Source organism: Phoenix dactylifera, unplaced genomic scaffold, assembly GCF_009389715.1.
Source record: "Phoenix dactylifera cultivar Barhee BC4 unplaced genomic scaffold, palm_55x_up_171113_PBpolish2nd_filt_p 000845F, whole genome shotgun sequence".
NCBI lineage: Eukaryota > Viridiplantae > Streptophyta > Magnoliopsida > Arecales > Arecaceae > Phoenix > Phoenix dactylifera.
In genome coordinates, this window is record NW_024068209.1 from 64,690 (window position 1) to 136,468 (window position 71,779).

The 71,779-nt window shown below is 44.7% G+C and overlaps 3 protein-coding genes across 3 annotated transcripts in view; all 3 read right to left on the minus strand.

Moving 5' to 3' along the window:
• Window positions 1-14,854: 14,854 nt before the first annotated feature.
• Window positions 14,855-54,811, minus strand: LOC120107379 (norbelladine 4'-O-methyltransferase 2-like). Its single transcript, XM_039120644.1, has 6 exons — window positions 54,686-54,811; window positions 54,327-54,406; window positions 39,345-39,489; window positions 37,883-38,014; window positions 29,543-29,607; window positions 14,855-14,900 (listed from the first exon to the last, which is right to left on the minus strand). Exons 1-6 carry the CDS (start codon window positions 54,740-54,742, stop codon window positions 14,897-14,899), a joined length of 483 nt encoding a protein of 160 aa, XP_038976572.1. The 5' UTR covers window positions 54,743-54,811; the 3' UTR covers window positions 14,855-14,896.
• Window positions 54,812-64,837: 10,026 nt separating this feature from the next.
• On the minus strand, window positions 64,838-65,602 carry LOC120107376 (norbelladine 4'-O-methyltransferase 2-like). Its single transcript, XM_039120636.1, has 2 exons — window positions 65,549-65,602; window positions 64,838-65,086 (listed from the first exon to the last, which is right to left on the minus strand). Exons 1-2 carry the CDS (start codon window positions 65,600-65,602, stop codon window positions 64,838-64,840), a joined length of 303 nt encoding a protein of 100 aa, XP_038976564.1.
• Window positions 65,603-65,759: 157 nt separating this feature from the next.
• The window catches only part of LOC120107378 (norbelladine 4'-O-methyltransferase-like), an 8,381-nt gene continuing 2,361 nt past the window's right edge, over window positions 65,760-71,779 (minus strand). The window contains exons 3-5 of the mRNA XM_039120642.1: window positions 70,537-70,681; window positions 69,268-69,399; window positions 65,760-66,195 (exon numbers count right to left, since the gene is read on the minus strand). Coding sequence (XP_038976570.1) covers window positions 65,902-66,195; window positions 69,268-69,399; window positions 70,537-70,681 — 571 coding nt within the window. The 3' untranslated portion in view covers window positions 65,760-65,901. The remainder of the gene's footprint in view (window positions 66,196-69,267; window positions 69,400-70,536; window positions 70,682-71,779) is intronic.

The following is a 71,779-nucleotide window of genomic DNA, read 5'->3' on the forward strand; positions in this document are numbered from 1 at the left end:
AGGCGTCCTCTGGCGTCACCGAGGCGTCACCCGCCTTTCCGCCTATTTAACCGGGGGCCCTCCCCGTCCGCCTTTCTCTCCACAGGCATCCTCGAGTTTCTCCCTTGTGCTGCTGCCGTTGCTGTCGGACTGTTCGTTCGCTCCTCTTTTTAACTCTTGGTAGCGTCTTGCCGACTCCTGACTCTTGAAGTTCCTCCGGCACTAGGCCAGGCATCCGAGGATTAGGCCTCAGGAAATTCTTCCGGCGCTAGGCCAGGCATCCGAGGGTTAGGCCTCAGGAAATTCTTCCGGCGCTAGGCCAGGCATCCGAGGGTTAGGCCTCAGGAAATTCTTCCGGCGCTAGGCCGGGCATCCGAGGGTTAGGCCTCAGGAAATTCTTCCGGCGCTAGGCCGGGCATCCGAGGGTTAGGCCTCAGGAAATTCTTCCGGCGCTAGGCCGGGCATCCGAGGGTTAGGCCTCAGGAAATTCTTCCGGCGCTAGGCCAGGCATCCGAGGGTTAGGCCTCAGGAAATTCTTCCGGCGCTAGGCCAGGCATCCGAGGGTTAGGCCTCAGGAAATTCTTCCGGCGCTAGGCCAGGCGTCCGAGGGTTAGGCCTCAGGAAATTTCGCTCGTTGGTCGGCCAAGGCTGGCGCAAGCCGAGGCGACCGGTCGGGGCTTCAGGCTAGTCTGCTCCCGGGATGATCATCGGGTTAGCCTGGCATCCGAGGACCGAGCCTCGGAGAATTCCGCTCGTTGGTCGGCCAAGGCTGGCGCAAGCCGAGGCGACCGGTCGGGGCTTCAGGCTAGTCTGCTCCCGGGATGATCATCGGGTTAGCCTGGCATCCGAGGACCGAGCCTCGGGGAATTCCGCTCGTTGGTCGGCCAAGGCTGGCGCAAGCCGAGGCGACCGGTCGGGGCTTCAGGCTAGTCTGCTCCCGGGATGATCATCGGGTTAGCCTGGCATCCGAGGACCGAGCCTCGGGGAATTCCGCTCGTTGGTCGGCCAAGGCTGGCGCAAGCCGAGGCGACCGGTCGGGGCTTCAGGCTAGTCTGCTCCCGGGATGATCATCGGGTTAGCCTGGCATCCGAGGGCCGAGCCTCGGGGAATTCCGCTCGTTGGTCGGCCAAGGCTGGCGCAAGCCGAGGCGACCGGTCGGGGCTTCAGGCTAGTCTGCTCCCGGGATGGTCATCGGGTTAGCCTGGCATCCGAGGGCCGAGCCTCGGGGAATTCCGCTCGTTGGTCGGCCAAGGCTGGCACAAGCCGAGGCGACCGGTCGGGGCTTCAGGCTAGTCTGCTCCCGGGATGGTCATCGGGTTAGCCTGGCATCCGAGGGCCGAGCCTCGGGGAATTCCGCTCGTTGGTCGGCCAAGGCTGGCGCAAGCCGAGGCGACCGGTCGGGGCTTCAGGCTAGTCTGCTCCCGGGATGGTCATCGGGTTAGCCTGGCATCCGAGGGCTGAGCCTCGGGGAATTCCGCTCGTTGGTCGGCCAAGGCTGGCGCAAGCCGAGGCGACCGGTCGGGGCTTCAGGCTAGTCTGCTCCCGGGATGATCATCGGGTTAGCCTGGCATCCGAGGGCCGAGCCTCGGGGAATTCCGCTCGTTGGTCGGCCAAGGCTGGCGCAAGCCGAGGCGACCGGTCGGGGCTTCAGGCTAGTCTGCTCTCGGGATGATTATCGGGTTAGCCTGGCATCCGAGGGCCGAGCCTCGGGGAATTCCGCTCGTTGGTCGGCCAAGGCTGGCGCAAGCCGAGGCGACCGGTCGGGGCTTCAGGCTAATCTGCTCCCGGGATGATCATCGGGTTAGCCTGGCATCCGAGGGCCGAGCCTCGGAGAATTCCGCTCGTTGGTCGGCCAAGGCTGGCGCAAGCCGAGGCGACCGGTCGGGGCTTCAGGCTAGTCTGCTCCCGGGATGATCATCGGGTTAGCCTGGCATCCGAAGGCCGAGCCTCGGGAAATTCCGCTCGTTGGTCGGCCAAGGCTGGCGCAAGCCGAGGCGACCGGTCGGGGCTTCAGGCTAGTCTGCTCCCGGGATGATCATCGGGTTAGCCTGGCATCCGAGGGCCGAGCCTCGGGGAATTCCGCTCGTTGGCCACGCGCCTGTCACTTGCCGCTCGACGGGGCTTCTCCGTGGCCAGCTGCGATCGTGTTTCTCCTCCTCTCGAAGCGTCGCCTGGGGAACACTAGAAGGCCATTAAATGCTAATTGAGGCGTTACCTGGAAAATCGGACCGGCCAGTTGCTGCTTGCAAGGAGTGCCAGTTAAGCGGCCGCGATACGCGCGTTCTTCGAGGCGGATGCGGCCTGGGCGCGTGCGGAGATACGTGGGCCGCGGGATACACACCGTCCGGAGTGTCCTGCACGAAGAATGCAATTAAGGAGAACGACGCTTAGGAGATCGTGGGGGGATAAACCTCGAGAGCCGGAACGGCTCCTGATTCGATGTGCCCGCATTTATTGGAGCCACCCGCATCGGAACGACCAGGGGGCCACAGTTTGGCTATAAATATAAGCGCAGGTGCGGTGGAGCCTGCCAAGCCGGAGCTGTTCAGGTTGCCATAGATTAGGCTGAAAGGCGTCTCCCCGGTAGGGGTCCGATGCGTGGTCCGATACGCCCAAAGGACGTTCTCGAGTTCTTCGACCCAAGCTTGCCCCGTCCGACCGATTCGCGCCTTAATTCCTTGGAGGATTGTCCGGTTTGTCACCTCGGCCTCACCGTTGGTTTGGGGATGCGACACAGATGTGAACCGATGCTCGATCCCGAACTCCTCGCAGAAGTCACGGAAATGCTTGTTGTCGAACTGTCGACCATTATCCGAGATGAGGACCCGGGGTACCCCAAATCGGACAATGATGTTTTTCTTCACGAACTTCCGGACTTGCGCCTCCGTGATAGTGGCCAGCGGCTCTACCTCCACCCACTTGGTGAAGTAGTCGATTGCAACAATCAAGAATTTTCGCTGGGCTGAAGCGACGGGGAATGGTCCGAGGATATCCATTCCCCACTGTGCGAAGGGCCAGGGTGCGGTGATTGGTGCCAAGGGGACAGAAGGGACTCTCTGGACGTTGGCGTGGCGCTGGCAGGCGTCGCATTTCCGTACATAATCCTTTGAGTCCTCCAACAAGGTAGGCCAATAATAGCCTTGCCTCATGATCTTGTGCGCCAAGGACCTAGCCCCCGAGTGGGATCCGCAGACGCCCTCGTGGACTTCGCCGAGGACGTAGGCCGCCTCCGAGGGGCGGAGGCACCTTAAGAGGGGGGCGGTAAACGAGGTCCGATACAGCCTCCCTTCATAGAGTACGTAGTGGGCGGACTTCTTGACAAGTCGCCGAGCTTCATCTTCGTCTTCAGGGAGGATCCCTTCGGCGAGGTAGGCGACGAGCGGGTCCATCCAAGATGGCTCCGGATCAATCGCCATCACCGCTCCAGCCTCGCCGATGCTCGGGGCATCCAGGGTCTCCAGGTAGATTGCCCTCGACAAGTTGTGCGCCTCTGCGCCCACCAAGCGGGACAACCTGTCGGCCCTGGCATTTTCGCTTCTGGGGACCTGCTGGATGTCGACACTGCCGAGGTCGGAAATGAGTGCTTGCACCTTCCGGACGTAGTTCTGCATGGTCGGGCTCCGGGCCTCGAACTCCCCACGGACCTGCCCGACCACCAGCTGGGAGTCGGTGAAGACCTTCAAACGCCGGATGCCGAGCTCCCCGGCGAGTTTGAGTCCCGTGACTAGGGCCTCGTACTCCGCCTCGTTGTTGGTCACTGGAAATCCAAACCTCAAGGCATACTCGGCTATCACTCCATCAGGACTGGTAAGGACCAGCCCGGCCCCTCCACCCTCGGGGTTCGACGACCCATCGATGTGAAGCGTCCAGGTCGGGAGGTCGAGGCTGGGCGTTTCCGGTGGACTAGGTTCCGCCTCCTGCACCGTGCACTCAGCGAGGAAGTCCGCGAGCACCTGGGCCTTGATGGCGGGTCGAGGCTGGTAGCGGATGTCGAACTCACCGAGTTCTACTGCCCACTTCACCAGCCGTCCCGCATTCTCGGGGTTGCTGAGGATCTGTCGTAGTGGTTGATCAGTTAAGAGGGTGACAGAATGGGCCTGGAAATAGGGGCGGAGCCTCCTGGTCGCGGTCAGCAGCGCGAAGGCGATCTTTTCAGCCTTCGTATACCGCGTCTCGGCGCCCCGTAGGACCCGGCTGATGTAGTACACAGGCTTCTGGAGCTTTGCCTCTTCCCGAACCAGCACCGCACTGACCGCGGTTGGGGAGACCGCCAGATAGAGGTAGAGCATCTCCCCTTCCTGCGGCTTGGATAGCAGGGGAGGAGACGCCAGGTATTCCTTGAGCTGGTCGAACGCTGCTTGACATTCGGCCGTCCAGAGGAAGTCTTTCGGAAGTTTTAACACCTTGAAGAATGGTTGGCAGCGTTCGGCCGATTTTGCCACAAATCGTCCGAGCGCGGCGACCCTTCCAGCGAGCTCCTGAACCTCCTTCACTTTGGTCGGAGGGGACATACCTTGGATGGCCTTGATTTTGTCCGGGTTGGCTTCGATACCCCGCTGGTTGACAATGAAACCAAGGAACCTCCCGGCCGAAGCGCCAAAGGCGCACTTCGCTGGGTTCAGCTTCATGCGAAACTTCCGTAAGGTGGTGAAAGTCTCCTCCAGATCCACGATGTGCTGGTCTGCCTGGCGGCTCTTCACCAGCATATCGTCCACGTACACCTCCATGTTCCGGCCGATTTGCTTTTTGAAGATTTTGTTGACGAGGCGCTGGCAAGTGGCACCAGCATTCTTCAGACCGAAAGGCATTACCTTGTAGCAGTACAGCCCCCGGTCTGTTATAAAGGCAGTTTTCTCCTCGTCCTGTGGGGCCATCATTATCTGGTTGTAACCGGAAAAGGCGTCCATGAAAGACAGCAGCTGATATCCGGAAGTCGCGTCGACCAGTTGGTCTATCCGCGGAAGCGGAAAGCTATCCTTAGGGCACGCCTTACATCATAGTTTGCCATAGTGAGGGAGATCACCATGGCGTCATCGTGGGGGGTCTGAACCCCCTTAACATCCTCATCACAAAAGGTGATTACATTGCCGACCCTCTGCCTCTTTGCGACGGCCGCCCCTGACGCCTCCGTCGAGCCCCCTGCGTTCCTCACGGGCCGGGGGCAGCCCCCAGTGATAGTGTGGATCACGCCCGCAACGGGTCGATTCTGCGCCCGAGGCTCTGGAGGGGCCGGGTCGGCCGGACGCGGGTCTGCGGGGGGACGTCGGTCGCTCACATATCGACCGAGACGCCCCCGGCGGATGAGAGCCTCGATCTCGTCCCGAAGCTGGAAGCAGTCCTCCGTGTCGTGGCCGTGGTCTCGGTGGTACTCACCGTACGCCCGGGAGGGCCTCTTCCCAGGGATCCTCCGCATCTGTCTCGGGGCCGGGAGGTCCTCCCGCCCCTTGATCTCCATAAGGATCTGGGCCCGGGGAGTCAGGAGAGGGGTGTACCGGTTGAAACGTCGGGGCGGAGAACGAGGGCGTGGGGCGCCATGGTTCTTCGCCGGCGACGGGCTTCTGCGCCGACGCTGAGGCGTCGGGCTCCTCCTCTGGCGTGCCTCTTTCCGCCTTTTCTTCCCAAGCTTTTGAGGGATCTCGGCGGCCTCCTTGCTCCGGTGGGCGGCCGCCTCCTCGGCGTCCGCATACTGGTTCGCCCGGGACAACAGCTCTGGGAAGCTCCGCGGCAGGCGTTTGTCCAGGGAGAAGGTGAGTCTGCCCTTCCGGAAGCCACGCTTCAGGGCTGAAAGAGCTACCTCCTGACTCAGGTTCCGGACCTCCAGCGTAGCCCTGTTGAAGCGGGTAAGATAATCCCGCAGGCTTTTCTCCCTCGTTTTGCCGGACATCAAAGAGGGAGTCGGAGACCAGTCGCCGCCGGCTACTGACGGCGAAATGAGTGATGAAGAGGCGAGTGAACTGGTCGAAGGACCGGATTGAGTCAGCCTCCAGCCCGGCGAACCACGCCCTCGCCGGGCCACGGAGGGTTGCCGGGAAAGCCTTGCAGAGAAGGGGATCTGATGCTCCGTGGAGGAGCATAAGGGTCCTGAAACTCTCGACGTAATCCCGCGGGTCCGCCGCCCCGTCATAGGGCTCGATCGCCGGCATTTTGAACCCCGGCGGATTCGGGGTCCGCAGGATCCTCGAGGCGAGCGCCGGCTGGGAGGAGATCTCTAAGTCGGCGAAGGGATCTTTGGAATGGCCCTTCAGGACCTGGAGTTGTCAGTGGAGATCGTCCACCCGCCGGTCCAGGGAGCGCGACCAGTGGGTGGGAGACAAGGAGCGGCGAGAGGGGGACCGACTGGAGCGCGGGTTCCTCGAGGACTGGGGGGTCTGGGAACGCGCCCGGGCCCGCCTCTCGTACCCCGCGCAGCTCCGGTGGGAAGGTCCCGGCAGAATGGAGCGTGCTCGAGAATCCTCCTTGCGCCGGCGCTCCTCCCCATGGGAGAGGAAGGAGCGCGGGTTGAGGAGGACAGGCGAACGCTCAGGCAGCAGCGGCTCCTGAGCCCGCTGCGGCGCCCGGGACATCGCACCCTGCAGATTCTGCACCGCCTCCGCGAGGGTGCGAACCTGCTGGGCTAGCTGGTCGAACTGGGCGGCTTCGACCGTCTGAATGGGCGGTGGGGCGGTGGAGTGTTGCTGAGAGTGTGTTGGAGATGCAGCGGCCTCCCGGCCAGAGGCGCGAGAGGCCCCGCGACCGGAAGCATTGGAAGCTCCACGACCACCTCGCCGTGCCATTACGATCGCTCTGAGATCCGTCCCTTCCTCTAGCGCCAACTGTTGCTGGGGGTCCAAACCGAGAACGATTGGCACAGCGGTGTGAACGGGGTTCCCTTTGAATTGCTTTGGTTGCGCTCCGCCCTCCGCCGGGAAACCTGCAAGCAAGCCTCACACCACCACCGGGGTGGTGGGGGCCCTCCGACGATCAAGTCAGGGGAGATCGAAGGAGAAGGAGAAGGAGAGGTAGCAGGTAAGATGATACTCTGGAAAATCTCTCTTCCACCCCCCTTCCCCCCCAGCCGCATATATATCAGACTGGGGGGTTTTTCTGGGGATTGGTCATCGTGTGGCACGATAGGGTTGCCACTGACATGGTCGTTACAGGGCGTCGTGGGGCAGCGCCGGGTACGGCCATGGCAGGGCGTAGTGGAGCTCCGCTTTGTACGGCTGTTACAGGGGATCGTGGGGCAGCGCCGGATACGGCCGTTGCAGGGAGTAGTGGAGCAGGGGGCCGCGGCGTGCCTCAGGGGAACAGTCTGTTGTTGTCAAGAGATTGCCGACTTGGGGTCGGATTGCTGGATCAAGGGGCACCCGACTCGGGGTCGGTTTGCGGAGCCGAAGATATCCGACCCGAGGTCGGATTGCTGGATCAAGGGGCACCCGACTCGGGGTCGGGCTGCGGAGCCGAAGATATCCGACCCGAGGTCGGATTGCTGGATCAAGGGGCAGCCGACCCGGGGTCGGGCTGCGGAGCCGAAGATATCCGACCCGGGGTCGGATTGCTGGACCAAGGGGCAGCCGACTCGGGGTCGGGCTGCGAAGCCGAAGATATCCGACCCGAGGTCGGATTGCTGGATCAAGGGGCAGCCGTAGTCTTCCTGGGCGCGCGTGACGGTCACGTGGGGCATGGTGGCTAAGTTCCCCCGTAACATTATATATATATATGGTCCCAACCTGACATGTCATGTGACTTGCTGGCACCAACCAGGAGCTTCACATAAACACCAATTAAGTACACATTGACACACCCAGCATGCATTTATGTTGATGCACCGCATGTTATCAAAATCTTATCTATTACAGTTTCATCATTCTCAATTTCCTTACTGCTGTTTTTTCCCTGGCTGCTAATTTATCACTAGCTAGATCAGATTTATTCTATGCTTGACCTTGATCTGATATAAAAAGCTTCATTTTCACTTCTAATCTCATTAGACCAGTCTTAATCTTAAGTTCACCTAGTTTGACATTCTCTCAATCCTAGAAACTCTTACGTTTTCAGACCTACCAAAATCCGAGGGCTAATACACAAACTCCCTCTCTCCACTATAATTGGAATCCAATTCAGATCTGCACTATTTCTCAGTTCCGGACAGCAAGCATCAAGAACTTTTAAATCATAAGAGACCTTGTCCTTTTTTATGCATGTCACTGCTTGTACACAGTGCTTGACTCTAGTGTCCTACATCACATACTGGAGATACCCAACAAAGAACTTAGAATAAGAAGTTCATCCAAACTTGACAACCCACATGCCAATGACACTTTTGATGACCAATTATGGAACTGGATTGAGCATCAAATCAATGTCCCAAACTGACTGATATTGTTACGCTCCTATGGCTCTAGTCTTTTACCTGCATCAAGGTGGATAACATTAAAATGGAGATGGAAACATTGTGCTAGTCAATCATCAGTGCTACGGAACAAGTATACCTGACATTCTCAGCCGTCAGAAATATGCAAAGGAGATAGGTGAGTAATCCATGAATAGATGGCCACTGTGCTATTCTTGCATTTGTTAAATGCTTGATCATGTAACTTTTAGTAATATCTGTTTGGGTGCTAATGGACAGTGATCCAAGTCAATCTCTTCTACTTTTGTTCTTTATATATTTTATTCTAGGTTCCTGGGTTCAACTACGGATTGTGACATTGCCACCATATCTTTTTTAGATAATTTGCAGTTCAAGCAGTATTTTAATAGAGTGGACAAAAGTTGGACGAATAAGCCGAGATCCAGTGCCGAATATTTGAATGGAGTTCAGTATTTCATTAAATTTGCTTTTGGGAAGATTTTATGTCCATGTCGAAAATGTGTAAATGCTTCTTCTCTCGCTCCAGAAATTGTTGAAGAACATTTGATGTGGAATGGTTTACGAGAGGTTATACTGAATGGATATTTCATGGAGAGTTCATATTGTCATCTCCATGTAACCAACCCTCGTATATAGAAGACACCTCTAGTTTTGGATCCAGTAACACAGAAAGAAATCCTGTAGGAGAGGATGATATAAGGGGCTTACTCAGAGATGCTCTTGGACATAGTATTAGAAATTTAACAGATTTTAGTAGAGGACAAGAAACAACTGGAATAGGTGATGAGCGTACAGCAACTGATTTTATGCATGTTGAGGAACATATACACTCTGATGATGACACAGCTCGGTATCATAACTTATTGAAAGCTTGTGATGAAGAACTATATCCGGGTTGTAAGAATTTTACGAAGATTTCTTTTCTTGTGCATTTATTTCATTTGAAGTGTTTGAATGGGTGGTCTAGCAAGTCTTTTACTATGTTTCTCCAATTATTAAATGATGCATTTCCGGAAGGCGTTACTTTGCTATCATCTTCTTATGAAGCCAAAAAACTAGTAAAATAACTGGATCTTGGATACGAGAAGATACACAGTTGTTCGAATGACTGTATTTTTATTCCATGGTGGAAATATTAATGAAGAGTCGTGCCGAATATGTGGATCTTCACGATGGGAGAAAGCTAAACACGAGCATGATTTGTTGAATGAAGTGGATGTTGCACAGACTAAGAAAAAACCGGCTAAAGTGTTGAGATATTTTTCTCTAATACCTAGATTTAAAAGGATGTATGCATCATCGAAGACGGCTTCCTCGATGAGATGGCATGACGAAGGCCGTACAAAAGATGGAATGTTACGACACCCAGCGAATAGTTTAGCATGGAAAGCATTTGATGATAGGCATCACGAATTTGCTTCTGATGTTCGCAGTGTTAGACTGGGTTTGGCTACTGATGGGTTTAATCCATTTCGAACTATGAGTTCTGCATACAGCACTTGGTCGGTTGTTTTGGTTCCATATAATTTGCCACCATGGATGTGTATGAAACAGTCTTCACTCATTCTGTCAATGGTTATTCCAGGTGATAAGGGCCCCAGTAATGATTTGATGTTTTTTTGCAGCCTTTAATAAAGGAATTAAAACAGTTATGGGAGGGTATTGATGCATTTGATGCTTTCACTGGTCAAACATTCAAATTGCGTGCAGCTCTTATATGGACTATTAATGATTTTCCTGCATATGCTAATTTATCTGGTTAGAGCACTAAGGGGCGTATTACATGTCCTTCTTGTGGAGATTCAACCCATTCATATTGGTTAAAGAATGGAGGAAAGTTCTGTTATATGGGCCATCGTCGATGGTTAAAACCAAACCATCCATTTCGATTTCAGAATGATCTGTTTGATAGTACCACAGAGTTGCATTCTGCCCCTATTCCACCAACTGCTACTAAAATTCTTAGACAAATGCATGGCACAAATTATATACCTGGTAAGGTCTCCAAATGTTCAAAGAAGAGGGGAAGGGAGGATGTTGGCAGCTCATTAAATGAAGGGTTAATATCAGAGGTTTCAGAGGATGCTAACTTTTTTGAGAATGATGACAACGTATATGGACAGGAAAATGACGATGACACAATGGTAGCTTCTACACAGAAACAGTTATGGAAAAAAAGGAGTATTTTTTTTTTATTTACCTTATTGGGAGTATAATCTTTTTCGACATAATCTTGATGTCATGCACATAGAGAAGAATGTTTGTGATAACTTGATTGGAACATTGTTAAATCTTGACGGAAAGACCAAAGACAACTTGAAAGTGCGTCTTGATGTGAAAGACATGGGCATACGACAAGAGCTTCATCCGAAAGAGCTTGCCAATGATAAATTTTTTATACCTCCTGCATGTTACACAATGTCTACTCAAGATAAGGATCTTTTTCTAATAGTTCTCAAAAATATGAAGGTTCCTGATGGGTATGCATCGAATATTTCACGGTGTGTAAATCTTAAAGAGCGAAAACTTTCAAATCTTAAAAGTCATGATGGTCACATTTTGATGCAAGATATACTTCCATTGGCTTTAAGATCGTCAACGCCGAAACAAGTTCTTGTAATTGTTTCTCAGTTGTCATCATTTTTTAAGGCATTATGTTCAAAAGTTCTTGATCCTAGGGTGCTTGATCAATTGGAGTCTAATGTTGCCCTTACATTATGCCATATGGAAAAAATCTTTCCTCTTGGATTTTTTACTATTATGGTTCATCTACTCATTCACTTAGCGGCGGAAGCTAAACTTGGTGGACCGGTTCACTACCGATGGATGTATCCTATTGAGAGGTGATTTTGCTAAACTCTAATGTCCACATTTATAAATCATATCGGTATTGATATTGATCTTAAAAATTTCTTGTTGAAGGTTTCTTATGCGCTTAAAGGATTATGTACGCAATCGAGCCTATCCCGAGGGCTCGATTGCTGAAGGATATATTGCTGAGGAGTGTTTGATATTTTGCTCAAGATATCTCGAAGGTATTGAAACTGCTCTCGATCGACCTCCAAGGAATTGTGATATTGTAGAGAATGTAGAAATTTACAAGTTCTTATCTGTGGGAAGAGTTTTGGGGACAGTCAAAAGTGTTGTTCTTGACCAAAAATCATTGGCACAGGCACATCGCTATGTGTTACTTCACAGTGATATAATATCCGAGTATCGTAGGTTAGTATGATTGGCAACTTATTATCTGTCATATCAGATATAATATGCTTAGCTAAAGAGTTTCTGATCGTGCAGAAAATTTTTAATAACTCAGCGAAGCATCAACAATAACATTCGTCCTACCCCAAGAATTGAGCAAAGATGGTTGGTTGAGTTATTTCTTGAATGGCTATTCAAACAGGTTAGACATTTAATACATTAGGTATTTTTTCAATTTTTTTGAACATTATCATTAAATAATTAATTATTGCTTCTATAATTTTTTAGGTACCCACAATGATGGAGAAAAATTGTTCCGATGAAATAATAGTCATTGCTCGAGGTCCAAACAATATTGTCAACAGATATGATGGGTTCATTATAAATGGTTTTAAATTTCATACTAAAGAACATGAGAAATTTAGAAAAATCCAAAACAGTGGGGTTATGGTTGAGGCGGACGGAAAAACTTATTACGGTGCCCTGAAGGATATTTATGAGCTAGACTATTAAGGAAACTTTGAGGTAGTACTATTTCGTTGTGATTGGGTGGATAGAAACTCATCTAGAGGTTTGAGACAAAACATAAATGGTTTCACACTTATAAATTTTTCAAGGTTGATACATACCGGTGTGCTATTGAAAGATGACCCATTCATTTTTTCATCTCAAGCTCGACAAGTGTTTTTTGTACAAGACTCAAAAGATAAAGATTGGTCTCTTGTCATTAAGACTAAACCTAGGGACTTGTATGATATAGGAAAAGGGTTGGAAGAGGAGGATAATGAGACTTATACATAGTGTATGCCTTTTAATATTGTGCTGACTGATGGACAATGAGAGAGTATAGTTTCGTAATGGTAAGAAAAATTTACGATGTATACATTGAATAATGTATTTTTTATTACTAGTTCATTTAGTATTTAATTATTATTTAACTGATATTAATTCATTTTCGTGCATACTAGGTAACAAAATGCCCCGAGAAAAACGATCCAGAGATGTAGAGTTCCAGCAGTCTCAGGTGGGATCTTCTTCTGCTTAGTCCAAGCGATCCCAGCAGCCCCAGCAGCACGAGTCCGAGTCTCAACGTGAATTCCAGTCTCAGCACAATCCAGGCCAGGAGGTTATGGAAGACTTGCATATCCAGGGTAATTTGATTTAAAGTGCATATATTGGGTTCATTTACAATCTAATTATTTTAATTAATTTGCCTCCAACATTTTAATGGATATTTTATTATTTTTTATAGATGAACAGGGGAGAGTGAGGATGACACGGGGTTCCTCTCGAGCACGGGATGTGTGGCAGCTTCGTGAGGATGAAAAGATAGTCGTCGAATGCAACGAACTAGGGCAGCCTATCAAGAGGGCTGAAAGCCTTTTATCAAGTTTTCTAGGATCGGTTGCGCGCAGGGGTCAGTTATGTCCGTTCAACTATCATAAGTGGAATGATATGCTTCCTTCTTATAAAGTTGAGCTTCTTAAAGTTGTACAGGTAAAGAATTGAATTTAATATGGTTCTTTTGATACGTACTGTATGTTAATTTGCTTACTATTACAATTTTGATTTTTTGATTTAATATTGTTATAATATTCTTTACTTTGATGTAGAAAAAGTTTGTGCTCCCTCCAGAGAGCTATGATTGGGTGTTAAAGTCCCTCAACCGCAAATGGAAAGAATATAAGTCGAAGTTGAAGGCCGACTGGAAGCGCAAGGGAATGACAGAGGAGGAGGTTGCTCATGTTTGTCCTCCTGATGTATATCATCATCAGTCGAGGGAGCTTGTTCACTATTGGTTTTCCGATAGAGGACAGGTTGTGTATACTCTCTCAATACCTTATATAATGTTTAATACATTTAATATATTACAATGTTTACTTTTTTTGTGGTAGACATATTCTGACATTGGTCGAGCCGCACGAGCATCTCAGACAGTTCCTCATACATCAGGATCGAAGAGTTATGCGAGGCTCAGAGCTGAATTCGTAAATATCTTTAAAACTCTTTGAAACTTTTATATCATATAGCATGTTTCATGATATATAGCACTTCCAAACTTTTTGTTGTAGATGGAAGACCATGGGAGGAAATCTGGTGAGGTGGAGTTCTATAAAATGACTCACACCCACCGAGATGGCAGCTTTGTCTGAGAGGAGTCGAGAGATATAGTTGTATGTATTTATTAATAATTTGTGCAATTATTTTTCATGTATTTCAATTTTTCAAAAATTAATTTGATTATTTTTTAGAGATATAGGACAGAGCTACATCCCTTATTTCAAAGCGTATCGGAAAGTCATCTTCAATCGGCAACACTAGAGGTGTCGAAGCTCAAGTGTTTACCAAATTGATGGGCTCAGAGCGTTATGGTCGAGTGAGAGGTTATGGCGTTGGAGTTACCCCCACTCAGTTGTCTGCAGTGGGTAGATATACTCAAGATGCTAGACAGAGTAGTAGCACTGCAGAGGTTAAGGATCTGAAGGCAGAGATACAAGAGTTGAAGCAGAGCCACCAGACAGAGATACAATCTTTGAGGGATCAGATTAATCAGATTACATCTTTATTGCATCAGTTTGTCCCTCCTCAGGTAAATTACTACATCTACTTGTACATTTTACATAAGTATCATATTTTTTTTGAAGAGCTTAATAAATTTTGTATTCTTAACTTCTTAAGGTTTTTTTATTACAGGTTCCTGATACTTCATCTGCGCGTAGAAATGGTGACCCCATCGATCCCTGAAGCTTTTATTTTAGAGTTTTATATATATATTTTATCTTTTCGAAGTATATTGCAATTGTAAATTGACAGTATGAATGTAATTTGACAACATGAATGTTTAGATAAATATGTTTGATTGTGCCATGAGTATAATCTCGTTTAGTGTGTATGCCTTTGATTTTGTAAATAGAGTTTTAAAAAAAATTTAAAATTTTTTTTTTAAAAAAATTATACTCTAACGACGCTTTAAAGCGTCGTTAAAATCACGGATATTATCAATTAGGGACGCTTTAAAGCATCGGTAAGTTTGACTTTAGCGACGCTTTTTAGCGTCGCTAAATTGCAATTAGCGATGCTTTTTAGCGTCGCTAAATTGCAATTAGCGACGCTTTTATGCGTCGCTAAATTGTACGTTACTGACGCTAAAAAGCGTCGCTAATGACCGACGCTTTTGAAAGCGTCGGAAAATGTTTTGTCCATTGTAGCATAGGCGACGCTTTACCGACGCTTGGGAAAGCATCGGGATGGTTTTTACCGATGCTTAAAAGCGTCGCTAAAGGCCAAAAAAAGCGTCGCTAATGCCCAATTTTCTTGTAGTGTCAGCATCAACAAATGCAAAATCAAACAACTCATCTTCCTTTACCTACAGTTGTCAGTGAAATTTCGTTATCATGATCATATAGCAGTAACTTCCTACATAGAGAGTTTCACTTACAAATTGTTTTGTTTGAAAACCCAATGATAGTTTAACCATATGGTGGCATTGTAGTTTTAGACAAAAATATTATTTTCCATTCAAGCATTCCACTTTTGTTAGGTTCTTCAAAGGTTTACATTCAAAATACAAATCAGAATAGAAGCAACATGCTTGCTTGTCAAGAGATGAGAGCAACATATTTTTCAAAAGCCCGAAGCATATATGAAGAGTGTCGAAGAGATTGGTAATTTTTATGCTTACTTTGTATAGTGGTGGTATTAAGATAAGATGATTTCAAAGTAATTTGATCCAGGCTTTGACAAAATAAACCCCTACATTTTCAGCTCTTATTTGTATAATTTAACTGAGTAAATCACACAAATCCCCCTGAGGTTTATGTTTATTATACTTACACCCAGTAGTTTGTAAAATTTACACTTACACCCTGTTAAATTAACGATGTTAGTGAATCCATTTACCTCATATGAAAAGTCAAAATTGTCCTTGAATGAGGAGGAGGATATAGACATTTTCTTAAATCTTTGGGTGGTTGTTATGTCACGTAAAGTTATTTTGCTATTTTAAAATTTTTTCTGACGTAATATTTGGATCTCATTTAAAGTTAATAGTTTGACTAATGTTCTGTTAGGTTATAGGTTAAAGTGTTGGATAAAAATAAATCTCAAAGGGGTAAGCCATAAGCGTAGGTTTTTCATACTACTGAGTATGTAAATGTATTTACTCCAAATCTCAGAGAGATTTTTGTAATGCACTCTTTAAGTAAAGATAGTACTTAGTGAGTAAATAAAATACAAAATGATGAGAAAATAAATTAATTTTGCACTCTTTGACAAAAAATAGACTTTATGTTGGGAGTCTAATTCAAACTTAGATAAAAGTTTGAGAAGATCTTGTCTTGAGTCATAGGGGAATTCAAAATTCTTACATGGATGAGATTGATCACACCTGATTAGTGAAAAATTCTTACACCAATCATTTTCATTTACGAGTGAGTATTACACAAAGAATTTACAAGCGGATGAGTTTTCTGTTGGTACGGCATGTGGTCACAAGAACGATCGGCGGTTGTAGCATGACTTCAAGAGTACCTTCTGATTATAGCATATAGAGGTGTACCAATCCCACCATTTGAGCCAAAGCAAAATTCATTCTTTAGGAAGAGTAGGTAAGGTATAATGGCTTGGTGAATTAAGTCATCTAGTTTGGGCTGTGCAGTGGTTGAAAGGTTGTTCTAAATATGAACGAACCTCCGCAGACTAGAGGTGTCATATGGCCATGTTTTGAGCTCTTTATTGGATAAAGATCGGAATGTAATCTTGGATAAGTAAATGACAAATGAGATACAAGTGGTGAAGAGCTTACCATGTGAATAGAATGGTACTTGGCTTGGTAGTGTTTAAGTGGAAAGGGAATGGCTGTGTCAGAGTCTATATCAAAAGTGAGTTCAGCAGTATAGATTTAGAGAGTATTTAGTAGTAAAATAATATATTGTTTTGTGTGGTGCTACCATTCTAAATTTCAGCAATGAGGCTCTATGCTTACTCCATGATTTTTATGTTACTAGTCTTTTGACACATGAAATACACATGCAAAAGTCAAAAGAAGATATCATATTATCAATTTGATCGTAATTATGCAAGTATGTAGGCTAGTCCGCATCTTGATGTATGGCATAAGTATGCTTTATTGACTTAAAATTTCGATCAATTAAAATATATTTAATTATCAGCAAAGGATATTGACAAGTGCCAACATGCTACAAAGCAAACAACCTTTAAATTTGAGTAAATACATATAGTTAGAAAAACAAGCATCCACATAAACATATATAATTTTGGAGTTGCAACATTCTAATTCACAACATATTATATCATGCAAAAGATTACAAACTCAAGCTTCTAAATGATTAACACAGTTTGGGACCAATTGATAATTGCTATTGGGGACCCTATGGAAAGAATGAAATGATAGAATTTTCATTGGAAAAATCAAGCTCTGGTTTTGCTCTTATGCAAATGGCTTTGGAACAAGAAGCCTAACAAGTTCTACATATCATCGAAGATTGATTAATATGATAAGATATCAAAACCAAGTTTACTGAAGGTCATCAATTCAAATCCCTCCAAGCCAATTATTAATTAATTACCCAACTCCGATGTCATCTTGTACCTGTTATAGTCTCCAAATGGATGATTCAAGCTGCATGTGAGACATGTTAACCTAATATAAAATGTTAACCTATTTTCGGCCAACTAGCCAAATAAAAAATATCAAATGCATGACAGGTTATTTTGTTTAGTCACTATGGAAAATGGTCTAAAAAGTCATTATCTCTGTTGTATAACAGCTATGATAATAAAATAACAGCCAAATAATTGCCTTTATTTATATGGTTCATTATTAATATATAAAATAAAAAAATATGGTATTTGTAACTTCAAGCACCCCTTTAAGATTATATTACGAAGACCATTATGCTACACCATGATACTTTTGTAATGAGGATGCATCGGATTTAACCTATTTTAGGACTTACACAGTATAGATACACTGGAATGAGCTACAGATTGAGAAATTTAGGAGTCAATTGTTTTTTCTAAATTTTTTAACTTTAATTGGTTGGATTGCATAGTCTTCTCTATTATCTAACTGCAACTGAAGGGATTGGTTTAAGATAATGAGAGTGAGATATCAATAAGAGTCATAATCTTTTCTCAAAGTTAACATAAATAAGAGTTCTAACCCTTTTTTAAAAACAAAGTAAAGAAGAGTCCTAGCTCTTATATAATAATTCTATCTATTTAAAAATCATCTCATTTCATGGCAGTCATCCAAAAGCAATAGCAAGATAGCAAGATACCTATTCACACATGCGAACATGCATATCTATTTGTAACAAAAGGAAGATGTAGAATTTATTTCATGGGTCTCTTTTGTTTTGATAGATCTCTCCCTAAAAGTGGGCATAAAATGATTTAATAAATTTGGCAATTATGCTAATCTTTATTTTTTTGGCTTAGCTCTATTTATTATATGAAAAAAATTTCATTTGTTCAAACTCCTATATTTTATGATTTATATCCAGGACACTTTATTTTATTTTTTTGTTAATTTTTTGTTTTCTCCAAACACATGCAAAGCTTTGCAAGGGATATCTATGTGGCTTAACCTATGTTAAGTTCTTTTTTATTAATTAAAGACACAACTCTTGCTTTTATTGCTAGAGCAAAAGATAATTACTATACACCACAAAAAATATTATGCTTGATATATGAGGAAAGTTACCTCCTGGAGCATTTTATCAAGAGCAGGGAGAGCTTCTGATTCAATAAAAGTAATCTTGTCCTCAACTCCCGCTTTTTGAATAAATGGTAGTCCTATCTCAAAGTATGATATGTTAATGTCGATTGCTGTGACCTACAACAAAGTATGAACAAAAGGATAAAGGGTCATGAACACCAAATTTTTATTGTTCAAGTTTTTCAAAGATATTCATGGTTGAGCATTGTTTTCTGAAATGCATTCATAACTTCAATAATATTGTTTAATCATAAGTTTTTGCAAGTTTGTTTAAATGTATCTTTTCTGAATAAACTCAAAATAGGACCAGTTAAATGCAAAATAAGTTGTGCACACACAGACATACATGTATATAATATATATGTCAGTATGTATGTAGAAACATACATATCAACTAGACTATACATTAAAAATCTCTAGTAATAGAGCTTTTGATGTCCATAACCTCATACAAAACAATGGGAAGGTAATTTCCTTTTCATCCTTCACTTTGCTTTACTCTGGACTTTAGTTTTGCAAACAATTAAGCACATATTGAACATCAGTTATATATCCATTTAAAAGATTACACATTTAATTTAGCTTTTCTTTATCTATTTCTTACATGTGTTTTCAGAAATATATTAGTGGTTAGCGAATGGATTGGACGTCGTAGGTACCCTTTTTTTTGTGTTTCTTGTTCAAGGACTAGGATGTTGTGTGTGTAAGGAGGCAGCTGATTGATGATTCGATATAATGTTTGCTCCTATCTAATTTAAATATCCTATCATGTATTTTTGACATATTCATAAAATTGAGGCCAATTGTTGAATGTGTAAGAGATATCCTAAGGGCCAAGTATCTCAATAGCAACCCTGTCTCCATCTTGTAATAATATTGAAGATCTAAAACACAAGATGAATGAGTAGTAAGCTATTTTTAGACCTGCTCTAATTCTGCAACAATAAGCTACTTCTACTTATGCACCTATTACAGATATGAAGTATAGGTGTCAAAGTTTTAGAGACTAAAGGAGGTGTCAGTGTATGCACTGAAGGTCCATGGAAGATACATATTTTCTATTCTAGATATTTCCAGGCTTTTAGATCAGAACTAGTAGTGTGATTTATCTTGGATGAGCCATCATTGACTTTGTATTAATTATATCTTTTACCAATAATTTAATGTAGTATGTCGTCTGACTCTTTCGAAATGTGTTCTAGTTAGACTATAACTAAAAATTAAATTTTTAGTAAATATTTAATGATTCCAAATCAATGATGGATCATTTTAATTAAAAATCTGCTCGGGTGATCATGATCTAGGCATTATAAATGCCTAAAACCTGAAAATCATATGTTCCGTGGCCACATACCTGTGCATAAAATAGGTAATGAAATTACTAGTAAACAGAAACAAGTGAACACAGCATTATTTTAATGTGCTAAGGAGTTGAAAAACCTTGCCCTCCGCCGGTAATGCTAGTGCTGTCGCAAGGAGTGAATAACCTGTGAACACACCAAGCTCAAGTGTCTTCTTTGCATTCATGAGCTTTAGAAGTATAGAAAGATGTTGGCATTCCTCCAGAGGCACCATCCAGAAATGCCTGCAACATCAAAAAAAAATAAAAATAAAAAAAGTGGACAGTGGAGGGTGGTCTAAATGCTAATTATAATCGACTCGCATAAGGTTAAGTATTAATAGATCAACAAACTTAGAATAAAGATATATCATCATACAATTCATTTAATATAGTCAAAGTTCCCTATGCTGTCCTATGATGTAATGCAGTTTCAATTTTAACCAGTCGTTAAATAGTTAATCTTATTTATCATTTGTTACACATAACTAGTTAAAGATTGAAATCTCCAGAAAAGTTAGTTAAAGAATTCACTAATCATCTGGATTTGGATTAGCTAATTTACTCTAGCAATGTTACTTTAAGAATACCAAATCAAAAGAAGGTCCAATATTAGTTTGAGGGTCCTTATTAGACACAACAATGTCTGATGAATGAAGAACAGTGAATCAAACTATCATGACATAGTTAATATATTGGACGAATGTGATAGTAATTTCAGATCCACTTTATACACTAAATAATATATCTCATCAGCTATTATACTCTAAAAAAAATTCAAAAAAAAGGGATTTCTCACTGTTATCAGGAATGATAAACAAGGTTAGGTCAGTGTTTCTTGGATCACAAACAAATCTTATTTTAAGAAAGTTAGCACATCAGAGAACCGGATTTAATAACACTCACGGCTTGTTTGGATATTCCTACAGGATTGGAGTTTGTTGGCCCATTGGCCATCTAGCTTACATTTTTTAGGAACCTATCAAACCTAGCATGGATCCTAGCTTTTGGGCTGTAAGAAGAAAAAAAAAAAGATAAGAAAAATTTATGAAGGTCTTTTTTTTTTTTTCTTTCCACAGAATTTGACCTAGGTAGAGTTTGGTTGATATAGGGTTATACTTAAATGGACGGCCCAATCTTAGAGGAATAGCCATACAAGCCCTTAAAATACTTAATGGTGGCTTTTGAATACTTGACATCATACTGAAGGCTGCAAATGGGTCGGGTTGACTGGTGACCCGACCCGTTCAGATCCGATCCGACCCGTTTTAGAGGACCTGTGGGGCTGGGTTAGGTTCTAAAATTGGACTTGTTCTATTTTAGGGTCAGGTCTAGGTTTTCTGAATTCTGACCCAACTCGATCCGATCTATTTGAAATTTGAACAATTTTAGATTTCTACTCTACGACCCGACCCGAAAAAAAAGCTGCTTATAATGTGATAGTTCTTCCGGCAGTTCTCTTTGGTGCCCATGAAAAATGAGGTGAGGCTTATGGTCAACAGCAATATTGTTACAATTAGAATCACAGAATCACAATCTCTACATCATGCAAGGGGGAGTGGTTCCTGGTTCACAATGCAACGGCAATGGTGTTAGTAAAAAGGGAGTCAACTTTTGGCGTATTGAGGCTCTAGACCGCACCCTCGACTCAAGAGTTCGAACCAAGTTGCTCATGGTGTGGAAGTCTCTCTCTCTCTCTCTCTGTGCGCGCGCGCGCGCGCGTGGGTGTGTATGTGCATGTGTGTGTGTACATGTGCGTGTGTGTGCGCGATGCACAAGCATCTTCTGATAATGCTGATGTCTTCAAGTACATGTCCAAAACCGTTATTTAAATATACCACAACAAAAATAGTTGTCTTTGTATTTTTCTATCCATATTTGAATGAATAGTTGAAGACAAAATATATTGTGTGTTATACCATATACATTATTAGCTAGTACCCGCTTCAATGGAGACTAACAAGAGATTTATATACATATATACATATATATAACATATATATATACATATATATATATATACACACACACACATACATACATACATATATATTGGCTCACACTTAAGTCTTTTTCTTTAAACAGTTATTGCAATCTCATGAGGACTGTACTCCAATAAAGACATTGTGCCATCAGCATACAACAGTTGCACCAAAGTACAACTTCGGTCATGTTGGTAATGTGCAAATTTGTAATAATTATTTCTTCGGATCCTAACAGAATCTGGCTCGGATCCAAATTTCTTGGGTTGGGAGCAGATTATACATGGATCCGACCCAAATGATTCGTTGATCAAAATTGTAGCTGTGGATCTGACACAATCCAAACCCGATCTTCTATTGGGTTGGGTCTGAGTTCAATATTCGAACCTAAGCAAAAAAACTGAATTAGGTCGGAGTTACTCATGACTCGGACCAATATTTGTACCCCTAATCATGTTGTATACTCTAATAACACATTGCAATAAAGATAAACATGAACTGGTTCCCACTTCGCAACACTCCTCAAAAGGAGAAAGAACCAACCGTACCCACAAAAAAAAAAGGTCAAAAAGAGCTGTACAGAGAGACAAGGTAAGTGAGGCCCTTAGATTTGTAACTGAGCAGCTAGGACAATGCTCGAGTTGTTGGTGCTGATCACTCTTTGCCTTTGGACTACCCTCTTTCATGTTAATTCAGTAGGAATTCCTCTTGCCCAACCATGAAGAGATCATCAATAGCATGGATAAAATCACAAGATATTTTCAGATTTCGTGCTTTGAATTATTCTTTATTTTTTCCACAAAGATATCTAAAATAACTACATAACAATGTAATCAAGCCATCTCACTGCTTTATAATTTAATGTTTCCATAAAATTAAATAGTTAAGATTCAGCAATCTAAAGGTTTGGAACTTGCCACTCTTGTTCTTAGTCGCCTCTCTCAATGCCTTAAGTTGTTCGTGCTCTCGGTGGATAACACTTGTCTCCAATATATACCGGAAAAAGAGAAAGAGAAAAGATTAATTAGAAATAATGGGCAAAAAAAACCCTCCATAAAGAAAGAATGTTTTCTTTATTTAATCTTTTCAGAAGTGAAAAATTCGGAGAAACGAGAAACTCCCATGTTTTTTCTTATTTTTCTTCTTTTCTTTTTCTATTCTCTTGCATCTCTTCTCTCTTTTTTTTTGTCTGTTTTCTTTTTCTTCTTCTTCTCCTCCACAACATATCCCAAAAGAAATCATGAAGGAGAAAAAGAAGAAAAGAGAAGCGACCTTGTAAAGGGCATCATTCTGCAAGAGATGTATTGCATGTCCTGCCGGGATAGCCATTGATGTTCTTCCAGGGTTCCTTAATGGAGATCTCTTAGTTTGGCACCCTCTCCTTCCTCCATATATATATATATATATATATCTATCTTGATATATTATCCCATGGGTTGTGAGTACTCGATAAAGAGGTGGTAGGTGCTCCGGTGGTAGGTGAGGGTGGCCATGATTAGTGGATTCCTTGCCAAAGTTTTTCTTTTGCTTTTCTTCCTCTAAGAACATAAAAGACTTCATTTTTTTAATTGGCTTCAACGATGATTCCATGAAGATGAGCATTAGTTGGCGTGCCTCACGCGCAGCAGTAGCTACTTGGATGATTTATACTTTCGAGCTGTTCTTTTGGTAGGGAAGTGACAGCACAACAGAACTTCTGCCGCATACAGACTGCTGAGCGTCGGTAAAAATCGAAATAATCGATATATAGAAGATGGCTCGCAAGAAATTCATTTATTGAAGTGTTTTTGTCAGAAAAGCGAAAAACAGTGTAGAACAAAAATGTTTTAACAAAGTAGTGAAAGCCGGCTCAATCCTTAGACGAACACGTAAGCCCCGGCTCTCAAATATTTATTATAATAAATTCTACAGTGAGCATCCAAAATGTATTAAGGCTCCCAATGTATTTGGGGGCCTCAAATGATGCTACATATCTTTATAACTATAAAATGCATTGAAGCCTCCAACTGCATTTATGTTAGGACGTATCTTTTACTTTAAAAAAATTATTGTTTCTTTTCTTATTTATGCATGGAGGCCCCCAAATGCATTGAGCCGATGGCATTTTTCTAGACGAAAACTATAGCTGATATAGGCTTAGGCTTATCGTTTAGAGGTCTTCGAAACCTATCTCTTTATATGGAGCAGTCCATTTTGCCGTTATCTAGATTAGTTGCGACATGCAGTGATGGGTCAGAATAACGGTCGGTAGTACTATTACGGGGAGAAAATTATTCCATGTGGGGCGGCATACGGCTCTGTTTGTGTGCCGATTATAGTGCTGCTACAGTTGCTAGTTGCCCAACTATCAGTCCTTATTGGTACGTATTGGTCAGCTCTTTGCTAGGACTGAGTCGTGCGGTGCGGTCCGAGCTACTATCAGTACGTTTTGATCGGGCTTCTGAGCTGATTAGGGCTGAAGCCATCCACCTCAATCTGCACCGACACAAAAAAAGTTGGGTCTAGTCCAAAAAGGTGTCAATATTTTCCTCGTTGATGCCAAACAGATTTCATCGGCAAGTTCTATGCATCTTAAAGTTACCATGAAGAGGAAAACTTGACATCATCTTCTCCGCAATGATGACGTTTAGTTTGCAAAAGCAGACTAGAATGTAGTCATTTGATGTGTAATTGGAAGAATCAAACATTTATTATTTCTAGTTGGAAAAAAGCTGGGGACTATCCTATGACATCCCCTAGAAGCAAATAGAGAGAGGGAGAGTAGGTTAGGGATTGGCAATTTGGATGCATCGACTATGGCTAAATTCAACTTGGACCATAACCATAACGATCATTCCAGACATAAAAAATGCAAATGCAACTGATACTTCACTTGTTAAACTAAAAGTTACATAAAATGAAATAGTAATTAAGACTTTATATCTTTACATCTTTCGGAAGATGGATTCTAAAATTCATGTAGTCTATCTCACTAGTCCACAGTTTCTTTTTTTTTTTTTGATAAATGCGGCAGTTTATATAGCTCTAACTTGAGTACATCCTGCCAAATCATGAGAAATGAAAACGTACTAAGGAGAAGGAATATCTCCTATAGATGTCCATAGAAAATCTCCGAGTGCGGGCGACGAAAGAGGCGACCTAGTCTGCTACTTTGTTCGCCCTTCCGAAACACATGTACCTGTCTGCAAGCCACCCATCTCCTGAACCAGCCTACGAATGTCTCTGATGAGAAGATGGCCATCACCATATATGTCCATACCTCGTATAACTAGTCACAGTTTTTAGTATGCCTTTCTTGCAGCTCACCATTAGGAAACATAATTTGTCATCATACTCGTTGAAGCTACACCGAAGAGCAGAGCTGATAAGAGGTTAGGTGGTTTTTTCGAGCAGCTAAAAAAATGAGGAACATTTGCTTTATGACTTCAAATATCATTGAAATTGTACTTATATATTATAATATACTCTATCGGCATTTGTTTTTGAGGAAAAATTTGTACCATCCTCAGGAGCAGCAAGATAGTTGTTACATTCTTTAACAAATTATTCAGTCTCTCACCCTAAAAAAAATAAGTCGTTTTGTCTCTTTGTTTCATGAAGATCTACATACGAATGGTGCACCCCTGCCTGCCATCGAAACAAAGATTCAGATTCAAAAGGAGAAAAATTCTCTTTGTATTTTCTGAAGATCACCCAGCGCTTGATGTCAACAATGAGCTTTGAGTAATTTAATGTACCAACCTTTTATGAAATGATATTTGAATTATACAACCTTTAGCTATGCAGTTAATATACATATTCTTAATAGGCAGAATTATTTTATGCTTCAAATGTTAACTCTTTATGAACTTGGAATGCAAATAAGCGGCATGTTTTATGAGTATTTAATCTAATCTTTCAAATTTTAGCATGTAATAGTTATCGAACAGAGTTAAAAGTAATTTTTAGATCTAGTAAATTCTGGACTCATGACTTTGCTAAGAAGTTCAAGGCCTACTTTTCCACGGAAAGCACAAATATTGCAGCCCATGGCGATAGCCTATAAGTTCCAAAAATGCATAAATTGGTTGTGTGATTACAAACATATCTACTCTCTATGCATGAATCAGTTCATAGAAACCTGCAAGTAATCACACAAAACCTGTAATGCAATCATTTTGTATTCATATATGCTTAGAATAAATAACCCTCTCCTTAGGATATTAAGTTGGGAAAAATACCCATTCAATTTCCACAAATATTTTTTTCAAAGGGTGCAACTCCTACATATCTCTAAAATAAATCATTTTGGCTTTTATTGTTTAAAGCATCAACATGTGTTCTTATATATGTATTATGCACATCATACTTGATTCGTACATTCTTATTTAGAATATAAATAGCAGCATTTTCTACTTAAAGATTAGTGCAGACAAAATGATATGCATCATCCCAACATATCAAGAAAGAGGCACTTTTTAATAGGTAGAAAATTTTATTAAATCCAAGTAGATACTGAAGATTTTCAAAGGGAACAATATCTAAGTAGCTCCATGTCTTATTTCCTGCATAAAGAGACGTGATCAATTGTGGGCAATCAGATAATGCGGCAAAAGATGGTAAGTCCATCACCAATACAAACTTATGATATATCAATACGAGAATTCAGCAGCCAAGAAATCATTAAACTTCACTTGAAAGTTTCTCACTTCAATGAACTCTCGGGATAGGATGGACTTCACTGGAACAGCTACAACTACCAGACCAAAGTGTTAATTATCATATGCAATAACTCCTCCAACTTTGACAAGTTTTAGCAAACGTTCGTGGTATTTCCCATAATTTAATTTGTCGGCATCCACTAAAGCAAAATCAAAGAGGTTATCTTTCTTTGTCTACAAATATCCAAAAAGTTATGCAATCGCAATAAAAATAGCCAAAAGGTACTTCTGTATAAGAGTCCATCAATAAAATGGACGTAAGGTACTTCTATATACTTGGCACTGTCATAGAACCGACTGTTGGCTATTTCAACAATATTCAAGTTCTCAAAATAGTGAGGTGGGTATGCCAATTAACAATCACCCTGCCCAACAAGCGATTATTTCAATCAAGGCAACCTTTAAACTATTATGGCAATGGCACCATACTCTACTTTATCAACCTGAATAAGAGATTTATTTTCTAATTCTTAAGCTTCCAAGAAATGCAAGAATCACTAAGACAATAACTAATAATACGGTGGCAGTTTAATAACATATACTGGCCTAGCTAGCATCAGAGTATGCTCTAAGCTTTAAGAAAAGAAGAAGAGGGGATATAAGCTCCTAGTAATGGAACAACGTAAACAACCTTAGTTTACCCTAAAAACTTGACGCTATGATCGTATGAGGCTTAGTAAATCGATCTTCTAGCAATGCATCTTAGAATGCACACTTGAAGGGATAAATGGGTTGGGTCAAAAAGAGAACCTGCTTGATCTAAATAAATAATTATTTCGAGTGGATTTGAACTTACATTCTCCAATAATCTAAGCTTTGATACTAAGTTGGAACAAGAGAAAAAAAAAAGTATGCTCAAATATGCAATGTAAATTAAGATTTATGTCATGGGATGCCCACATCACTGATAAAGAGGTGCCACATAGGTTCACAAGCTTGGGTCGATCTCCACCCAATAGTTTAAGTTTTTAGTATAATCAAACCACATAATTAGATAAGACGCATACAGATGGTGAGTCCATCACCCAATAGAAACTTGTGATATCTCAATCCGGGAGTCAGTAGCCAAAAAATCATTAAACTTCAGAAAGTAGTCTATGACTTTGGCATCATACTCAGAAAGAGGAGTACCCACCGGAGCAACGACAAGACCAGACAAAAGAGTATCATCATAGGCATAACTCCTCCAATCTTCCACGAGTTTAAGCAAACGTTCGTGGTATTCTCCATAGTTTAACTTGTCAGCATCAACAAATGCAAAATCAACAACTCATCTTCCTTACCTGCAGTTGTCAGTGAAATTTCGTTATCATGATCATATAGCAGTAACTTCCTACATAGAGAGTTTCACTTACAAATTGTCTTGTTTGAAAACCCAATGATAGTTTAACCATATGGTAGCATTGTAGTTTTAGAACCAAAAATATTGTTTTCCATTCAAGCATTCATTTTGTTAGGTTCTTCAAAGGTTTAACACTCAAAAATCAGAATAGAAGCAACATGCTTGCTTGCCCAAGAGATGAGAGAAACATTTTTTTAAAAGCCCGAAGCATATATGAAGAGTGGTCGAAGGGATTGGTAATTTTTATGCTTACTTTGTATAGTGGTGGTATTAAGATATGATGATTTCAAAGTAATTTGATCCATGCTTTGACAAAATAAATCCCTACATTTTGCAGCTATATTTGTATAATTTAACTGAGTAAATCTCATAAATTCTCTTGAGGTTTTATGTTTGTTATACTTACACCCAATATGTTTGTAAAACTTACACTTACCACCTAGTTAAATTAAACGACATTAGTGAATCCATTTACCTCATATAAAAAAGTCTAAAATTGTCCCTTGAATGAGGAAGAGAATATATATATTTTCTTAAATCTTTGGGTGGTATGTTATGTTACATAAAGTTATTTTGCCATTTTAAAAATTTTTTTTGACGTAATATTTGGATCTCATTTAAAGATAACAGTTTGACTAATGTTCTGTTAAGTTATAGGTTTAAAGTGTTGGATAAAAATAAATCTCAAGAAGGTAAGCATAGATTTTTCATACTACTAAGTGTGTAAATATAATTTACTCCAAATCTCTAGGAGGTTTTGTAATTCACTCTTTAAGTAAGATGGTACTTAGTGAATAAATAAAATACAAAATGATTAGAAAAATAAATTAATTTTGCACTCTTTGACAACTAATATACTTCATGTTGGAAGTCTAATTCAAACTTAGATTAAAAGTTTGAAATTTTGTCTTGAGTCATAGAGTAGGAAGAGTAGTAAGGTATAATGGTTGGTGAATTAATGATTCATTTGGCAGAGCTTTGATGGGCCAAAAGTACTTTCCGATCCTCCAAAGTACTTTTGGATGAAATAGAGGCATTTGGTAAAAAAATCGAAAAAACTATTTTAGGCTTGCCAGAAAGCTAAAACAGTTTCTTGGGAGAAGCTCCAAATGAAGCTTCTTCGAAAAAACAATTTTAGCATGCGTCGGAAAGTTGTTTTGATTTATATTTTTTTTTTGAGACTAAAATATCCATGATAAAATATTATAATTACAGAAAATATTTCTTTATATTACAGAAATCTGCAAGAGTCGCAACAAAGAAAACAAAAAACCCGAAAATTAGTTCCTAAAAATATTATATAATAAAATATTAATATATAATAATAATTATAATATTTTATACCTTTATTATTGTATTATACTATAAATATAATATTATATTACATTATATCATAATACATTGATGTATTATGTTATATAATATCAAATTATATTATATTATTATACTATAGCATACAATATTATATTACTATATTGCAATAATATTATATTACATTACAGTAATATTATACTATATTATATATTTATGTATTAATATATTATATTTTATTATGCTTGTTGTATGATACTATGCGATGTCCTTTAAAGTTATTTTGTTATACCAAAAATACTTTTTCAGTTTATTAATCAAACACATATTAAAGTTACACAACACTTTAGAAATATAGTTACCAAACAACAAATAGCTTTTTATAAAAACTCTAATTCAAAAGGCTCTACTTCCAAAAGCTCTACTACCATCAGGTCTGCCAAACGGGCCTAGGTCATCTAGTTTGGATTGTGCAGCGGTTGAAAGGCTGTTCTCAATATGAACCTCTGTTTTGAGCTCTTTGTTAGATAAAGATCAGAACTTAATCTTGGATAAGTAAATACGAAATGAGATACAATTGGTGAAGAGCTTACCATATGAATAGAATGGTACTTGGCTTGGCAGTGTTTAAGTGGAAAGGGAATGGCCCTGTCAGAGTCTATATAAAAGTGAGTTCAGTAGTATAGATTTATAGAGTATTTAGTAGTAAAATAATATATTATTTTGTGTGGTGCTACTGGTCTATATTTCAGCAATGAGGCTCTATGCTTACTCCATGATTTTTATGTTACTAGTCATTTGACACAAGAACTACACATGCAGAAGTCAAAAAAGGATATTAGATTATCAATTTGATCATAACTTTGCAAGTATGTAGGCTAGTCCGCATATTGATGTACGGCATATGTATGCTTTATTGACTTAAAATTTCAATCAATTAAAATATATTTAATTATTGGCAAAGGATATTGATAAGTGCCAGCATTCTATGAAGAAAACAACATTTAAATTTGAGTAAATACATATAGTTAGAAAAACAAGCATCCACATAAACATATATAATTTTGGAGTTGCAACACTCTAATTCACAACATATTATATCATGCAAAAGATTACAAACTCAAGTTTCTAAATGATTAACACAGTTTGGGACCAGTTGATAATTGCTATTGGGGCCCTAATGGAAAGAATGAAATGATAGAATTATTATTGGAAAATCAAGCTCTGTTTTTGTTCTTATGCAATTGGCTTTGGAACAAGAAGCGTAACAACTTCTACATATCATCAAAGATTGATTAATATAATAAGATATCAAACCAAGTTTACTGAAGGTCATCAATTCAAATCCCTCCAAGCCAATTATTAATTAATTACCCAACTCTGATGTCATCTTATACCTGTTATAGTCTCCAAATGGATGATTCAAGCTGCATGTGAGATATGTTAACCTAATATAAAATGTTAACCTATTTTCGGTTAACTAGCAAAATAAAAAATATCAAATGCATAACAGGTTATTTTGTTTAGTCACTATGGAAAATGGTCTAAAAAGTCATTATCCCTGTTTTATAATAGCTATGATAATAAAATAACATCCAAATAATTGCCTTTATTTAAATGGTTCATTATTAATATATAAAATAGAAAAAATTATGGTATTTGTAACTTCAAGCACCCCTTTAAGATTATATTATGAAGACCATTATGCTACACCGATGATACTTTTGTAACATGGATGCATCAGATTTAACCTATTTTAGGACTTACCATAGTATAGATTCACTGGAATGAGCTACAGACTAAGAAATTTAGAAGTCATTTCTAAATTTTTTAACTTTAATTGATTGGATTGCATAGTCTTCTCTATTATCTAACTGCAACTGAAGGGATTGGTTTAAGATAATAAGAGTGAGATATCAATAAGAGTCATAATCTTTTCTCAAAGTCAACAAAAATAAGAGTTCTAACCATTTTTTTAAAACAAAGTAAAGAAGAGTCCTAGCTCTTATATAATAATTCTATCTACCTAAAAATAATCCCATTTCATGGCAATCATCCAAAAGCAATAGCAAGATAGCAAGATACCTATTCACTCATGCGAACATGCATATCTATTTGTAACAAAGGAAGTTGTAGAATTTATTTCATGGGTTTCTTTTATTTTGATAGATCTCTCCTTAAACATGGGCATACAATGATTTAATAAATTGGCAATTATGCTAATCTATATTTTTTTTTGGCTTAGCTCTATTTATTATTGTTGCTGGAAATTGGACCCGGGGGCGACCATTGGCTGGGAAGGAGGAGCTCCGGCAAGAGTGGTGGATGGCGGTACGTCGGAGGGCTGCGTCCTCCGAGGGACCTGCAAGAAGCCCGTGGCCGGGGTTTCCGGCGCTGGCCCTCCGATGCTTAAGTCAGAGGGGGCTATTGTAAAGAGGGAGAGAGATTATCTCCTAAAGTTTTCAAAGTCCGGCCCCCTCTAAGAGAAAGAGGTTTTTCTTTTATAGGGGATACAGGGTTACCTATGATGTGATGGAGCAAGTGAGTTACCGTCATGATTGAGCACGATCGTGTGAGTTAATGCATTGCCATGGGAGATCAGGCTGGAACCAATGAGTCGTCATGAGTGATCGGACGTGGTTGAGTGAGTCAACTGGTTGTCGTGGAGAGCCTGAGATCCGTGGATAGCATGTGCATTAATTGTTGAGTGAGCCGGAGATCTGCGGAGATCATGCGCATTAATTGTTGAGTAAGCCGAAGATCCGTGGAAGCCATGCGCATTAATTGCTGACAGTCGCTCAGGGCATGGTCCCTAGTTAATATGTCGTAGGGCGTGCTGCAACGTGTGAATCGGCAAAGTCGGTCTTTTGAGGTCGCTCGGCATTTTGAAGTCGAGGATGTCGAGGTCGGGCGACTCGGGGTCGGACGCCTCGAGGTCGAGCGCCTGGTCGGGCGCCAGGTCGGGAGCCTGGAGATCGGGCGCCTTGACGTCGGGCGCCTCCAGTCACATGCTGGCAGTGCGCTCACATGTTTCGAGGTAATCCATTTTTTTTCCAACACTACCCTCCGACTTTCGAGTTCGAGCCGCTTACGAGCTCGGGCGAGGAAAGTAGTTACCTTTATTGTACTAGTGGGGGCTAGGAAGCTTTAAATTATTCCGGCGCTTCGCGTGCTTTGGGGCATCTTTAATGAGAGGAGACAGGGCGACGCCCTTTCGTTTTTCAAGGTTGCTTCACATCGTGGGCTCATGATGAGGTTGCGGGATCCGACGGGACGCCGACTCCATTCCGCTTCTGAGGTGTCGATCCAGGTTGGTATGTCGCTTCGATTTTCGGAGCTGACACGTGTCACGATCTGGACAGAAGGCGGAATCCGGTCTTGCCGATCTGGGCCGTTGGGTAGGTCTATATAAACCCTTATTCTGGCCCTAAGGGCTCTTGTTTGGCCGCCGCTGTTGTTGTTTCTTCTTCTACTTTCTTCTCTCTTGTTCTTCGATCTTCGTTTAGTTTCTTTCGGTGGTGCTCCGAGGCATTTTTCGGCGATCATCTTGACTTTCCACCTTTGGATCGTTGGCACTTTCGGTGGAAATCTTAGTAGGTGCTTCCCCCTCATTTGCTCGGAGGGTTTTTGTCCTCTTTTCTTCTTCTTTCTTCTTCTTTTTTCTTCTTTTTTGAGATGGGTCGTGGTTTAGACGAAGTCGGGTCCACTTTGAGCGAGGAGGAGTTGGGAATGATCGAAGAGCGGTTTTTTCTTTAGCGCGGGTTTCGTCTTGAACCCGCGGGTCGGAGGATCGGATGATGAGGCCTCCCCCAAGTCGGATCGGGATGTACGTAGAGATACTCTGTGCCAACCTGCAATTTCCCTTGCATGGATTCGTGAACGAGCTCATGGCGACATACCAGCTTATCCCAGCGCAGCTCGCTCCGAACGCATGGAGGACCATCATCGGTTTTCTATCCCTTTGCCTTGCGCACGGGATACCGACCTCGGTAAACGTCTTCCGTCGGTGCTTCACGTTGAAGTCCAATCCGAAGGATGGGGAGTGGCTTTACCTCGCCCTTCGGGGTGGTAAGTCGCTCTTCCGGGGTGCTCCTTCCTCCATTCATGGGTGGAAGGAGAGATTTTTCTTTCTTTCCTCCGAGCGCAAGTGGGGATTCGACCCCAGGTGGGGGCAGGCCCGGCTCAAGACCGCCAACAAGCTCCTCAGACTTTCAGAGAGCGAGCAGAAGACCCTCGACGCTCTTTACAGCCTCGAGAAGGACATTCTTCTGAACGATCTCATGAGCGAGGTGGCTTTGGTGAATGTTGGCTTGAGCTCGGCGCACCCGCAGGGTAAGAGTGGTTGTGTGGCTCTGTTCCATCGTCTTTTGTCTTATGAAAACGGACTTAAGCGGGGATGGTACGAGTGTTCGATTCAACTAAGTAGGGCGAACAGCCCCCTGCGAATCCGTAAATATTCGAGCATGCCGAAAATATAAAGGATGGTCCCCTATGCATTGAATTCTTTCCGGCCAGCTCTGCAAAGACGAATCGCCGGACTATAAGCCCCGATTGCACTGACTTGCGATCTTCGGATTGATGAACTGGTCGATGCCTATTCACCTTGTTTTACTTTTTCTCTCTTCTCTTTCTTCTCTGGTGACAACTTGACATCCGGGCTTCTTTTTTGTCTTTTTAGATATTCCGAGGATGGTGACCAGTAACGCAGTTCTGTACGCTCGGTACAAGAAAAGGGCGGCCGAGGCTGGCGGGGTTCCACTCGAGCCTACGAAGAAAGCTAAATCCTCGACGGGTGTGGCCACCGAAACGAGTGCCCCCGGGACCGAGACTTCCAACCCTGTCGGAAGGAGGTTCCTGGCACCGACCGTGCAGGCTCGAGCTCTGCAAGGACTTCTGCGGCCCTTGCTTGTCCAGCCCCTATCTCTCAGCGTTCCGATCGTTAGGTCGTCCGGTTGCGGTGCTCGGTCCCCAAGCCAGGGAGAGGCCTGGGGGTCCCGAGCTCATCTCCGCCGAGCTCGGCGAGACCCAATCTTCCGGGTCTTCAAGGGATGAGGCCCGTCCGGAGAGGAGGCCCCACTGCCCGGAGTGGGTCATCTTCGAGGGTGACTCGGCTTTTCACGACGGCCAAATAGCGCATCAGGTGTTCCGCGTCGCACTGCTTCCGGCCGATCGGGCCGAGTTCCAGGCTGCAGACATAAACAGCCTTATTGATGGGACCTACTGCTCCGCCATTCGGATAAGTTGGTTTTTTGCCTTAACCCCCATACTCGACTCTCGGTCTCGACTCACTCCTTTATTTTTTCATTTATAGCATCTTCACGAGATCGATATGTTGATCTCTTTGGCGGCCGACTATCGAGATAAGGCTCGGAGGAGCCAGAGGGCGCAAGAGGAGGCCGAGAAGAGGCTTGGCGAAGCCGAGGCCTTGCGGAGGGAGGCCCTTACGAGGACGGAGGCCGCCGAGGTCGAGCTACGATCGGCGATTGCGGAGCTCGAGGAGGAGAAAGCCGCGCATTCTTTGGCCAGGTCAGAGGTGCGCGCCTCCGAGGCATGTCTAGCCGAGGCTCGTTATGCGATCGTCGGCTATCAACATGAGGCGGGGGTCGCCCGGCTGAAGATCGAGCAGCTCGAGGCTCGAGAAAAGAGGGCTTTGGAGCAAGCCCAAAATGCGGTGTAACTCTTCCGGAAGTCGAAAAAGTTCCGCGACTTGATGGAGGAAGAGGCCATGGACAGACTTATCCGCGGCTTCGAGGACTTCCGGAGGCAAAAGCGGCGGATCTGCCCTCAGTATGATCTCGATAGTCTCCAGCCCGGCGGGAAGATCGTCGAAGGCGAGGACGAGCCCGAAGGTCCGGCGGACGGCGGTGCAGCCAACAGGACGCTTGCGGGCCCTGAGGCCGAGCAGGAAGCTGTCGAGGCTGGGGTTGAAGCGGTTGAGGAGACCGCTCAGGAAGCTTCCCCCGGAGAAGTTGCCGGAGGTGCTTCTGAAGGAGCGTCCGAAGTTGCTTCTGAGGCTGCTGGCGGCGTTCCGACCGAGGCTACTGTAAATGTGCCCGGATCGGTGGAGGTACCCGAGGAGGCTCCGACTGAAGATTTTGGGGTAATTGTTGTGGACGACCTGGAGGTCGATGCCGAAGCAGCCGCTGCCCCTTAGGACTTAGCCTCATTTTTCCTTGCTTTTTCTTTGTTCTTTTGTAAACGAGGTCGACCTCTGTGGCCACTGTCCGGCCAAATGAGTCGACCTCAAGGTCAGATTTTGTACTCAGCCCTCGGACTTTTATTAATGAAATATCTTCTTTTCAGACTCTGCGAATGTTTGTGCCTGCTTTTGCATAGTCGATAAATTTTCATTTTGGCCGCTTGAGTTGGATTCCTGTCTGGCGCATTTCACCAAGTCTTTGAGCTCCACTGAGTCTTTAGACCTAGGCTCCTGTAGAATTCGGTAGAACTCGCCAAGTCTTCAAACTTCGCTTCTGGAGGAATTACGCTAAGGCTCTAGGCCTAGACTTTAGGAAGATTCGCTGAGTCCTTAGGCTCGGGCTTCGAAGAAGTCCTGCTAAGCCTTTAGGCTTATCTTCTGGAGAAATTTCGCCAAGTTCTTGGGCTCGGCTTCCAGAAGAAGCTTGTTGAAGCTTTTAGGCCTGTCCTCTGGAAAAATTTTGCCAAGGCCTTGGGCTCGGCTTCCAGAGGAAGCTTGTTGAAGCTTTGAGCTCGGGCTCAATGACAACATAGGCCGAGGCTAGGCTATTGTTGGAGCTTTTATGCTCTTTGATCTCGAACTTGGTCGAAGTGTCATCGGGCAGCACTTGAGTTCAAGGCCAGTGACTTGGCATTTCCGAGCTCGGCCAGGGCATCGTTGGGTAGAGCTCGAGGTCGTCGTTGCAGGCCGTCTCGGCTTAAGTCGATGTTCGGACTTAGCCCGGCTTTGTCCGGAGGAGTTTGGAGTAGGCGAAGGTCGAGCTGGAGATTGGTGGTAAGGAGCTCCCAGAGCTTGGCCGGGAGACTATGCGCGAGGTCAAGGGGAACTTGGTCCGCTGTTGACTTGGCGTTGCTCGGCGATGCTTTCCGAGGTCGAGGGAGCTTGGGCTCGCTGTCGACTCAGCAGAGCATCCCAACCATAGTCAGAGGATCGTGCGCGAGGCCGAGGGAGCTTGGGCTCGCTGTTGACTTGGCGACGCTTTTCGAGGTCGAGGGAGCTTGGGCTCGCTGTCGACTCATCGGGGCATCCCGACCTTAGTCGAGGGATCGTGCACGAGGCCGAGGGAGCTTGGGCTCGCTATCGACCAGGTAACGCTTCCCAAGGCCAAGGGAGCTTAGGCTCACTGTCGACTTATCGGGGCATCCCGACCTTGGTCAAGAAATCGTGCACGAGGCCGAGGGAGCATGGGCTCGCTGTCGACTTGGTGACGCTTTCCGAGGTCGAGAGAGCTTGAGCTTGCTGACGGCTTATCGAGGCATCCCGACCTTAGTCGAGGGATCGTGCACGAGGCCGAGGGAGCTTGGGCACGCTGTCGGCTTATCGGGGCATCTCGACCTCAGTCGAGGGATCGTGCACGAGGTCAAGGAAGCTTGGGCTCACTGTTGACCTGGTGACACTTTCCGAGGTCGAGGGAGCTTGGGCTCGCTGTCGACTCATCGGGGCATCCCGATCTTGGTCAGGGTCTTTGATGGAGATCGAGACCGAGCTCAACGTTGCCGTAGCAAGGTATCCAAACTTGACTGGGGCATTCGAGCTTGGTCAGTCATCCGAGCTTGGTCGGTCATTCGAGCTTGGTCGGTCATCCGAACTTGGTCGGTCATCCGAGCTTGGTCGGTCATCCGAGCTTGGTCGGTCATCCGAGCTTGGTCGGGTATCCTGAAGTTCACAAGCATCCCAATATCAGGGAGAGTATGGAATAATTAAGGAAGAGCTGCGAATTAACATAAGAAGGGAATGAGAGTTGTGTTCCCAATCATCGAGGATCCCTAGGGGCTCTACTGATAATACATCCGAAGGTTTTCGGAATTCTAGCTTTGTGGAATGAGGGTCCCTTCAAGAGACTCCAGCTTGTATGCTTCGGGCCGCTGGACTCGAGCAACCCGATATGACCCTTCCCAGTTTGGGGCATTATGCTACACCATTATGCTACACCATGATACTTTTGTAATGTGGATGCATCAGATTTAACCTATTTTAGGACTTACACAGTATAGATTCACTGGAATGAGCTGCAGACTGAGAAATTTAGAAGTCAATTGTTTTTTCTAAATTTTTTAACTTTAATTGATTGGACTGCATAGTCTTCTCTATTATCTAACTGCAACTGAAGGGATTGTTTTAAGATAATAAGAGTGAGATATCAATAAGACTTATAATCTTTTCTCAAAGTCAACAAAAATAAGAGTTCTAACCATTTTTTAAAAACAAAGTAAAGAAGAGTCCTAGCTCTTATATAATAATTCTATCTACTTAAAAATGATCCTATTTCATGGCAGTCATCCAAAAGCAATAGCAAGATAGCAAGATACCTATTCACTCATGCGAACATGCATATTTATTTGTAATAAAGGAATTTGTAGAATTTATTTCATGGGTCTCTTTTATTTTGATAGATCTCCCTTAAACATGGGCATAAAATGATTTAATAAATTTGGCAATTATGCTAATCTATATTTTTTTTTGGCTTAGCTATATTTATTATATAATACAATTTTTATTTGCTCGAACTCAAATATTTTATGATTTACATCCAGAACACTTTTATTTTATTTTTTTGTTAATTTTTTGTTTCCCCAAACACATGAAAAGCTTTGCAAGGGATATCTATGTGGCTTATCCTATGTTAAGCTCTTTTTTATTAATCAAAGACACAACTCTTGCTTTTATTGCTAGAGCAAAAGATAATTACTATACACCGCAAAAAATATTATGCCTGATATATGAGGAAAGTTACCTCCTCGAGCATTTTATCAAGAACAGAGAGAGCGTCTGATTCAATAAAATTAATCTTGTCCTCAACTCCCGCTTTTTGAATAAATGGCAGTCCTATCTCAAAGTTGGATCTGTTAATATCAATTGCTGTGACCTACAACAAAGTATGAACAAAAAAGATAAAGGGTCATGAACACTAAATTTTTATAGTTCAAGTTTTTCAAAGATATTCAAGATTGAGCATTGTTTTCTGACATGCATTCATAACTTCAATAATATTGTTTAATCATAAGTTTTTGCAAATTTGTTTAAATGTATCTTTTCTGAATAAACTCAAAATATAACCAGTTAAATGCAAAATAAGTTGCGCGCACACACACATACATGTATATAATATATATGTCGGTATGCATGTAGAAACATACATATCGACTAGACTATATATTAAAAATCTAATAGATCTTTTGATGTCTATAACCTCATACAAAACAATGGGAAGGTAATGTCCTTTTCATCCTTCACTTTGCTTTACTCTGGACTTTAGTTTTGCAAACAATGCCATTAAGCACATATTGAACATCAGTGATATATCCATTTAAAAGATTACACATTTAATTTAGCTTTTCTTTATCTATTTCTTACATGTGTTTTCAGAAATATATTAGTGGTTAGAGAATGGATTGGACGTCGTAGGTACCCTTTTTTTTGTGTTTCTTGTTCAAGGACTAGGATGTTGTGTGTGTAAGGAGGCAGCTTATTAATGATTCAATATAATGTTTGCTCCTACCTAATTTGAATATCATATCATGTATTTTTGACATATTCATAAAATTGAGGCCAATTGTTGAATGTGTAAGAGATATCCTAAGGACCAAGTATCTCAATAGCAACCCTGTCTCCATCTTTTAATAATATTTAAGATCTAAAACACAAGATGAATGAGTAGTAAGCTATTTTTAGACCTGCTCTAATTCTGGAACAATAAGCTACTTGTACTTATGCACCTATTACAGATATGAAGTATAGGCGTCAAAGTTTTAGAGACTAAAGCAGGTGTCACTATATGCACTGAAAGTCCATAGAAGATACATATTTTCTATTCTAGATATTTTCAGGGGTTTAGATCAGAACTAGTAGTGTGATTTATCTTGGATGATCCATCATTGACTTGGTAATAATTATATCTTTTACCAATAATTTAATGTAGTATGACATCTGACTCTTTTGAAATGTGTTCTGGTTAGACTATAACTATAAATTAAATTTTTAGTAAATATTTAAATATTCCAAATCAATGATGGATCATTTTAATCAAAAATCTGTTGGGGGTGATCATGATCTAGGTATTATAATAAATGCCTAAAACCCAAATATCATATGTTCCCATGGCCACATACCTATGCATAAAATAGGTAATGAAATTACTAGTAAACAGAAACAAGTGAACACGGCATTATTTTAATGTTGCTAAGGAGTTGAAAAACCTTGCCCTCCGCCGGTAATGCTAGTGCTGTCGCAAGGAGTGAATAACCTGTGAACACACCAAGCTCAAGTGTCTTCTTTGCATTCATGAGCTTTAGAAGTATAGAAAGATGTTGGCATTCCTCCGGAGGCACCATCCAGAAACGACTGCGACATCAAAAAATAAAAAAATAAAAAAATAAAAAAAGTGGGCAGGGGAGGGTGGTCTAAATGCTAATTATAATCGACTCGCATAAGGTTAAGTATTAATAGATCGACAACTTTGAATAAGATATATCATCATACAATTCATTTAATATAGTCAAAGTTCCCCATGCTGTCCTATGATGTATGCAGTTTCAATTTTAACCAGTCTTTAAATAGTTAATCTTATTTACCATTTGTTACACATAACTAGTTAAAGATTGAGATCTCCAGAAAAGTTAGTTAAAGAATTCACTAATCATCTGGATTTGGATTAGCTAAATTAGTCTGGCAATGTTACTTGAGGATACCAAATCAAAAGAAGGTCCAATATTAGTTTGAGGGTCATTATTAGACACACAATGTCTGATGAATGAAGAACAGTGAAATCAAACTATCATGACATAGTTAATATATTGGACGAATGTGATAGTAATTTCAGATCCACTTTATAGAATAAAGAATATATCTCGTTGGCTATTATACTCTACAAAAAAAGTTCAAAAAAAAAAGGGATTTCTCACTGTTATAGGAATGATAAACAGGGGTAGGCTAGTGTTTCTTGGATCACAGATAAATCTTATTTTAAGCAAGTTAGCACATCAGAGCATCGGATTTTAATAACGCTCATGGTTTGTTTGGATATTCCTACAGGATTGGAGATTGTTGACCCATCAGCCATCTAGCTTCCATTTTTTAGGAACCAGTCAAACCTAGCCTCGATCCTAGCTTTTGGGCTGCAAGAAGAAAAAAAAGATCAAAGAAAAGAAAAATTTATGAAGTTTTTTTTTTTCTTTCCATAGAATTTGAGCTAGGTAGAGTTTGGTTGATACAGGGTTATACTTAAATGGATGGCCCAATCTTAGAGGAATAGCTAAACAAGCCCTTAAATTACTTAATGGTGGCTTTTGAATACTTGACATCATACTGTAGGCTGCAAATGGGTTGGGTTGACTCGTGCCCCACCCGTTCAGACCCGATCCGACCTGTTTTAGAGGACCTGTGGGCCTGGATTTGATTCTAAAATTGGACTGGTTCTATTTGTAGGGTCAGGTCTAGGTTTCCTGAATTCTGACCCGATTCGATCCTATCTATTTGAAATTTAGGCAATTTTAGGTTTCTAATCCTACGATCCGACCCAAAAAGAAAGCTGCTATAATGTGATAGTTCTTCTGGCAATTCTCTCAGGTGCCCATGAAAAATGAGGTGAGGCTTATGGTCAAAAGCAATGCTGTTACAATCAGGATCATAGAATCACAATCTCTACATCATGCAAGGGGGAGTGGTTCCTGGTTCACAATGCAACAACAATGTTGTTAGCAAAGAGGCAGTCAACTTTTGGCGTAACGGGGCTCAGGACCACACCCTCGATAATGTGTGTGTGTGTGTGATGGCACAAGCATCTTCTGATAATGGTGATGTCTTCAAGTCCCTGTCCAAAACCGTTATTTAATATACCACAACAAAAATAGTTGTCTTTGTGTTTTCCTATCCATGTTTGAATGAATAGTTTGAAGACAAAATATAATGTGTTATAACATATACATTATTAGCTGATACCCGCTTCAATGGAGACTAACAAGAGATTTAGTGTGTGCATTGTTGCTGGAAATTGGACCCGGGGGCGATCGTCGGTCGAGGAGGGGGAGCAGCGGGTGGACACAGGGGAGAGGCGGTCCGTCGGCGGGCGGCGTCCTCCGTCTGGGTGCCTGCAGAAAAAGCCGGTGGCCGGATCTTCTGGCGCCGGCCCTCCGATGCTTGAGTCAAAGGGGGCCGATTGTGTTTGATAAAAGAAAAGGAACAATATCTGTAGAGTATGGTGTGTCCCCCCTCTAAGAAGCAAGAGCTCCCTTTTATAGGAGGGTTGGTTTACCTGTGATGTGATGGGGCGAGGCCGTTGTACGGCTCGGCATGTTGCTCGGATCGGCTCACGATCGGGTGAATCATTGCATTGATGTCGGAGGTGGGGTCGTTGTACGACCCGAGCTGGCACGCAATCGGGCGAATCATTGCATTGATGCCGGAGGTAAGGCCGAGATTAGAGACTTATCATAGTTGATTGGACTCTGCTGGGCTGACTTGCCGTGGAGAGCTGCGAGTCCGTAGATAACAGAAGCCACGCGCATTAATTGTGGAGTAAGTCGGAGATCCTTATTAATTGTGGAGTAAGTCGGAGATCCGCATTAATTGTTGAGTGAACCAGGGTTTTGCTGGGGTCATGGGCAATAAATGCTGGGGCAGTGGCAGGATATGGCCCTCGGCCAGACCCCGGAGGGGTACGACCGTAGTGGGTGGTCGACAAGAATAGATCTCAGGTGTCGGGAATTTTTCCGGGTCGGAGGTTCTGAGGTCGGGCGTTCCAAGGTCGGACGCCGACTTCGGCTGTCCAAGGTCGGCGGTTGTGCGACTTCTTAGGGGTAATTATGTTGCTGGGGGGGAAAACCATATTCCCCCAACACTACCCCCCGACTTCCGAGTTCGAGCAACTTGCAGGCTCGGACGCGGGAAGTAGAAATCATTATTGAAGTTGGAGGGGATCATGTCTGCACCCTTACGCGTCTTGGGGCTTTGATAACGGAACCTGCGCCCTTTGGCGCTTCGAGGTCGCTTTAGTCGGCGAGCTTATGATGGAATCTGCATCCTTACGTTTTCCGAAGCAGCTGTAACGGGGATGGCGTCTTTTGGATCTCCGAGATCGCCTTGTACGGCGAACTCATGATGAGGGTCCCTGGGCCCGATGGGGCGGCGCCTCGATCTCATGGTCGAGGCCGCCTTCTTAAATAGGTACATCGTTTCGCGCTTCAAAATGAACACGTGGCATAATCTGAAGTCGGACATTTCTGATCTCGTATTGGCGGGATAGTGATCTGGGGAGGCTGAGGCTACATCGGCGCTCCACGTGTCCCTGAGGCTTATTAAGTGAAGAGAGCGGGGGTGACGTCCGCTCGTCTTTCAAAGTGCTCCGGTTTTGCGGACCCATGATGAGGCCGTGAGATTCAATGGGACGGCGCTTCGATTTTGTACCCGACTTATTGATCTGGAGTGAATGTGGTGCCTCGGCTTCCGAAGTCGACACGCGGCGCAATTCAGATGGGGGGTGGGAACCGAACCCGCCGATCTGGGCCGTCGGGGGGGTCTATATAAACCCCACGAATCTGCCCTAAGAGCTTTATTTGGTTGCCTTTCGTTTTTGCCGTTTCCTCCTTCACTCCTTTTTTGACCAAATCTCGCCGACGGTGTCCGGAGCGATTTTCGGCGACTTTTCCGTAGGTTTCTGCCTTGTGCTAGCTAGGGTTCCTCTTCCTCCTCCTACTTACCCCCTTCATCTTTAGTTTATTTCATTTTTCTGCGTAATGGGTTCCGGTCCAGAGGAAGTAGGGTCGAGTTTATCGGGGGAGGAGTTGGAGTTAATCCGCTCCCGGTTCTTTTTCCAGCCCGGGTTTCATCTTGAAACTGTGGGACCGGAGGACAAGGTGACGCGGCCGCCTCCAGGTCGGATCGCGATCCACCGCGAGACGCTCTGGGCCGGCCTGCGGTTCCCTGTTCACGAGTTCGTGAACAACTTGCTGGTAGAGTACCAACTCGTTCCGGCACAGCTTGCTCCGAACTCGTAGAGGACCATAATCGGGTTCTTGTCCTTGTGTCTTGCGCACGGGATCCCGACCTCGGTGAGTGTTTTCCGCCGGTGTTTTTTATTAAAAAAAACCCGGTGGATGCAGGGTGGCTATACTTCGCCTTTTGGGGCGGTATGTCACTTTTTCAAGGTACCCCTTCCTCTATTCATGAGTGGAAGGGAAAATTTTTCTTTCTTGCATCCGAGGTGCCGTGGGGGTTCAACCCGAGGTGGGGCACCCTCGGTTGAAGGCTCTCAATAGGCTCTCCGAGCCCTCGGAGAGGGAGTTGAGGGTCTTGGACTCCCTACGGGCTCTCGGAAAGGGGTTCAACCTAACCGAGCTCTTACGGGAGGACGCCTTGGCGAGCGTAGGCTTGAGTTCAGCGCGCCCCGAGGGTAAGGGTAGTCGCATCGCTTCGTTTTTATCTGCTTTCTCTTCTCATAAATATTGGTCTGACACTTAAGAAAATTTTTGGTTTCAGATATCCCCCACATGCCGACCAGCAACACGTCCCTTTTCTCTCGAATAAAGAGGCGAGAGGCCGAGGCCGGGGGGGCTATTTCCCAGCCTCGGAAAAAGTCGAGATCGGCCGGTGCTTCTTCATTGGCCGGGACGAGAGGCCCAGAGGCGGGGGCCTCCGCAGCCGACCAGGGGCGGACGTCGGCCACCGGTGATGTGGGCTCGGCGGCCCCGCCTTGTCCTGCCCCCGTCGCCCAGCGGGGGCCGACCATGATCCACCTGCAACGATCGGGGCCTGAGCCGAGGAGAGGCCCCGAGGTCCCCAGTTCGGGAGAGCCGAGCTCTTCAAGGGGGCCAAGGGAGGAATCGGCCGAGCCGGGGTCCCCTCTCCTCGAGGGGAGCTCGGCTATACACGACGCCGATGTCGCACGAGCCGTGTTTCGGCGTGCGATGCTTCCAGCGGACCGGGCCGAGTTCCGAAACTTGCCGCTGGAAGAGATCGTCGACGGTACCTACCGCAATACCGCTCGGGTAAGCTACTTTTTCAATTTTTCTTAGGCTATTGGCGAACATGCTGTACGTTTTTCGACTTATAATTGCTTCATCCTTTTCCTCTTGCAGCACATTCACGAAGTCGACACCCTGGTGTTCATTGCCCAAGGGTGTCAAGAAGAGACTCGGCGGCTCAGCCGCAATTAGAGCCGGCTAAGAAAAGAATTGCCGAGTTGGAGGCGGCACTGGCTGAGGCCGAGGCGCGGAGGGAGGCCACTGAGGCCGGGCGCCTGGCTATGGTCGAGGTGCTCGAGGAGGAAAGGGCCGCCCATTCACTGGCCAAGTCGGCCCTGCGCGCCTCGGAGGCGCGACTGGGGGAGGCCCAGTCCGAGATCGTGGGCCTCAAGTACGAGGGCGGGGTCTTCCGCCTCAAGATCGAGCAGCTTGAGGCCCGGAAGAAGAGGGCGCTCGAGCGAGCCGAGAATGCCGTGGAGCTCTTCAAGGAATCGGAGGAGTTCCGCGACATGCTAGAGGAGGAGACTGTGGACGGGTTTCTCCGGGGCTTTGATAACTTCCGAAAGCAGATGGCCCGAATCTGCCCCCAGTTCGACCTTTCGACGATCCGTCCGAGGATGAGGCTGGGGTACAGCTCCGACTCTGATGACGTTCCCGCCGCCCTTATGTCCGAAGAAGATCTCGCTGAGGCCGAAGCCGAGGCAGCCGAGCCGGTGGTGGCGGAGGCCCTCCCTCGCGAAACCAGTGAGGACGTTCCCGCGGCGCCAGCCGAGGCCCCCGCCGCAGACCCCGAGCCCGTACCCGCGGAAGGCCCCCAGGTCATCGCCGTGGATGACCCCGAGGGTGACGCCGACGCTGCTGCCGTCTCTTAGGACTTAGGCTTTTATCTTCTCTTTACTGTAAATGAGGTCGGCTTTCAAGTTTGTTAAACGGCCGACCTCCAATTTTGTACTTAGCCTTTCGGCATTTTGCTAATGAAAGTATCTTCTTTTGCCATTCTGTGCTTACTTTTTCTTTTTTCTCCTTTAGCCGTAAGCGAGACCGGTGCTTTAACTTATTATTTTACCGACCCTCGACTTCGCGTCCTGGCCTTTGGGCTGCTCGATAAAGACATGCTTTTTGGCTGTGCTTTGCTCTTCTTTCCTTTAGCTTATTTAAGTATCCAGCAAATTTCACCAAGTGTTGGAGCTCGGATTTTAGAGCTCACAGGGGTTGTTGGGCTCGGTTTTCGGATTCTTGAGGCACCAAGTTCGGGCCTCAGACCCCGGAAGGGGCCTTATCAGACTTGTATAAGTCATTATTGGGGCGCTTGGCCAAGCTTTTGAGTTTGGCTTTTTTGGGGCGTAGGTTCACGAGAATGTCAGGGCTGTTCCCCGACGGGGGCATGAGCCAATAGCCAAACCGCCGTCGGGGCTTTCACGGTCGTTGCCCTCGGGCTTTGCCGAGGTTCCGGCAAGCAGAGTTGGAAACTGTAGAGGGTACTTCGGCCTTCTTGAGCTCAATTAGCACACCCGCGGTCGAGGTCATCTTCGATTGATGCCTCGGTATATGGGGGCCGAATCGGACCCTTGCTCGAAAAGGTTTGCATGAGTTGTCATGGGGGTTATCGGTAGGGGGAGCGTGCATGAGGTCGATGGGACCTTGGTCCTAGACCGACTCGTGGGGGCGACCCGGCCTTGGCCGGGGTAAATTTCCGACCTCAATCGGGATTTTGCTAGCAATATGTAGATGAATATAACAAGGCGGGCGTCGAGCGGGATGTACCTTTTGCACCTCCGAAGTTGCGCGCCTTATAGCGGAGCGGATTGCCTTGCCTCCTCGCCGACCTTCAGAGTTACTCTTCGGCTTGGGATCGTGGGAGCTTGGGCTTCCTATGAACCTGATGGCGCCTTCCGAGGTCGAGGGAGTTTGCGACTCTACGGTCGATTCTCAGAACATCTCAAACATAGTTGAGGGATCACACACTAGATTGAGGGGGCCGGGGCCGCACTCCCGATCCGGGATGCTTCCCGAGGTCGAGGAAGTTTGGAACTCTACGGTCGACCTTCGGGGCATCCCGACCTTAGTCGAGGAATCGTGCGCCAGGTCGAGGGGTCTGAGAACGCTCTGTCGACCTGCGACGCCTTCCGAGGTCGAGGGAGTTTGGGACTCTACGGTCGACCTTCGGGGCATCCCGACCTTAGTCGAGGAATCGTGCGCCAGGTCGAGGGGTCTGAGAACGCTCTATCGACCTGCGACGCCTTCCGAGGTCGAGGGAGTTTGAGACTCTACGGTCGACCTTCGGGGCATCCCGACCTCAATCGGGAAATCGTGCGCCAGGTCGAGGGGTTTGAGAACGCTCTGTCGACCTTCGACGCCTCCCGAGGTCAAGGAAGTTTGAGACTCTACGGTCGACCTTCGGGACATCCCGACCTTAGTCGGGGAATCGTGCGCCAGGTCGAGGGGTCCGAGAATGCTCTGTCGACCTGCGACGCCTCCCGAGGTCGAGGGAGTTTGAGACTCTACGGTCGACCTTCGGGGCATCTCGACCTTAGTTGAGGAATCGTGCGCCAAGTCGAGGGGTCTGGGAACGCTCTATCGACCTGCGACGCCTCCCGAGGTCGAGGGAGTTTGAGACTCTACGGTCGACCTTCGGGGCATCCCAACCTTAGTCGAGGAATCGTGCGCTAGGTCAAGGGGTCTGGGAACGCTCTGTCGACCTGCGACGCCTCCCGAGGTCGAGAGAGTTTGAGACTCTACGGTCGACCTTCGGGGCATCCCAACCTTAGTCGAGGAATCGTGCGCCAGGTCGAGGGGTCTGGGAACGCTCTGTCGACCTGCGACGCCTCCCGAGGTCGAGGGAGTTTGAGACTCTACGGTCGACCTTCGGGGCATCCCGACTTTAGTCGAGGAATCGTGCGCCAGGTCGAGGGGTCTGGGAACGCTCTGTCGACCTGCGACGCCTCCCGAGGTCGAGGGAGTTTGAGACTCTACGGTCGACTTTCGGGGCATCCCGACCTTAGTCGAGGAATCTGAGAATTACAAACGGCCCGATGTTAGAAAAGACATAATTATAATTGTTGTGAAGAGGTAAATCATTGTAAAGAGGAGACAGGATTCATATTCCCGGTCGCCCAAAACCCTTTGGGGTTTTCTTGATAGTACATCCGTAGATTATCAGAATTCCAGCTTCGTGGAATAAGAGTCCCCTCGAGAGATTTCAACTTGTACGCTCCGGGTCGTTGCACTCGGGCAATTCAGTACGGTCCTTCCCAATTTGGGATGAGCTTTTCCCGTTCGGTTGGCTGAGAAACCTCAGCTCTCCTGAGGACGAGGTCCCCCGTCTTGAAGAGCTTGGGCTTAACTCTGGCGTTGTAGTACTGGGCCGTCTTCTGCTGGTACCTTGCCATGCGGATCCGGGCGACCTCCCGTGTCTCTTCGACGAGGTCCAGATTATTCCTGAGCCGGGAAGAGTTAGAGTCGGCGTCGTAGTATTCCACCCTTGAGGAGGGGAGGCCGATCTCCAGTGGGATGACAGCCTCCGTGCCATATGCCAGGTTGAAGGGGGTCTCACCAGTGGGTAATCGGAACGTGGTCCAGTATGCCCAGAGGATGTTGTACAAGTCCTCGACCCACTATCCTTTGGATCGATCAAGCCTAGCTTTGAGTCCCTGCAAAATGGTGCAATTAGTTACCTCAGTTTCCCCGTTTGTCTGGGGATGGGCGACCGAGGTGAAGCGGTGATCGATGCCGAGTTCGGAGCAAAATTCTCTAAAGTGGATATTGTCGAACTGCCGGCCGTTGTCAGATATAAGGATGCGGGGGAGTCCAAATCTGCAGATTATGAATTTTCAAACAAAGTCCCTCATCTTTTGCTCGGTGATCCAAGCCACAGGTTCAGCTTCGACCCACTTGGTGAAGTAGTCGATGGAGACGACCAAAAATTTTCTCTGTCCGGTGGCCAGAGGGAAGGGGCCCAGGATATCAATCCCCCACTGGACAAATGGCCAGGGGGCAACAATTGAGGTCAGCGGGGCCGAAGGTCGGCGCTGGACGTTGGCATTCCGTTGACACCGGTCACACTTTCGGACGAAGTCCGTGGCGTCTTTCTGAAGCGTGGGCCAAAAATATCCTTGTCGCAGGATCTTATGGGCTAGTGCCCGACCTCCCAGGTGGTTTCCATAAATTCCTTCATGGACCTCTCGGAGAGCATAGTCTGCCTCCGAGGGACGGACGCATTTAAGGAGGGGAGAAGTAAACGACCGGCGGTAAAGCTTATCTTCATACAGCACATACCGGGGAGCTTGACGCCTGATCCGGCGAGCCTCCAGCTCATCGTGTGGGAGAGTCCCGTCCCGGAGGTAGTTGATGAACTCGCCGATCCAGCTTGGCTCGAAGTCAATGCACATGGTCGGTTCAGGTTCCTCCATGCTGGGTGTTCGAAGATATTCGAGCACCGTTGTCTTGGGGAGTTCGCTCATGCGGGAGGTCGCTAGTTTCGACAATTGGTCCGCCCTGAGGTTCTCCGTTCTGGGAATGTGTTGGATGCTGAAGGAGCCTAGGGCGGATGTAAGTTCCCGCACTTTTTGAAGGTATTTCTGCATTGATGGCTCCTTTGCTTCGAAATCCCCCTGGATCTGGCTCACTATTAGTTGGGAGTCACTGAAGGCCTTTAGGTCTTCTACCCTCAGTTCCTTTGCCAATTTGAGTCCGGCAATGAGCGCCTCGTACTCTGCCTCATTGTTCGAGGCCGGAAACTCGAGGCGTAGGGCCTTTTCAGCCACTACCCCGTCCGGGCTGGTGAGGATGAGTCCCGCTCCGCTACCCCCCGAGGTCGAGGAGCCGTCCGCATGCAGGACCCATGGTGGCCTCGGAGTCTCCTCTGCGGGTGCGAGTGGCGGCTCGGGGTCGTCTGGAAGAGTGCACTCCACGAGGAAATCGGCGAGTACCTGAGCTTTAATGGCTGGCCTGGGTCGGTATTCAAGGTCGAACTCCCCGAGCTCGACCGCCCATTTGGCGATCCTTCCGACACGATCCGACCTTTGCAGTATTTGCTTCATAGGCTGGTCGGTCAGTATGGCTATGGTATGTGCTTGAAAGTAAGGCCGGAGTCTTCGAGCTGAAATGATCAGGGCAAAAATTGTCTTCTCAAGCTTAGAATATCGGGTCTCAGCATCCCTGAGGACCCGGCTGGCATAATAGACTGGCTTCTGGAGCTTGTCCTCTTCCCGGACCAGGACTGAGCTCACTGCGACCGGAGAGACGGCCAAGTATAGATAAAGGACCTCGTCCCGCCGAGGCTTAGAAAGCAGCGGGGGGAGGCCAGGAGGCACCTGAGCTCTTCGAAGGCCCGTTGGCATTCCTCCGACCACAGGAAGTTCTTTGGCCGCTTTAGGATCTTGAAGAATGGGAGACAGCGCTCGGCCGACCTGGAGACAAACCTTCTCAGGGCTGCGACCCGCCCAGTGAGCCGCTGGACTTCCTTCACCGTCCTTGGAGGTATCATCTTTTGCAATGCTCGGATCTTTTCAGGGTTGGCTTCAACTCCGCGCTGGGTCACTATGAAACCCAGAAATTTTTCTGAGGTGACTCCGAACGCGCACTTCGCCGGGTTGAGCTTCATTTGGTACCTCCTGAGTTTGGAGAATGTTTCATTGAGGTCGGCTACATGGTGCTCCGCGGCTCGGCTCTTTACCAGCATGTCATCCACGTAGACTTCTATATTTCGGCCGATCTGATCTCCAAAGATTTGGCTGACCAACCTTTGGTATGTGGCTCCGGCATTCTTCAGCCCGAAGGGCATTACTTTGTAACAGTAGGTGCCTTTGTCGGTGATGAAGGCCGTCTTCTCCTCATCTTCACGCGCCATTCGGATCTGGTTGTATCCTGAGAAGGCATCCATGAAGGTCAGCAGCTGGTGCCCTGAGGTGGAATCGACTAGTTGGTCAATGTTGGGGAGAGAAAAACTGTCCTTCGGGCAGGCTTTGTTCAGGTCGGTGTAGTCCACACACATGCGCCATTTTCCGTTGGCCTTCTTTACGAGGACGACGTTGGCGAGCCAATCTGGGTAGGAGACCTCCCGGATGAAGCCGGCTTCGAGGAGTTTATCCACTTCTTCGGCTACCACTTGCTGCCGTTCCGGGGCAGAGCCCCGCTTCTTTTGTTTCACAGGCCTGTAGGTCGGCTTCACCTGGAGTCGGTGGGTTATGACCTCAGGGTCGATTCCCGGCATGTCGGTGGGCGACCAGGCGAAGACGTCAATGTTGGCCCGGAGGAATTCGATCAGGCGCCTTCTTTCACAGGGGCTTAGGTCGGAGTCGATCTGCACAGTTAGTTCTGGGCAATTTTCTTGTAAAGGGATTTGATTAAGGAGCTCACCGGGCTCTACCCGCTCTGCGGGTTGCCATGTAGCACTGTTTGGCCATCAGTTGGTTCCTGCGGACTTCGCCTACCCCTCGGTCGGTGGGGAATCGCATGAGTAGGTGGCAAGTCGAGACCACGGCTCAGAGGGCATTTAGCCTCGGTCGTCCGAGGATGGCATTATAGGCTGAAGGTAGGCGGACCACAAGAAAGTCCGTCCTCACAGTGCTTTCTCGGGGGGCGAGGCCGACCGTGACAAGAAAGCTGACCTCGCCCTCGACCGAGACCGAGTCTCCGGTGAATTCGACGAGCGGAAGATTAATTTTCCGAAGCTGATTTTCTGTTGACCCTATCTTTTGGTAGGCGTGGTAGTACAAAACATTAGCTGAGCTTCCATTGTCAACTAAGACACGTTTTACATCAAACTTATTTACAATCATGGAGATGACTACAGCGTCATCGTGAGGGGTCCCAACCCCTTCCAAATCCTTATCCGAGAATGAGATGGCTTCAGAGGTGCGCGGGCGCTTTGAGGGGATTCCTTCTTGGGCTGAACCTCCAGCCGGGGTTCCTCCAATTACATTAATGGTGCCAGCGATAGGCCTGTTGCCGTTCGGGTTTTCAGGCGGGGTGGCGTTTTCCGTTGGCCTTCTTTCCACGCATCGGTTCCCTACGAACCGATTGAGTACTCCGCGGTGGATAAGTGCCTCAATCTCATCTCAGAGCTGAAAACAGTCCTCCGTGTCGTGCCCGTAGTCTCGGTGGAAGCGGCAGTACTTCCTGAGATTGCGGGGAACTCCTGTGTCCCGCATAGGAGGCGGAGGTCGGAAGAAATCCCGGCCTTCAATTTCCATCAGGATCTCGGCCCGGGGTGCGTTGACGGGGGTGTAATTTTCGTACCTCCCCGGGTGCATCCGAGGTCGTAATGGGGGCCCCGGCCGAGGTGGGGACCTCGGTCGAAGCTGTCCCCGCTGCCGAGGCGGGCTTCTCAGTCAGGGAATATTCTTCTCTCAGCGGGGGGATCGGCTTCTTTGACGGCCGCGCTCCTCGCGGGGTTTCTTCTGCTTCTTTGAAGCTTGTTCAGTTGTACCCTTCCTAGAGGCGATAGCCTCCTCGGCCTTAGCATACTTCCGAGCTCGGGCTAGCATCTCAGTGAAATCAGCAGGGAAGCTCTTCTCGATAGAGAAGAGAAATCTGTAGGAACGGGCCCCAGTCTTCAGCGCTGACATGGCTATTGACTGGTCGAGCTCGCGAACCTCCCATGTGGGGGCGGTGAAGCGGTCAAGATATTCCTTGAGAGATTCTCCCTCCTTCTGCTTGATATCTAGGAGGGAGTCCGACGTCCGCCGTTGGCGTCGGCTGGCAGCAAAGTTGGTGGCGAACTGCCTGCCGAGCTGCTCGAAGGAAGATATCGTGTTCGGCTTTAGCCCAGAGAACCAAAGCCGAGCCGTCCCTCGGAGAGTCGCCGGGAAGGCCTTACACAGTACAGCCTCCGAGGATCCTTGTAGGGCCATGAGAGCTCGGTAACTCTCCAAGTGGTCGAGGGGGTCGGTAATCCCACTGTAGGGCTCCACTTGAGGCATCTTAAACCTCGCGGGGACCGGCTCATCCTCGATCTGGCAGGAGAAGGGGGACTTGGTGGTGAATTCAAAATCTCCCTCTTGTCTTGCCTTCTTACTGTGGAGCGCTTCAATCTGGCGCTCCAAATGCTCAACTTTCCTGTCGAGCTCCCCAACCCGTGGAATCGTCACCGTGGTTTGCTCTGGCTCACGGTGGTCTGGGGCTGATTCAGCTTCAGAGGGTTGGGGTCTTCTGTTGAGACCTTCCCCCGGTAGCTCTCTCTGGAGGGAGGTCCGCCCCTCATCGTTGGCTCTGGAGGAGCCATGAAAGCTCTGGCCTGGGAGAACCGGGCCGTTAGGGAGAAACTCCGGCAGGACCTGGGCCTGCGGGGGGAGCGTTGGTAAGGCCTCCTCACGCCGCAGGCCTTGAACGGCGGCGGCCAAGGTCTGGACTTGCTGCACCAGGACATTGAATTGCTCCGGCTGGACCTGAGGAACCGGGTCAGCCGGAGTAGGCGAATTATGGACGGAATGTCCAGGACTCTGTGGGAGACGCCGAGAGATGTTGGAGGCCCCCTTGCTTCTCAACTTCATGATCGCGACTCGGGCCCTTCCTCTAGCGCCAACTATTACTGGAAATTGGACCCGGGGGCGATCGTCGGTCGAGGAGGGGGAGCAGTGGGTGGACACAGGGGAGAGGCGGTCCGTCGGCGGACGGCGTCCTCCGTCTGGGTGCCTGCAGAAAAAGCCGGTGGCCAGGTCTTCCGGTGCCGGCCCTCCGATGCTTGAGTCAGAGGGGGCCGATTGTGTTTGAGAAAAGAAAAGGAACAATATCTGTAGAGTATGGTGTGTCCCCCCCTCTAAAAAGCAAGAGCTCCCTTTTATAGGGGGGTTGGTTTACCTGTGATGTGATGGGGCGAGGCCGTTGTACGGCTCGGCATGTTGCTCGGATCGGCTCACGATCGGGTGAATCATTGCATTGATGTCGGAGGTGGGGTCGTTGTACGACCCGAGCTGGCACGCAATCGGGCGAATCATTGCATTGATGCCGGAGGTAAGGCCGAGATTAGAGACTTATCATAGTTGATTGGACTCTGCTGGGCTGACTTGCCGTGGAGAGCTGCGAGTCCGTAGATAACAGGAGCCACGCGCATTAATTATGGAGTAAGTCAGAGATCCGCATTAATTGTGGAGTAAGTCGGAGATCCGCATTAATTGTTGAGTGAACCAGGGTTTTGCTGGGGTCATGGGCAATAAATGCTGGGGCAGTGACAGGATATGGCCCTCGGCCAGACCCCGGAGGGGTACGGCCGTAGTGGGTGGTCGACAAGAATAGATCTCGGGTGTCGGAAATTTTTCCGGGTCGGAGGTTCTGAGGTCGGGCGTTCCAAGGTCGGATGCCGAATTCGGCTGTCCAAGGTCGGCGATTGTGCGACTTCTTAGGGGTAATTATGTTGCTGGGGAAAACCATATTCCCCCAACATGTATATATATATATATATATATATATATATATATATATATATATATATATAAGTATTATTTGATCACACTTAAGTATTTTTCTTTCAACAGTTATTGCAATTTCATGAGGACTGTACACTAATGGAGACATCATGCCATCAACAGTTGCACCAAAGTACAACTTGGGTCATGATTAATGCCTTGGTAATGTGCAAATTTGTAATAATTATTTCTCCGGATCCGAACATAATCCGGCCCGATTCAAATTTTTTAGTTTGGGACCAGATTATACATGGATTTGACCCGAATGATCCGTTGGTCAAAAATTGTAGCTGCAGACCTGACACAATCCGATCTCGATCTTTTATTGGATTGGGTCTGAGTCCAATATGAGAACCTGAACAAAAAAACTAAATTGGATCGGAGTTACTCGTAACTCGGACCAAATTGACCTATTTGCACCCCTAATCATGTTGTATACTCTAATAACACATTGCAATAAAGATAAACATGAACTAGTTCTCACTTCGCAACACTCCTCAAAAGGAGAAAGAACCAACCGTACCTAAAAAAAAAGTTCAAAAAGAGCTGTACAGAGAAACAAGGTAAGTGAGGCCCTTAGCTTTGTAACTGAGCAGCTGCGACAATGTTGAACCAACCATGAAAAGATGCATCAATAGCATGGATAAAATCACAAGATATTTTCAGATTTCGTGCTTTGAATTATTCTTTATTTTTTCCACAAAGATATCTAAAATAACTACATAACAATGTAATCAAGCCATCTCACTGGTTTATAATTAATGTTTCCATAATATTAAATAGTTAAGTTTCAGCAATCTAAAGGTTTGGAACTTGCCAATCTTGTTTCTTAGTCGCCTCTCTCAATGCCTTAAGTTGTTCGTGCTCTCGTGGATAAACACTTGTCTCCAATATATACTGGGAAAAAAGAAAGAGAAAAGATTAATTAGAAATAATGGGGCAAAAAAACCCTCCGCAAAGAAAGAAAGTTCTCTTTATTTTTAACTTTTTAGAAGTGAAAAAATTCTGAGAAAAGAGAAACTCCCTTTTTTTTTTCTTATTTTTTTCTTTTCCTTTTCTATTCTCTTGCATCTCTTCTCCCTTCTTTGTGTCTTTTTTTTTTTTTCTCCTCCTCCGCCTTCTCTACTATATATCCCAAAAGAAATCATGAAGAAGAAAAAGAAGAAAAGAAGTGACCTTGTAAAGGGCATCATTCTGCAAGAGATGTATTACATATCCTGCTGGGATAGCCATTGATGTTCTTCCGGGGTTCCGTAATGGAGATCTCTTAGTTCGGCACCCTCTCCTTCCTCCATATATATATATATATATATATATATATATATATATATATATATATATATATATATATATATATATCCCATGGGTTGTGACTTGATCCACTAAGATAAAAGAATATATATATATATCTTGATGCCTACTCGATCACCATGAGAGGTGGTAGGTGAGGGTGGCTATGATTAGGGGGTATCCACACCATTTTGCAACCAATGGATACCTTGCAAATTTAGTTTTTTTTGCTTTTCTTCCTCCTCGGGAACATAAAAGAATTCATTTCTGTAATTGGCTTCAATGATGATTCCATCAAGATGAGCATTTTTAAAACGTTGGCGTGCCTCACGCGCAGCAGCAGCTACTTAGATAATTTATACTTTCGAGCTGTTTTTTTGGTAGGGAAGTGACAACACCGCAGATTTTTTTTTGATCGGGAAAGTGACAGCACAACAGAACTTCGGCAGCATACGACTGCTGAGGTCGGTAAAAATCGAAATAGTCGAAATATAGAAGATGGCTCGCAAGAAATTCATTTATTGAAGTGTTTTTGTCAGAAAAGCGAAAACACAGTACAGAACAAAAAATTCAACAAAGTAGTGTAAGCCGGCTTACCCTCAGACGACTGAGATGGATACCTACGCTCGGGCTTCCAAATATATTTATTATAATAAAGTCTAAGATAAGAATCCAAATGCATTAATATTTAGAGGACTCATTCAAATGCTACGTATCCTTATAACTATAAATACATTCAGGCCTCCAACTACATTTATATTAGGACATATCTTTTACTTAAGAAATTTATTGTTTCTTTTCTTATTTATGCATGGAGGCCCTCAAATGCATTGAGCCGTTTCTAAGGATGGCATTTTCTATACGAAAACTGTAGCATGATATAGGCTTAGGCTTATCGTTTAGAGGTCTTCGAAACTATCTCTTTATATGGGGCGGTCTATTTTGTTGTTATCTAGATTGGTGTGACGTGTACTGATGGTCAGATAACGGCCGGTAGTAGTTCTGTTCATGTGCCAATTATAGTGCTACTACAGTTGCTAGTTGCCCAAACTGTCGGTCCTTGTTGGTACGTATTGGTCAGCTCTTTGACTAGGACTGAAGTCGTGCGGTCCGAGCTACACAAGAAAAGTTGGTCTGGTCCAAAAAGGTGTCAATATTTTCCTCGTCGATGCCAAACAGATTTCATCGGCAGTTCTATGCATCTTAAAGTTACTATGAAGGGAAAAACTTGACATCATCTTCTCGCAATGATGACGTTTAGTTTGTAAAAGCAGACTAGAATGTAGTCATTTGATGTGTAATTGGAAGAATCAAACATTTTATTATTTCTAGTTGGAAAAAAAGCAGGGGACCATCCTATGACATCCCTAGAGCAATAGAGAGAGAGAGAGAGAGAGTAGGTTAGGGATTGGCAATTTGGACGGATCGACTAGGGCTAAATTCAACTTGGACCATAACCATAACTGATCATTCGAGACATAACAAATGCAAATGCAACTGATACTTCCCTTGTTAAACTAAAAGTTACATAAAATGAAATAGTAATTAAGACTTTATATCTTTACATCTTTCGGAAGATGTGATTCTAAAATTCATGTAGTCTATCCTCACTAGTCACAGTTTCTTTTTTTTTTTTGATAAATACGGCAATTTATATAGCTCTAACTTGAGTACATCCTGCCAAATCACGAGAAAGCAAATCGTACAAAGGAGAAGGAATATCTCCTATAGATGTTCATAGAAACTCTCCGGAGTGCCGGACGACGAAGGAGGCGATCCAGTCTACTGCTCTATTCACCTTCCGAAACACATGTGTTGCCTGCAAGCCATCCATCTCCTGAATTAGCCTACGAATGACTCTGATGAGAGGATGGCCATCACTATATTTGTCCACATCTCGTATGCCTAGTCATAGTTTTTAGTATGCCTTTCTTGCAGCTACCATTAGGAAAACATAATTTGTCATCATACTCGTTGAGGCTACCAAGAGCAGAGCTGATAAGAGGTTAGGGTGGTTTTTTCGAGCAGCTAGAAAATGAGGAACATTTGCTTTATGTCTGTAATATCCATTGAAATTGTACTTATATATATAATATACTCTATTAGCATTTGTCTTTTGAGGAAAAATTTGTACCATTCTCAGGAGCAGCAAGATAGTTGTTACATTGTTTAACAAATTATTCAGTCTCTCACCCTCAAAAAAATAAAGTTGTTTTGTCTCTTTGTTTCATGAAGATCTACAAACGAATGGTGCACCCTGCCTCTATGGAAACAAGATTCAGATTCAAAAAGAGAAAAATTCTTTTGTATTTTCTGAAGAACTCCCAGCGCTTGATGTCAACATGAGCTTTGAGTAATTTAAGGTGCAACTTTTTATGAAATGATATTTGAATTATACATCCTTTAGCTATGCAGCCTAATTACATTATTCTTAATAGCAGAATTATTTTATGCTTCAAATGTTAACTCTTTATGAACTTGGAATGCAAATAAGCGGCATGTTTGATGAGTATTAATCTCATCATTCAAATTTAGCATGTAATAGTTATCGAACAGAGTTAAAAAGTAATTTTTAGATCTAGTAAATTCTGGACTCATGACTTTGCTAAGAAGTTCAAGGCCTACTTTTCCATGAAAAGCACAATATTGCAGCCGATGGCTATAAGTTCCAAAAATGCATGAATTGGTAGTGTGATTACAAACATATCTATCTATATGCGTGAATCAGTTCATAGAAACCTGCAAGTAATCACACAAAACCTGCATGCAATCATTTTCTATTAAGTTGGGCGCAACTCCAATATTTTTTTTAAAGGGTGCAACTCCTACATATCTCTAAAATAAATCATTTTGGCTTTTATTGTTTAAAGCATCAACATGTGTTCTTATATATGATTTATGCACATCATACTTGATTCGTACATTCTTATTTAGAAATATAAATAGCAGTATTTTCTACTTAAAGATTAGTGCAGACAAAATGATATGCAAGAGTGAGAAACTCTGAGGAGAGAGAAAGTGAGTTTGAGGCCTAACGGCTAGCTGCTCGTCGGTGGCTCTCGGCGAGGTTCTTCTCCGTCTACAGCGGACGGCTCCATGGGGGGGCACAGGATTCAACTGTGGTCCGAGGAGGAGAAGTTTGGCGCCGGGTCCATCGTCAGACAGCGAACTCTTCGGGGGCGCAGGGGAGGGCTGAGAGGCCGGTCTCGCCGGCAGTGGTGGCGGAAGATCGGGAAGCTCTGGCTTCCTACGACCGAGTACGCTTTGTTTGTTTTCATCTAACCAATCTGTGCGCACGTTCGATGGGCCGATGGATCAGCAGGCGGGCCCTTCGGGGACAAAGCCGATGGGGAGCTCGACGTACACGGCAACGGTGGCGGGCAAAGGCAAAGGTAAGCTTCCTGCGGAACGGGGGGAGACGTCCAGGGCTCTGGCAAGGCTGGGACCTTGGGTGACTCACTGGCCCTCGGACGAGGACATGGCTCGGTTGAGCCGCCGCTTTCCGACGGTCTTGGAGCTGTCGAAGGCGCCCATCGAGCCGCCCACCAGGAGTGGGAAGGCCTCTCGGTGGTGGCCCGCAGCCTCGGCTGCTGGGTGCCGGTCGAGTGGGTGGCCAAGGATGTGGCCACCCGTGGGAAACTTGCAGGGAAGGTGGAGGTGGTGCCGCTAGCCGATGACCACCTAGCCCTGAGGTTTGGGTCGACGGCGGACCGCGACCGGGCACTCAATGGAGGCCCATGGGTGGTGGTGGGGTAGCTCCTCGCCATGGAGCTGTGGGTGCCAGAGTTTGCGTCGAGGGAGGTCACCATGAAGACGGTCGTGGTATGGCTCCGGCTACCCTGGCTACTGTCGGAATACTGGTCGGCCGCGACCATACTAGAGATTGCAACCCAAGCGGGGTGGCCGCTCGCCATTGACGGGGTGACCGAGCAATGGCGAGCCATGGGTTTCACGCGGGTGAAGGTGGCGATCGATGCCACCGAGCCCCTTCTTCCGAGGGTTCTGATCCGGGGGAAGACGAGGGTGTGGTGGCAGCCCTTCGTCTTTAAGAATGTCGCCGACTGTTGCACCAGATGCGGCAAGATAGGCCACTCGGCAGTGGCGTGCCACCAGCCGGCGCCGGAGCAGACGGAGGAGAGGGGGGGTGGATTTGGGGGTTTCTCAAGCAGGGCCGAAGTCGAAACCCGAGGAGGTTAATCAAGGGCCGATCTATGGCCCTTGGTTAGTGGCGAACCGACCCCGGCTCCCGAGGGGGCCACCGTCGTCGCGACCGGGGAAGATGGTCGAGCCTATGGCCGAGTCGCCCTTGCCTCGGCCGCTTTCTCCAGAGGACCGGGCTAGCCCTCCGGTCACTTCTTTGTCGTACCTCAACGGTTGGCAGAAACCAACCAAGGTCGCCCGCCGCCACTCGCCGTCAAAAGGCATGCTGGTGGAGGGGGTGGGTTCTGGAGTCACATTAGGCCCTCCGCAGGAGTCTAGCCTGGGCGAGTGTGACCTGGATGGAGGGGCCAATGGGGCGGGGGACCGGGTGATGGTTAGCCACCCCGAGGCAGAGCAGCTGGCTCAGGCCCCCTAGGAGGTGGTACCTCGAGGGGACAATAGGGAGAGCAATGATGACCGGATTGCAGTCGTAAGTACCACTAGTAGGCCGGCGGTGGATCATTCGATGGTGGTATAGAGGGTCCGAGCGGCAGTTATGCGGGTTGTTTCTAGAGTGAGTGAGGATGACGGTCAGCATGGGGAATGTATCCCGAGGTAGCGCTGGACCCGGTGGCCCAGGGGGTGGATGAGCCTGTGGCCAACCTCTCAGATTTTTCTCCATGAGGATTCTAGCATGAAATTGTAAAGGGGCGGGCAAGCCATCTTTTAGGATGTTATTTAGGAGATTAGTGCAGGTCAACAACCTAGAGATCTGCTTCCTCTGTGAGACGCGGTTGTCCGGCAACGGACTTCGTCGAGTGTAGTGCCGCCTGGAGGCCGACTGGGAGTCCTATGCCATAGACTCCCAAGGGCTGTCAGGGGATATCTTGGTGTTGTGGAAATGGGGGGTGGCGACAGTGGATGTCTTCCACAACTGCCCCCAACATGTTATCATGATTGTTACAGAACCTAATGCTACTCCATGGGTATTATGTGGGGTGTATGCGAGCACCAATCATAGGAATAGGAGAGTCCTCTGGGACGAGATTACAAATCTAGTTGCCCAGGGGTTTCCGACCATGGTGATAGGTGACTTCAATTGTATTCTGAATGCAAGTGAAAAGAGAGGAGGATGACCCTTTACCGATACAGTAGACCGGAGAGAGTTCCGTGATTTTCTATCGCAGAACGGCTTAATGGATCTAGGTTTCTCTGGACCGCAATTCACTTGGTGTAATAACGAGTCTAGCGAGGCTAAGGTTTAGGAGCGGATAGACAGGGCTACTGTGACCCTTGATTGGATCATCCGATTTCCTACCTATCATGTCAAACACTTATTCCGTATTGCTTCTGACCGCTGTCCACTGTTGTTATCAACAGTCTCAGACTCCAGCCATCACAGCCCCTTCCGTTTTGAGAAGGTGTGGTTGTCTTACCCTTAATCCTGGGACATTGTTCGGGAGGCGTGGTCTTTGCCGGTGCACGGCAATGCCATGCAGAGGGTATCGCGAAAGTTGGAACTAACTAAGAGGTGGCTCCACCGTTGGAACTGCGAGGTGGTGGGAGATATTTTTAGGAAGATGGAAGTGGTGGAGGTCGCCATTAGCGATCTTCAAACCAAAGAAGATCAGGAGGGTGAGCTCCTGGAGGTGGACATGATGCGCTTATGTGGGCTACTTGCTGATCATCACTCGTTACTACACCAGCATGAGATCTTCTGGAGACAGAAGTCTAGGATCCAGTGGGTTAGAGAGGGAGATCGGAACACCAGTTTCTTCCACCGAACGACGGTTATCAGGAGACAGAGGAGCATAATTCGTTCCCTGCGAGATGGGACTAGTCGGCAGGTGGAGGGGGAGTCGGAGGTCAGTCAGGTATTGTTGGACTTCTTTCGTTCTAGATGGATGGAGGATAGGGATTCTGGGGATGTCGGCTAGCTCCCAAGGGCAGATACGCAACTCGGAGTATCGGAGAATGCACTCCTGGTGTGGCCTATGACAGGGGAGGAAGTTCAAGAGGCGGTCTGGGCCTTGGTAGGGGACAAAGCTTCAGGGCCAGACAGCTTTCCACCTTTCTTCTTTAGGAGATATTGGGGCATCATCCAGGTTACGGTGGTGGAGCCAGTGCGGTACTTCTTCAGTCATGCAGTGATGCCCGACGACTGGAGAGCTACCTTTGTCACGCTGATACCGAAGCGCCAGGATGCGAGAGAGCCTAGCCACTTCAGGCCTATCAGCTTGTGCACAACCCTTTATAAGATTGTGGCAAGAATAATGGTGGGCAAGATGAAGCATCTGCTGCTAGGCCTCATCTACCAGGAGCAATGTGCTTTTGTGGGAGGTAGGAATATCTCTGATAAAGTTATGCTGGCCCAAGAAATGATGTGAGATCTTCGATGTGCCTCTAAGCGACAAAGCAAGATGGCAGTCAAGCTAGACATGGAACGGGCTTACGACAGAATTCGGTGGAGCTTCTTGCGACGCGCTTTGGCGTGCTTTGGCTTTCATGAGATCTGAATTGTGTCGGTGTTGGGGTGCGTCCGGGGGTCGAGGTTTTTCATCTTGATCAACGATACGCCTTCTTCCTTCTTTAGGTCTACTATGGGGCTTAGACAGGGATGCCCTTTGTCCCCATATTTGTTCATCATTGGTTTAGATGTTCTATCTCGGGCTCTGCGGAGTACTTGTGCTAACTGGGAGCTGGAGGCTTTTGTTTCTGCCCCTGGGTCTCGGTCTATATCACATTTACTATTCGTAGACGATTGTCTACTCCTGGCCAGGGCGCGGGCAGCGGATGCACGAGTCCTTAGGAGAATATTAGCGGAGTATTGCGTAATGTTGGGGCAAAAGGTAAACCTTCAGAAGTCAACAATCTCTTTTAGCCCTAGCACTGAGCATAGGGTTAGACAGGAGATTCGGGGGATACTAGAGATGCCGGTTCAGGATGGGACCTGGAGCTATCTGGGAGTACCCATTACGGGCATGCGGGTGGCCAAGTGCTCTGGTCTGGTGCAGAGGATTCAAAGCAGACTGGAGGGCAGGAGGGCATCTTCGCTCTCTTTGATGAGTAGATTGACGCTCATTAGATCAGTGCTAGCTTCCATGCTGGTCCACCTCATGGCCAACGCAGTGGTTCTGAAAACAGTACTGATGAGGATCGAGCGGCTACATCGGAGCTTCCTGTGGGGGTTGTATGTAAGGCTGCAAATGGGTCGGGTCGACCCGTGACCCGACCCGACCCGCCCCGAATTTTAGGACCCGCGGGTCCGGGTCGGGTCTGAAAATTGGATCCGAATTATTTTCTGGGTTGGGTCTGGGTTTACCGAACGGACCCACCCGACCCGACCCGAATGGACTCGAAGAGAGAGAGAGAGAGAGAGAGAGAGAGAGAGAGAGAAGTGGAAAAGCCTAAGGGGAGTTGGGTTGAAGCCTGGAAGGATAGCAACAGGCATAGGTTCACAGAATCCAAAGGAACTTCGGCCCGTCAGGATTCTCTCTCGATCTATTACACTGTTGATACCTCTGGTGTCTCGGTAGCTGTTTTTTTTTTTCCTTCTGTTTTTTGGTTTTTGTTTCTTTTAACTTTTGAAGGGAGAAAGTGAGGGAACGCTGAACTGAATATGGGTCATGTGCCAGTTTTCTGCAATGGAATTGGATTTTGGAAGGTCTGGGATTTTTCTTGCCCTCGTGAGAGGGGAGCTGGGAGACACCAAGTTCCGTCCAATCAGTCATACAGATAAAAAATAGTGTGATATGAAATTTGGCTTGCAGACCGGCTTAGTTAGTACGTCATGGGTCCTTTGTTCTGAGTGGAGGTCAATTGCAAGTCTTTCGAGTCATGGGTCACCCAGTACCTCATAATTATGATATGACCAAATTAGATCTGCCCAAATTCTTCCTCAAAAGCACAAAAAAATGGATCCGATTCGGATCTGAATCCAATCCGACTCGAACTCGGACCCGACCCGAATCCGACTCGAACCCAACCCAAATCGGGTCGGATCACCCCTAGTCGTATGGAGGGGGTCACGGGATGTACTTAGTGGCATGGGAAAGTATCTGTCTATCAGTGAGCGAGAGTAGCGTCAGTGTGTTGTCTCTTGTGGAGCGGCGCGAGGCGCTGATTGCCCGACATGCAGCTCGATTCACGTTGGAGCCGCAGGGTTTCTGGAGTCAGACCATGGCTGCTAGATACGGCCGGACGGGCACTGCAGCGGCGATTCGCAGTGGGCGTCGCTGCTCATTTATGTAGCGAGAGATTGCAAGATACTTACCCACAGTTGGGGAGAATACTAGATGGTTGATAGGCGATGGACAGAGTATTGATGTGGTTGGCGACCCAAGGGTGGGTGCCCTACCCTTGAGACTCTGGCCGACCATGGTTGACATTGAGGCAGTGGAGGGACTGCGGATCTGTGACCTCTTTGTCCTGGGCAGGGCTGCTTGGGATGAGGCTAGGTTGGGTCACATGTTTGGGACACACCTAGCTAAGAGGGTCCGGTCCCTTCCGATTTCGGAGTATGCGGGTCCGGATACCCAGGTGTGGAGCACGTCGTGTAGGACCGGTGTGAGGGTGGGGGAGCTCCGTGTGCTCCGGTCGGAGCATGAGCCAGGTCCGGAGTGTGCCTAGGTCTGGCGCCTAAGCCTCCATCCGAGGGTCGCACTGTCCTTATGAAAGGTCGTATGGGATCGGCTTCCGACGAGAGCAGTACTTAGCGGACGGGGATTGAGGATGCCCCCTAAGTGCAGGGCATGCAAAGCCAATGAGTCGGTGAACCATGCACTATTTCAGTGCACATGAGCAAAGGCGGCGTGGCTGCTACGGGAGGATTGGTCTCAAAGGGACCAGTTCTTATAGACCATCCATTGGTGGTCGGGCAACCCATTGACATGCCAAGAGGCAGTTAGAGCGACCTGCATAACATACCAGATATGGCTGGCAAGGAATGCTCGAACCTTCAGCGAGCAGAGCATGTCACCAAGGCTCGTGGCGGAGAGCGCCCGGGCACAGGCGGCAGAGATTAGTCGTGTTTCCTCCTTAGAAGGACTTTTGATAGCTTGGGATATCTGGGGTTCCCATTCTGCCTCGACAACTTCTCGTACGGTGTTTTTCACCTGAGAGCCCCCACCCCCAAGCTTCCTCAAGGTCAATTTTGATGGGTCGGTGCTGGATGGTGGCACAAATGGTGGAGCGGGTTTCGTCATTAGGGACCCGAATTCTAGAGTCGTAGCGGCAGGAGGCTATCAGTTATTTGACTGCACGGTTCCTGGAGCGGAGCTGAGAGCTGCTTGGGCGGGTCTTCGACACGCTCAGCGTGTGCTCTCAGCTAGTTCAGTCATTTTGGAGGGTGACTCGGCTACGGTCATCAGCTAGATCCAGGAGGGTCAGAGGGTCGGTGCTGCCAACTATCCCTTGATTCGCGATATCTGAATGATGGTGAGGGACGGAGGGGTGGTCCAGGCGAAGCATGTGTTTAGAGAAGCCAACGGGGCTGCAGATTGGGTGGCCACATATGTGGGTAATCATGCCAGTAGTACCCTATAGGCAGGGGACGGGGAGCTGCCTCGGGAGCTCCATGATATTTTGTTTCCGATTTTATTTGGTGCATCCGTACACATGTTGTATAGATCACTCGGTCTAGCAAAAAGAAAAAAAAAAGAAAAAAGAAAAAAAAGAAAGAAAAGATATGCATCATCCCTAGCATATCAAGAAAGAGGCACTTTTTAATAGGTAGAAATTTTATTAAATCCAAGTAGATACTGAAGATTTTCAAAGGGAACAATATCTAAGTAGCTCCATGTCTTATTTCCATATATAAAGTATGCATAAAGAGACGTGATCAAGTCCGGGCAATCAGATAATGCAGCAAAAGATGGTAAGTCCATCACCAATACAAACTTATGATATATCAATGCGAGAATCAGCAGCTAAGAAATCATTAAACTTCACTTGAAGGTTTCTCACTTCAATGAACTCCTCGGGATAGGATGGATTCACTGGAACAGCTACACTACCAGACCAAAGCGTATTATCATATGCAATAACTCCTCCAACTTTGACAAGTTTTAGCAAACGTTCGTGGTATTTCCCATAATTTAACTTGTCGGCATCCACTAAAGCAAAATCAAAGAGGTTATCTTTCTTTGTCTACAATTATCCAAAAAGTTATGCAATCGCAATAAAATAGCCAAAAGGTACTTCTGTATAAGAGTCCATCATAAAATGGCCGTAAGGTACTTCTACATACTTGGCACTGTCATAGGACTGACTGTTGGCTATTTGAACAATATTCAAGTTCTCAAAATAGTGAGGTGGGTCGGCCAATAACAATCACCCATGCCAACAAGCGATTATTTCAATCAAGCAACCTTTACACTATTATGGCAATGGCACCATACTCTACTTTATCACCTGAATAAGAGATTTATTTTCTAATTCTTAAGCTTCCAAGAAATGCAAGAATCACTAAGACAATAACTAATAATACGGTGGCAGTTAATAACATATACTGGCCTAGCTAGCGTCAGAGTATGCTCTAAGCTTAAGAAAAGAAGAAGAGGGGAGATATAAGCTTCTAGTAATGTAACAAGGTAAACAATCTAAGCTTACCCTAAAAACTTGAGCTATGATCGTATTAGGCTTAGTAAATCCATCTTCTAGCATGCATCTTAGAATGCACACTTGAAGGGATAAATGGGTTGGGTCAAAATGAGAACCTGGTTGACTAAATAAATAATTACTTTGGGGGGATTGAACTCACATTCTCCAATAATCTGAGCTTTGACACTAAGTTGGAACAAGAGAAAAAAAAAAACCAAAGTATGCTCAAATATGCAATGTAAATTAAGATATATGTCATGGGATGCCCCACATCACTGATAAAGAGGTGCCACATGGGTTCACAAGGTTGGGTCGATCTCCACCCAATGGTTTAAGTTTTTTAGTATAATCAAAACACATAATTAGATAAGACGCATACAGATGGTGAGTCCATCACCAATAGAAACTTGTGATATCTCAATCCGGGAGTCAGCAGCCAAAAACTTATTAAACTTCAGAAAGTAGTCTCTGACTTTGGCATCATACTCAGAAAGAGGAGTACCCACCGGAGCAACCACACGACCAGACCAAAGAGTATCATCATAGACAATAACTCCTCCAATCTTCACGAGTTTAAGCAAGCGTTCATGGTATTCTCCATAGTTTAACTTGTCAGCATCAACAAATGCAAAATCAAACAACTCATCTTCCTTTACCTGCAGTTGTCAGTGAAATTTCGTTATCATGATCATATAGCAGTAACTTCCTACATAGAGAGTTTCACTTACAAATTGTCTTGTTTGAAAACCCAATGATAGTTTAACCATGTGGCGGCATTGTAGTTTTAGAACAAAAATATTGTTTTCCATTCAAGCATTCCATTTTTGTTAGGTTCTTCAAAGGTTTACACTCAAAAATCAGAATAGAAGCAACATACTTGCTTGCCAAGAGATGAGAGCAATATATTTTTTAAAAGCCCGAAGCATATATGAAGAGTGTCGAAGAGATTGGTAATTTTTATGCTTACTTTGTATAGTGGCGGTATTAAGATACGATGATTTCAAAGTAATTTGATCCATGCTTTGACAATATAAATCCCTACATTTGCAGCTATTATTGGTATAATTTAACTGAGTAAATCACATAAATTCTCTTGAGGTTTATGTTTGTTATACTTACACCTAATAGTTTGTAAAACTTACACTTACACCTAGTTAAATTAACGACATTAGTGAATCCATTTACCTCATATGAAAAGTCAAAATTGTCCTTGAATGAGGAAGAGAATACATACATTTTCTTAAATCTTTGGGTGGTTGTTATGTCACATAAAGTTATTTTGCCATTTTAAAATTTTTTTCTGATGTAATATTTGGATCTCATTTAAAGTTAACAGTTTGACTAATGTTCTGTTAGGTTAAGGTTAAAGTGTTGGATAAAAATAAATCTCAAGGAGGTAAGCGTAGATTTTTCATACTACTGGGTGTGTAAATATAATTTACTCCAAATCTCTAGGAGGTACGTAGTGAATAAATAAAATACAAAATGATTAGAAAATAAATTAATTTTGCACTCTTTGACAACAAATATACTTTATGTTGGAAGTCTAATTCAAACTTAGATCAAAAGTTTGAGATCTTGTCTTGAGTTATAGAGTAGGAAGAGTAGGTAAGGTATAATGGCTTGATGAATTAAGTCATCTAGTTTGGGCTGTGCAGTGGTTGAAAGGTTGTTCTCAATATGAACCTCCGCAGACTAGAGGTGTCATATGGCCATGTTTTGAGCTCTTTATTGGATAAAGATCGGAATGTAATCTTGGATTAGTAAATGACAAATGAGATACAAGTGGTGAAGAGCTTACCATGTGAATAGAATGGTACTTGGCTTGGTAGTGTTTAAGTGGAAAGGGAATGGCCGTGTGTGAGAGTCTATATAAAAAGTGAGTTCAGCAGTATAGATTTAGAGAGTATTTAGTAGTAAAATAATATATTGTTTTGTGTGGTGCTACCATTCTAAATTTCAGCAATGAGGCTCTATGCTTACTCCATGATTTTTATGTTGCTAGTCTTTTGACACATGAAATACACATGCAGAAGTCAAAAAAAGATATCAGATTATCAATTTGATCATAATTATGCAAGTATGTAGGCTAGTCCGCATCTTGATGTATGGCATATGTATGTTTTATTGACTTAAAATTTCGATCAATTAAAATATATTTAATTATCAGCAAAGGATATTGACAAGTGCCAACATTCTACAAAGAAAACAACCTTTAAATTTGAGTAAATACATATAGTTAGAAAAACAAGCATCCACATAAGCATATATAATTTTGGAGTTGCAACACTCTAATTCACAACATATTATATCATGCAAAAGATTACAAACTCAAGTTTCTAAATGATTAACACAGTTTGGGACCAATTGATAATTGCTATTGGGGACCCTATGGAAAGAATGAAATGATAGAATTTTCATTGGAAAAATCAAGCTCTGGTTTTGCTCTTATGTAAATGGCTTTGGAACAAGAAGCCTAACAAGTTCTACATATCATCGAAGATTGATTAATATGATAAGATATCAAAACCAAGTTTACTGAAGGTCATCAATTCAAATCCTTCCAAGCCAATTATTAATTAATTACCCAACTCCGATGTCATCTTATACCTGTTACAGTCTCCAAATGGATGATTCAAGCTGCATGTGAGACATGTTAACCTAATATAAAATGTTAACCTATTTTCGGTCAACCAGCAAAATAAAAAATATCAAATGCATAACAGGTTATTTTGTTTAGTCACTATGGAAAATGGTATAAAAAGTCATTATCCCTGTTGTATAATAGCTATGATAATAAAATAACAGCCAAATAATTGCCTTTGTTTAAATGGTTCATTATTAATATATAAAATAGAAAAAATTATGGTAATTGTAACTTCAAGCACCCCTTTAAGATTATATTATGAAGACCATTATGCTACACCATGATACTTTTGTAATGAGGATGCATCAGATTTAACCTATTTCAGGACTTACACAGTATAGATACACTAGAATGAGCTATAGACTAAGAAATTTAGGAGTCAAATGTTTTTTCTAAATTTTTTAATTTTAATTGGTTGGATTGCATAGTCTTCTCTATTATCTAACTGCAACTGAAGGGATTGGTTTAAGATAATGAGAGTGAGATATCAATAAGAGTCATAATCTTTTCTCAAAGTTAACATAAATAAGAGTACTAACCCTTTTTTAAAAACAAAGTAAAGAAGAGTCCTAGCTCATATATAATAATTCTATCTACTTAAAAATCATCCCATTTCATGGCAGTCATCCAAAAGCAATAGCAAGATAGCAAGATACCTATTCACTCATGCGAACATGCATATCTATTTGTAACAAAAGGAAGATGTAGAATTTATTTCATGGGTCTCTTTTGTTTTGATAGATCTCTCCTTAAAAGTGGGCATAAAATGATTTAATAAATTTGGCAATTATGCTAATCTATATTTTTTTGGCTTAGCTCTATTTATTATATGAAACATTTTTCATTTGCTTGAACTCAAATATTTTATGATTTATATCCAGGACACTTTTATTTTATTTTTTTGTTAATTTTTTGTTTCTCCAAACACATGCAAAGCTTTGCAAGGGATATCTACATGGCTTAACCTATGTAAAGTTCTTTTTTATTAATTAAAGACCCAACTCTTGCTTTTATTGCTAGAGCAAAAGATAATTACTATACACCACAAAAAATATTATGCTTGATATATGTGGAAAGTTACCTCCTGGAGCATTTTATCAAGAGCAGAGAGAGCTTCTGATTCAATAAAATTAATCTTGTCCTCAACTCCCGCTTTTTGAATAAATGGTAGTCCTATCTTAAAGTATGATCGGTTAATGTCGATTGCTGTAACCTACAACAAAGTATGAACAAAAGGATAAAGGGTCATGAACACCAAATTTTTATAGTTCGAGTTTTTCAAAGATATTCATGGTTGAGCATTGTTTTCTGACATGCATTCATAAGTTCAATAGTATTGTTTAATCATAAGTTTTTGCAAATTTGTTTAAATGTATCTTTTCTGAATAAACTCAAAATATAACCAGTTAAATGCAAAATAAGTTGCGCACACACAGTCATACATGTATATAATATATATGTCAGTATGCATGTAGAAACATACATATCGACTAGACTATACATTAAAAATGTCTAGTAATAGAGCTTTTGATGTCCAAAACCTCATACAAAACAAAGGGAAGGTAATTTCCTTTTCATCCTTCACTTTGCTTAACTCTGGACTTTAGTTTTGCAAACAATGCCATTAATTACATTTTGAACATCAGTTATATATCCATTTAAAAGATTACACATTTAATTTAGTTTTTCTTTATCTATTTCTCACATGTGTTTTCAGAAATATATTAGTGGTTAGAGAATGGATTGGACGTCGTAGGTACCCTATTTCTCCATCTTGTAATAATATTTAAGATCTAAAACACAAGATGAATGAGTAGTAAGCTATTTTTAGACCTGCTCTAATTCAGGAACAATATGCTACTTCTACTTATGCACCTATTACAGAGATGAAGTATAGGTGTCAATGTTTTAGAGACTAAAGGAGGTGTCAGTGTATGCACTGAAGGTCCATGGAAGATACATATTTTCTATTCTAGATATTTCCAGGCTTTTAGATCAGAACTAGTAGTGTGATTTATCTTGGATGAGCCATCATTGACTTTGTATTAATTATATCTTTTACCAATAATTTAATGTAGTATGTCGTCTGACTCTTTCGAAATGTGTTCTGGTTAGACTATAACTAAAAATTAAATTTTTAGTAAACATTTAATGATTCCAAATCAATGGTGGATCATTTTAATTAAAAATCTGCTCAGGGTGATCATGATCTAGGCATTATAAATGCCTAAAACCCGAAGATCATATGCTCGGTGGCCACATACCTGGGCATAAAATAGGTAATGAAATTACTAGTAAACATAAACAAGTGAACACAGCATTATTTTAATGTGCTAAGGAGTTGAAAAACCTTGCCCTCCGTCGGTAATGCTAGTGCTGTCGCAAGGAGTGAATAACCTGTGAACACACCAAGCTCAAGTGTCTTCTTTGCATTCATGAGCTTTAGAAGTATAGAAAGATGTTGGCATTCCTCCGGAGGCACCATCCAGAAATGCCTGCGACATCAAAAAATAAAAAGATAAAAAAAGTGGGTAGGGGAGGGTGGTCTAAATGCTAATTATAATCGACTCGCATAAGGTTAAGTATTAATAGATCGACAACTTTGAATAAGATATATCATCATACAATTCATTTAATATAGTCAAAGTTCCCTATGCTGTCCTATGACGTATGCAGTTTCAATTTTAACCAGTCTTTAAATAGTTAATCTTATTTACCATTTGTTACACATAACTAGTTAAAGATTGAGATCTCCAGAAAAGTTAGTTAAAGAATTCACTAATCATCTGGATTTGGATTAGCTAAATTAGTCTGGCAATGTTACTTAAGGATACCAAATCAAAAGAAGGTCCAATATTAGTTTGAGGGTCCTTATTAGACACAACAATGTCTGATGAATGAAGAACAGTGAAATCAAACTATCATGACATAGTTAATATATTGGACGAATGTGATAGTAATTTCAGATCCACTTTATACAATAAAGAATATATCTCGTTGGCTATCACACTCTACAAAAAAAGTTCAAAAAAAAAGGAATTTCTCACTGTTATCAGGAATGATAAACAGGGCTAGGCTAGCATTTCTTGGATCACAGATAAATCTTATTTTAAGCAAGCTAGCACATCAGAGCATCGGATTTTAATAACGCTTATGGTCTGTTTGGATATTCCTACAGGATTGGAGCTTGTTGACCCATCGGCCATCTAGCTTCCATTTTTTAGGAACCTATCAAACCTAGCATCGATCCTAGCTTTTGGGCTATAAGAAGAAAAAAAAAAAGATAAGAAAAATTTATGAAGGTCTTTTTTTTTTTTTTCTTTCCATAGAATTTGAGCTAGGTAGAGTTTGGTTGATATAGGATTATACTTAAATGGATGGCCCAATCTTAGAGGAATAGCCAAACAAGCCCTTAAAATACTTAATGGTGGCTTTTGAATACTTGACATCATACTGAAGGCTGCAAATGTGTCGGGTTGACTGGTGACCCGACCCGTTCAGACCCGATCCGACCCGTTTTAAAGGACCTGTGGGGCTGGGTTAGGTTCTAAAATTGGACTTGTTCTATTTTTAGGGTCAGATCTAGGTTTTCT

What these genes read in the sequence shown, in the direction of transcription:
- LOC120107379 (XM_039120644.1), bottom strand. Translation starts at nt 54,742, where the DNA reads ATGGCTATCCCAGCAGGATATGTAATACATCTCTTGCAGAATGATGCC. An exon ending in AGAATGATGCCCTTTACAAG is followed by an intron (nt 54,407 to 54,685) that starts GTCACTTCTTTT and finishes CTTTTTTCCCAG; the next exon opens with TATATATTGGAGACAAGTGT. An exon ending in TTGATAAAATGCTCGAGGAG is followed by an intron (nt 29,608 to 37,882) that starts GTAACTTTCCTC and finishes ACTTTTATATAG; the next exon opens with ACTCTGACAGGGCCATTCCC.
- LOC120107376 (XM_039120636.1), bottom strand. Translation starts at nt 65,602, where the DNA reads ATGCTAGAAGATGGATTTACTAAGCCTAATACGATCATAGCTCAAGTT. An exon ending in TCATAGCTCAAGTTTTTAGG is followed by an intron (nt 65,087 to 65,548) that starts GTAAGCTTAGAT and finishes GGATAATTGTAG; the next exon opens with ACAAAGAAAGATAACCTCTT.